The sequence below is a fragment of the Helianthus annuus genome, chromosome 6 (assembly GCF_002127325.2).
Source record: "Helianthus annuus cultivar XRQ/B chromosome 6, HanXRQr2.0-SUNRISE, whole genome shotgun sequence".
Classification (NCBI taxonomy): Eukaryota; Viridiplantae; Streptophyta; class Magnoliopsida; order Asterales; family Asteraceae; genus Helianthus; species Helianthus annuus.
In genome coordinates this window covers 112,382,418-112,454,506 of record NC_035438.2, presented here as the reverse complement: position 1 = coordinate 112,454,506, position 72,089 = coordinate 112,382,418, and the positions used below count along the sequence as shown (strand labels likewise).

The window sequence follows — 72,089 nt, the reverse complement described above, 5'->3', positions numbered from 1 at the left end:
CCACTTACGCTTATTATCACCAGAAGCTCCATCAATAGCACCAATCCTTTTGGGTAACTTGCCCTGCTCCACAGCCTGATCAGTGAGTTTGTGAGCAAGAGGGACGACTGGCTGGATGGTGTTAAGGTTTGCTGAGGTCACATGGCTTCGAATTTCTAGGGCCAAACCCTTGATTTACAATTCGATCCTTCGGTACATAGGTCGAGACATGTTTGGGCAAAGAGCAGCATAGCCGTTGGACAGTTTGGTATAGGTCTCAATCTCTGACCCAACCATCTTAAGCTCAAAGTACTCATTCTCGAGTTTGTGGATGTCGTCCCTGTGACAGTACTCTTCTTTGATCATATCCTTGAAATCCTCCCATGTAGTAGCATTAGCAGTTTCCAAACCAAGCATCTGAATTTACGCCTTCCACCAGGAAAGCGCGTTTCCCTCAAGTGTACCAGTAGCAAACTTCACCCAATTAGCAGGGGGACACTCGCAGACAGCAAAGACAGCTTCGACCTTCTCGATCCAGTGCAGAAGATCTATGGCACCCTCAGTGCCATTGAAAGGGAGGGGCTTGCAATCCATGAAGGTCTTCAAAGTACAAACACGTGGTTGCACAGGCGCATGCTGACCTGTTGTGAGATGTGAAGCGAAATAGGTTTAGGGTGAAAAGACGATGCGGGGGTAGGATCTAAACATCCTAGAATAACGAGTTTACCTCCAGGGTGAGCTGCGAAAGCTGCAGCCACCGTGTTGATCAGGTTAGTGAACTGAGCCTGACTCATGTTAACGTTTCCTCTTCCGCGTCCACTCATTGTCTTCATAACCAGAAAACATAGTATGAGTGTGATGTCGTAATACAGCAAGAATGCGGTAGATGAGGGAGGTGTATCTATCTAACTAGGCACACTAGTACGTATAGCAGAACAGAAAGCATAAAGCAAGTAAGCAATTAAACACTAGTCCGAGCTATGAGGTCTAATGGGTTGAGTCTTGCACTTGGAGTGTAGTGTCGTCACGAGTCACGGGTTATAGTTTAGTTTTTCTCAAAAAGATTTCCCTTTTTAAAACCATGTTCACTATAACCAATGGCTCTGATACCAATCTGTCACACCCCCAAAACCCACATGCGGAGTATCATCCGCTTGAGGGCGTGACTGACCAGGATCCAGCCACCAATTATACTGAGCAATTTAATTAATAGCAAAAGTAGTATTCACCAACCACAGGGTTAGCAACTATCATAATCAAGTTCAAAAGTTTTAAGTTCAAATAGTAACATAAGTAGCGGAAGCATAGACAAAACAATTTAAAACAAAGTTCATGGTTCAAGTTATTTAGAACCCAACACATGGGTTAGACGACCACTACACATCCCCAAGTAGCAAGCTCCTGAGTCACTGGGTACCTGCAAAGCATGCAGTAGGGTATCAACAAAAATGTTGGCGAGTTCACGAGTTGTCCAGTTTTTAATTACCAAAAACTTGTTTCACTAGTTAAATTACCCGTTTATATATGCCATGGGGAGCTACCCCATAAGTAAGCGACTAAACTGTTTTTCCAATACCGAATACTTCATGTGACTGTACGTTTCTGTAAAGTGCCCCGTTTGTCAATGTTCTATCATCACTGAGGGATTTGCCAGAGTCTATTAGTTCACTCCCGATCCCATACACGGGCACGGTGTGAGGCGCGTGACACTCTAGGTTTTCCCGAGCAACTATCTTGTATCGACATTATGTGTATATTTTATTATATGAAAGTTTGTGATTTATCTTGATGTGCCATAATGTGTACGTATAATGTATATATATATATATATATATATATATATATATATATATATATATATATATATATATATATATATATATATATATATATATATATATATATATATATATATATATATATATATATAAACATATGTATGAAGTGAGCCGAGACCGCGAACCCGACTCGAGACCACCCGGTCTCGAGTGAACAGTGAACAGTTGGGCCGTTTGGGCCGCACATCTGTGACAACTCGAAATTTAGAACCTTTCTTGTGCCTCGATGTAACATGCTTGTACGTTATGTAATTAGTCGACTGATTAAACTTAATGATAAACGTGAACCTTTTATGTGATATGTGCTTTGTTATGTGTGCATTGTATGTATATATGTACGTGTTATATGTGAGCCGAGAACCCGACCGAGAACAAGGAACCCGACTCGAGACCATGAGGTCTCGAGTGTATAGTGACCGATTTGGGCCTTTGGGCCGTGACCCCCCTTTAACCGGTTTTGTAAGCCCTTTAGGGTGAATCATGTGGAACTAGTATAAATACTAGACTCATGACCACACTCACCATTTCCTTGGACTACACACACTCACACTCTCATACTTTCCCTCTCACTAAAACCCTAAGAGCACAAACACACATCAATTTCGGACCCAATCGGTTAGCACTAGGATATCGGTTCAAGCTTGGAAATCAACATTTGGAGTTCACCATTCATACCTCTTAACCGGTTAGTGACTTACATTGTATTTCGGTTTGTTGTTGATGTGTAATGAGGTTGAATGACAATGTGTGTTAGCTTGATGATTGTTTATCTATGATAAAGAATGTTTGCTAGATAGAAAATAGTTGTTTGTTGTCAAATGATGATATTATGAGATGATGAAATGTTATAATCGGCTTTGTATGGGTTTAAATCCGAATGACTTGATTATGTTAGAAGGTTGTGTTCATGATAGTGTTGAATAAGGAACTTGCTGAAATCGGTTTGCATGTGTGAGGATTGAAACCACTAAATGAATATGTTTGTCATAATAGGATGCACATTAGTGAGTTATAGTTCATAATTTTTGCTTGAACAAAGGTTGAATATGTTATGAATATGCTTGAATGTTTGAAGAACATGAAGAACTTGTTAAATATGCTTTGAATGTGAGTTGAATATTTGAAATCTGCATTGTTTGATCCATTTTGAGTAAATTTTAGACAACAAAACATGTTTAGTGGCTGGTACATATTTCTGCATGAATTCTATTGGATAGTACGACCTGCGCAGAATCAGCAACTGTTGGGGAGTCGGAACCCCTGGTTGCGACTCGAAATCTCCAGGTTACGACATCGGTTGCGAGTCAAGAACGCCTGATTGCGACTCGCAACCACAGCATGATGAACCGAGACCACAGGTTGCGACACAGGTTACGAGTCCCGTTGCGACTCGAGACCAAAACATGACAAGCCGAGACCACAGGTTGCGACACAGGTTACGAGTCCCGTTGCGACTCGAGACCAAAACATGACAAGCCGAGACCACAGTTGCGACATAGGTTGCGACTCGCAACCACCCATGACCAACATAACAGCACAACTCGAAACCACGTTTGCGAGTCCGGTTGCGACTCGAGACCCCTTAGTGGGCTTGCTTAGTTATGGGCCTAGGTTAGTGGGCCGGACTTATGGACTTCTGTGCTACTGTTGACGTATTGTTTGGGCCTGTTATCACGAGCCCAACTGTTAGGGCCTCACTCTTGGACTTGGGATTGTGTTTGACTGTTAACTGTGAACTGTTAATGATTTGCCTGTGTACAATACGTGTTGAACATACGTGCACTGCTTGGCTTGAATCTGATACGAATAATATCTGTGATAGGACCTAATTGATTACCTGCAATTTGATTGTCTTTCTGTGTTACTACCGAGCAAACCAAGGTGAGTTCACACCCTCTACAAAGCATGGGATTCCCTGGGTTGGGAATGGGGTTAAGGAACGTGGATTCCTCGTCCTCCTTGGGTAGGACGTCAGTGGTTCAGGAATGTGATTCCTCGTCCGGATGGACGGATAACTCGTACTAGACTAAAACTCTATCACGAAGTCCCTCCTTTTTGTATCGACTAATCGCCGGGCCAATGGCGAGCGGGTCATTAGTTAGATAGCGCTATTTAGGTCTGACAAACCTCACACCGTGCCGCAGAGGACGGGCGTGAACTAATGGATCTGGGGCACGTCAATGATGATAGACATTGATGTTTTTCAGGGCACATAAACATGACTACAGTCAGCAGTCGATATGGTAACGAGTCTAGTGTACGCATGGGGTAGCCCCCACGGCCGAAATGCCTGATAACTAACATGGGGTAGCCCCCACGGCTGGAATGCCGGAGTAACTGGGAACGAACAAGTCACGTTTTTTTAAACTATGGGGTAACCCCCACGGCAGGATGCCAGTTAAAGGAAACTGTTTTTCGAAATAACTAAAACGAACACCCAACTGTGAACTCACTCAACTAGTTGTTGACTCGTTACTACATGCTTTGCAGGACCATAGGTACTCAGCTGGAGCTTGCATGGAGGAGGGTCGTTGTGGGGCACGGATTGCTGCGTGTCATATTTTATTTGAAAACATTTGAACTTATGTTATAACTTTAAACTTATGCTTCCGCTTACAACTTAAACTTGGGTTTTGTTGGAACACCAATCGTATTGGTTAAACTTTTATGATTATTATATGCTTGTTCAGTATGATTGGTGGCTGGATCCTGGTCAGTCACGCCTCCAAGCGGTAGTACTCCGCAGGTGGGATTTTTGGGGGTGTGACAGATTGGTATCAGAGCCATTGGTTATAGTGAACTAGGTTTTAATAAAGGAGAAACGTTTTTGTTAAAACCAGACTATAACCGGTATAGTGCTCGACGGTCCACAACGACACTCCACTCCACATGCAAGGCTCGACATTCTAGGTGATATGATATGTGTATATTGCCTACTTGTTAGTTACATAGTACATTGCCCATGGTATGCTTGATTAGTGTAACTACTGTTGCTTGAACACGTACGTGCTTACTCTATCCTACTATCGTACTTTCGCGAACCTCTCACACTTGTATTACTCTTGTTATGAAGAATCATGTCTGGACGCGTTAACATGACACAAGCCCAGTTGACGGCTTTGATCAACGAGCGAGTTGCCGCAGCACTCGCAGCTGCACACGCAGGAGGTATACCCTGCAGCCCGAACTTATCCTAGGATCTTTAGGATCTTACTCTCGTGAACCAACCTTTGTGTTAAACTCTGTCTTTCTTTCCCCTACCTTAGGTCAATATGCTCAGGCACCGGTGTGCACTTTTAAGACCTTTATGGACTGCCGACCCACTACTTTTAGCGGAACTGAAGGAGCAGTAGGTCTCCTACACTGGTTTGAGAAACTGGAATCTGTGTTCGAAATGTGTGAATGCCCTGAAGCGCGCAGGGTAAAGTATGCTACTGGTACTCTCGAGGGTTTGGCCCTCACGTGGTGGAATGCTCAAGTGCAAATGCTGGGGTTGGTTGCTGCCAACGCCACCCCATGGGAAAACTTCAAGGAAATGATCAGGGAGGAATACTGCAGTCGTGATGACATCCATAAGCTGGAAGATGAGTTCTACAATCTCAAGATGACGGGGTCAGAGATTGAGGCGTATACTAAGAGATCGCATGAGCTAGCCTTGTTGTGTCCTACAATGGTGGACCCTCCGTATAAGCGAATTGAACTTTATCTCAAGGGCCTGGTGCCAGAGATCCAAAGCCATGTGACTTCAGCGAACTTGACTACTATCCAGCAGGTTGTTCAGTTGGCTCACCGTCTCACTGATCAGGCGGTGGAGCAGAACAAGTTACCAAAGCGTATAGGTGCTGCAACTACTTCTGGTACTTCTAGTGGGGACAAACGGAAATGGGATGGAACTTCAAGCAAGGGTTCAACTTCTGTGCAATCTCAGTCTCAGCAGAGAAAGACTGACGACCACAAGAGCCCCAGTCAGCAGTCGTCTGGTGGTCAAAGCCATGGTGGGTACAAAGGGAATCACCCCAAATGCCATCGTTGCAACCTACACCACAGTGGGCCATGCACCAGGGGCAACTGTCATCGGTGCAACAAGCCTGGCCATGTTGCAAAGGATTGCAGGAGCGCATACCCCGCCAATCAGAATCGTCAGCAACCTCAGCAGAACCAGTGACAGCAGCAGGGTAACAACAAAGGGTGCTTTCAGTGTGGAGCTGAAGGCCACTTCAAGAAAGATTGTCCCCAACTGAACCAAAACAACAACAATCAGGGGAATGGTAACAACGGGAACAACAACAATGGTGCCAGGGGACGAGTGTTCGTGATTGGTCAAGGTGAAGCAAGGAATGATCCCAACGTGGTGACGGGTAAGTTCCTTCTCGACGACTTTTATGTTACAGTCTTATTTGATTCGGGTGCCGATACTAGCTATGTGTCACTAGAAGTTAGTCAAATGCTTAAGCGTATTCCAACACCCCTGAACACCAAGCACACCGTAGAACTAGCTAATGGTAAGAGTTTGGAGGCCTCGCACGTAGTCAAGGGTTGCCAACTTATTCTCGCTAACCAGACTTTCTCTATTGACCTTATTCCTATCGTCTTGGGTAGTTTCGACGTTGTCATTGGGATGGATTGGTTATCCCAACACCGAGCAGAGATTCTTTGCAACGAGAAGATCGTTCGTATTCCTGGTTTAAGTAGTGAACCACTCATGATTCGTGGTGACAAGAGAAGCGCTGTTGAGAACATCATCTCTCTTCTTAAGGCCCAGAAATGCTTACGAAAGGGCCACACTGCGATTTTGGCTTTAGTTACTGATACCACAGAGAAGGAGAAGAAGCTAGAAGATTTTCCAGTTGTACGTGACTATCCTGAGGTATTCCCTGAGGAATTACCTGGTCTTCCGCCTCATCGCCAAGTCGAGTTTTAGATTGAACTAGCTCCTGGAGCTGCGCCTGTAGCCCGTGCACCTTATCGATTAGCTCCATCAGAGTTGGAAGAACTCTCTACGCAACTACAAGAACTCTTGGACAAGGGTTTCATTCGTCCTAGCTCATCGCCTTGGGGAGCTCCAGTACTATTTGTGAAGAAGAAGGACGGTACCTTCAGAATGTGTATCGACTATCGTGAACTCAACAAGGTGACTGTGAAGAATCGTTATCCTCTACCGCGCATTGACGACTTGTTCGACCAGTTGCAGGGGTCGAGCTACTATTCAAAGATCGATCTGAGATCGGGATACCACCAGCTGAGAGTTTGAGAAGAGGATGTCTCTAAGACAGCCTTTAGGACTCGATATGGGCACTATGAGTTCTTGGTCATGCCGTTTGGGCTGACAAACGCACCCGCAGTTTTCATGGATTTGATGAATCGAGGGTGCAAGCCTTACCTAGACAAGTTTGTTATAGTCTTCATCGACGACATCCTGATCTATTCTAAGAGTCAGGAGGAGCACGAACAGCATCTACGACTTATTTTGGAACTCCTTCGAACAGAACAGCTTTACGCAAAGTTCTCGAAATGCGACTTCTGGCTTCGTGAAGTCCATTTCCTAGGGCATGTGGTGAACAAGGATGGGATTCACGTTGATCCATCCAAAGTGGACTCTATTAAGAACTGGCCTGCGCCTCGCACACCAAAGGAGATTCGCCAATTCTTGGGATTGGCAGGTTACTACAGGAGATTCATTAAGGATTTTTCTAAGATCGCGCAGCCTCTCACCTCGCTGACGCAGAAAGGCGTCGTTTATCATTGGGGAAACGCACAAGAATTAGCTTTTCAGCACCTAAAGGATAGACTTTGTAGTGCACCTATCCTTTCACTGCCAGAGGGCACAGAAGATTTTGTGGTTTACTGTGATGCATCAATTCAAGGTCTTGGTTGTGTATTGATGCAACGAGATAAAGTCATAGCTTACGCCTCACGACAACTCAAAGTTCACGAGAAGAACTACACGACGCATGATTTGGAGCTGGGAGCTGTTGTTTTCGCACTTAAGTTATGGCGGCATTACCTGTACGGAACCAAGTGCGCCATCTACACCGACCACAGAAGTCTAGAGCACATATTCAAGCAGAAGGAACTGAATATGCGGCAACGACGATGGGTCGAGCTGCTGAACGACTACGAGTGCTCTATCAGGTATCACCCGGGCAAGGCCAACGTAGTGGCTGATGCCCTCAGTCGAAAGGACACTGCGCCTAAGCGCGTAAGAGCTTTACAACTCACGATTCATTCTAGTCTACCTTCGCAAATACGAGCTGCTCAGATAGAAGCACTGAAACCAGAAAACGTTAGAGCCGAAGCCCTACGCGGGTCAAGGCAACGCTTAGAACAGAAGGAAGACGGTGCTTACTACGTAACAGGACGCATTTGGGTCCCACTCTATGGCGACTTACGAGAACTTGTGATGGATGAAGCACACAAATCTCGCTACTCGGTACACCCTGGTTCGGACAAGATGTACCACGACATTAAAACTACGTATTGGTGGCCTAGCATGAAGGCCCACATAGCAGCTTACGTCAGCAAGTGTTTGACTTGTGCGCGAGTCAAGACGGAACATCAGAAACCCTCAGGCCTACTCCAACAACCAGAGATACCACAATGGAAATGGGAGCAAATTTCCATGGATTTCGTTACTGGCCTACCTAGATCCCAGCGCGGAAACGATACTATCTGGGTGATCGTGGATCGACTCACAAAATCCGCACACTTTTTGGCAATTAAGGAGACGGATAAATTCTCCACTTTAGCGGAAATATACCTCAAGGAAGTTGTTTCGAGGCACGGGGTGCCCACCTCTATCATCTCTGATCGAGATGCACGTTTTACTTCGGAACTGTGGCAAGCAATGCACAAGTCTTTTGGCTCACGTCTAGATATGAGCACAGCGTATCACCCGCAGACGGACGGGCAGTCCGAGCGCACTATCCAGACATTAGAGGACATGCTTCGCGCTTGTGTAATCGACTTTGGCAACAGCTGGGAAAGGCATCTGCCACTCGTGGAATTCTCGTATAATAACAGCTACCACACCAGCATTAAAGCTGCTCCGTTTGAGGCATTGTACGGACGTAAATGCCGGTCACCTCTTTGTTGGGCAGAGGTGGGGGATAGTCAGATCACTGGTCCAGAACATGTGGTAGACACTACTGAGCAGATTGCTCAAATACGACAACGCATGGCGGCCGCTCGAGACTGTCAGAAGGCCTACGCCGATAAGGGCAGGAAACCACTTGAGCGCCAGGGTGGGGAGCGGGTATTACTCAAAGTTTCACCCTGGAAGGGTGTGGTTCGTTTTGGTAAACGAGGCAAACTCAACCCACGATACGTTGGACCTTTCGAAATCACTGAGAAAATAGGCAAGGTGGCCTACAGACTGAACTTACCAGCAGAACTCGGTGCAGTTCACAACGTTTTCCATGTGTCGAATCTGAAGAAGTGTCTGTCAGATGAGACGCACGTAGTTCCTCTGAAGGAACTCACGATCGACGAACAGTTGAAATTCGTCGAAGAACCAGTCGAAATCACGGACCGGGATGTTAAGGTCCTCAAGAGCACTAGAATACCTCTCGTTCGAGTTCGTTGGAACTCACGTCGCGGCCCAGAGTTTACCTGGGAGCGCGAAGATCGGATGAAACAAAAGTATCCCCAACTGTTTGAGAACAGTACAACCGCTACTGAGGCTGAAGTTACGGAATTTCGGGACGAAATTCCAGATCAACGGGGGGTGGATGTGACACCCCAGGATAACCGGGAAAACCTTACAACTTGACTAGCTTCCTCAGTGAGTGCCATCAAATTTCGGGACGAAATTTCTTTCAACTTGGGGATGATGTGACAACTCGAAATTTAGAACCTTTCTTGTGCCTCGATGTAACATGCTTGTACGTTATGTAATTAGTCGACTGATTAAACTTAATGATAAACGTGAACCTTTTATGTGATATGTGCTTTGTTATGTGTGCATTGTATGTATATATGTACGTGTTATATGTGAGCCGAGAACCCGACCGAGAACAAGGAACCCGACTCGAGACCATGAGGTCTCGAGTGTATAGTGACCGATTTGGGCCTTTGGGCCGTGACCCCCCTTTAACCGGTTTTGTAAGCCCTTTAGGGTGAATCATGTGGAACTAGTATAAATACTAGACTCATGACCACACTCACCATTTCCTTGGACTACACACACTCACACTCTCATACTTTCCCTCTCACTAAAACCCTAAGAGCACAAACACACATCAATTTCGGACCCAATCGGTTAGCACTAGGATATCGGTTCAAGCTTGGAAATCAACATTTGGAGTTCACCATTCATACCTCTTAACCGGTTAGTGACTTACATTGTATTTCGGTTTGTTGTTGATGTGTAATGAGGTTGAATGACAATGTGTGTTAGCTTGATGATTGTTTATCTATGATAAAGAATGTTTGCTAGATAGAAAATAGTTGTTTGTTGTCAAATGATGATATTATGAGATGATGAAATGTTATAATCGGCTTTGTATGGGTTTAAATCCGAATGACTTGATTATGTTAGAAGGTTGTGTTCATGATAGTGTTGAATAAGGAACTTGCTGAAATCGGTTTGCATGTGTGAGGATTGAAACCACTAAATGAATATGTTTGTCATAATAGGATGCACATTAGTGAGTTATAGTTCATAATTTTTGCTTGAACAAAGGTTGAATATGTTATGAATATGCTTGAATGTTTGAAGAACATGAAGAACTTGTTAAATATGCTTTGAATGTGAGTTGAATATTTGAAATCTGCATTGTTTGATCCATTTTGAGTAAATTTTAGACAACAAAACATGTTTAGTGGCTGGTACATATTTCTGCATGAATTCTATTGGATAGTACGACCTGCGCAGAATCAGCAACTGTTGGGGAGTCGGAACCCCTGGTTGCGACTCGAAATCTCCAGGTTACGACATCGGTTGCGAGTCAAGAACGCCTGATTGCGACTCGCAACCACAGCATGATGAACCGAGACCACAGGTTGCGACACAGGTTACGAGTCCCGTTTCGACTCGAGACCAAAACATGACAAGCCGAGACCACAGGTTGCGACACAGGTTACGAGTCCCGTTGCGACTCGAGACCAAAACATGACAAGCCGAGACCACAGTTGCGACATAGGTTGCGACTCGCAACCACCCATGACCAACATAACAGCACAACTCGAAACCACGTTTGCGAGTCCGGTTGCGACTCGAGACCCCTTAGTGGGCTTGCTTAGTTATGGGCCTAGGTTAGTGGGCCGGACTTATGGACTTCTGTGCTACTGTTGACGTATTGTTTGGGCCTGTTATCACGAGCCCAACTGTTAGGGCCTCACTCTTGGACTTGGGATTGTGTTTGACTGTTAACTGTGAACTGTTAATGATTTGCCTGTGTACAATACGTGTTGAACATACGTGCACTGCTTGGCTTGAATCTGATACGAATAATATCTGTGATAGGACCTAATTGATTACCTGCAATTTGATTGTCTTTCTGTGTTACTACCGAGCAAACCAAGGTGAGTTCACACCCTCTACAAAGCATGGGATTCCCTGGGTTGGGAACGGGGTTAAGGAACGTGGATTCCTCGTCCTCCTTGGGTAGGACGTCAGTGGTTCAGGAATGTGATTCCTCGTCCGGATGGACGGATAACTCGTACTAGACTAAAACTCTATCACGAAGTCCCTCCTTTTTGTATCGACTAATCGCCGGGCCAATGGCGAGCGGGTCATTAGTTAGATAGCGCTATTTAGGTCTGACAAACCTCACACCGTGCCGCAGAGGACGGGCGTGAACTAATGGATCTGGGGCACGTCAATGATGATAGACATTGATGTTTTTCAGGGCACATAAACATGACTACAGTCAGCAGTCGATATGGTAACGAGTCTAGTGTACGCATGGGGTAGCCCCCACGGCCGAAATGCCTGATAACTAACATGGGGTAGCCCCCACGGCTGGAATGCCGGAGTAACTGGGAACGAACAAGTCACGTTTTTTTAAACTATGGGGTAACCCCCACGGCAGGATGCCAGTTAAAGGAAACTGTTTTTCGAAATAACTAAAACGAACACCCAACTGTGAACTCACTCAACTAGTTGTTGACTCGTTACTACATGCTTTGCAGGACCATAGGTACTCAGCTGGAGCTTGCATGGAGGAGGGTCGTTGTGGGGCACGGATTGCTGCGTGTCATATTTTATTTGAAAACATTTGAACTTATGTTATAACTTTAAACTTATGCTTCCGCTTACAACTTAAACTTGGGTTTTGTTGGAACACCAATCGTATTGGTTAAACTTTTATGATTATTATATGCTTGTTCAGTATGATTGGTGGCTGGATCCTGGTCAGTCACGCCTCCAAGCGGTAGTACTCCGCAGGTGGGATTTTTGGGGGTGTGACAACATCCTTGAGCCCGTGAATTGGGTTATAAAACCCTCACATAAGCCACACCTTCCTATCCTCTGGACACTCAAACCCCCAAACATTCCCTCACTCTCACAAACACTCTCCTTCTCCCTCTCCTCTCATCTTTCTCTCACTAAAACCCTAGCAACATCACCCTTCACCTCTTTCTCGGACTCAACCGGTAGCATTGAAGGTCCCGAATTAGTTCACGTCATCTCACTCGAGAACATCCTTTCGACATTCTTATTTACCTTCACACTCTCGGTCCTTAATCGCTTAGTGTCCTTTTGCTTGTAGATGAAAATATTAAATGTGTTTACATGTTGAATGTGTTCATCTTGAATAATTAATGATATGCAAAATGCTCGTATGTTCATTCATGTTCTACATTATTAAGAAATACAAAATGATGGATGTTTTGGAAAATGATAGCTTAACATATTCATAACTAGTTGATTCATGATAAGAAATGTTGTGTTGCAGGATCATGTATTAGGTAATAAAAAGGACTAGTCATGGTTCATAAGTTGTTCACTTAAATGATGTAAAATGAGACGTTTGGTGCTCATTTGTGTAAGAACCTGGAAAACACTAATGATGAACCGTGTGAACATATGATGGATATGTGTTGAATGTGTTTGAATGTTGATATGAACTATTTGAATATGAGATGAATATTTAAAAATGTGATGTTTGATCTGTTTTAATTAGGATTTAGACAAGAAAACATGTTTGTGCATTATGGTTGGATAGTACACAATTTCATGAAACCGAAATTCTACTGGATAGTACAAGTTGGCAGCTTCTAAAAGGAATTCCTGTGCACGCAACCACGATTGCGAGTCGAGACCTTTGGTTACGACTCGAGACCAAAACGTGACAACTCGAGACAGACTTCAAGGACTCGAGACCGGCAAGGTTTCGACTTGAGACTTCATGATCTCGACTCGAGACTGGACTCGAGACCCCTGAGGTTGCGACTCATGCCAGCATCACTCGAGACCGAAACATGATAACTCGAGATCTCCTGGTTGCGACTCGAGACCGCGTGTTCTCGAGTCGAGACCACCTTGTCTCGACTGGGCTGCCTACCTTGGTTATTGGGCCACAATGTGTTATGTTTGGACTATGTGTTTTACTGGCTATGTGTTAACTGTTACTGTTTAACCGTGTAGTTATTAGAGCAGGCCCAATAACTTAAATGATAACTGCATGCATTCTATGTGTTAGATATATGTAGGATATACGTGATTACTTGTACCCCCAAACCTGACCTATACTGGTAACCATGTTAGGACGTGGTGACCAGCAAGCTTGACCAAGTAAGCTAATCTGCCGAGCAACCCAAGGTGAGTTCACAACTATTAAAGCATGCGTTCCCGGTGGATTGGGAAACGGAACTAAAATCAACACTATCCCCTTGTGAGGGATACAAACTTACTTTTCTTCCCTTGTTACTGGGAACTCTTAGTTAATTACTGTTTATACGGAATGCAACGGGCAACACTAAATGAAACTCTATCACTTAAGTCCCTACTACTTAAATACCGATTAGTCGCCGGGGCCAGGCGAACGGGTTATTAGTTGATAGCGCTATTTAGGTCTTACCAGCCTCACACCGTGCCCGTGTATGGGATCGGGAGTGAACTAATAGACTCTGGCAAATCCGTCAGTGATGATAGAACATTGACAAATGGGGCACTTTACGGAAACGTACGGTCACATGAAGTATTCGGTATTGGAAAAACAGTTTAGTCGCTTACTTATAGGGTAGCTCCCAATGGCATGTATAAACGGGTAATTTAACTAGTGAAACAAGTTTTTGGTAATTAAAAACTGGACAACTCGTGAACTCGCCAACATTTTTGTTAATACCCTACTGCATGCTTTGCAGGTACCCAGTGACTCAGGAGCTTGCTACTTGGGGATGTGTAGTGGTCGTCTAACCCATGTGTTGGGTTCTAAATAACTTGAACCATGAACTTTGTTTTAAACTGTTTTGTCTATGCTTCCGCTACTTATGTTACTATTTGAACTTAAAACTTTTGAACTTGATTATGATAGTTGCTAACCCTGTGGTTGGTGAATACTACTTTTGCTATTAATTAAATTGCTCAGTATAATTGGTGGCTGGATCCTGGTCAGTCACGCCCTCAAGCGGATGATACTCCGCATGTGGGTTTTGGGGGTGTGACATTATCCCAGCAACAAGCAGAGATCTTATGCAAGGAGAAGATCGTTCGTATTCCTCGTTCGGGTAAAGAACCTCTCGAGGTTCAAGGCGACAACAGTGGTACCGTGGTTGGCATCATCTCCTTTTTGAAGGCTCAGAAATGTTTACGAAAGGGTCACACTGCCATTTTGGCACTTGTTACAGACGCATCAACGAAGGAGAAAAGATTAGAAGATATTCCAGTAGTACGCGACTTTCCTCAAGTGTTTCCTGAAGATTTACCTGGTCTACCGCCTCATCGCCAGGTCGAATTCCAGATTGAACTAGCTCCAGGAGCAGCACCAATAGCTCGTGCACCATATCGCTTAGCTCCAACTGAACTGGAAGAACTGTCCAAACAACTACAAGAGCTCTTGGATAAGGGCTTTATCCGTCCTAGCTCTTCGCCCTGGGGAGCTCCAGTATTATTTGTGAAAAAGAAAGACGGTACATTCAGGTTGTGCATAGATTATCGTGAACTCAACAAAGTGACAGTGAAGAACCGCTATCCTCTGCCACGTATTGATGACTTATTCGACCAGCTGCAAGGGTCGAGCTACTACTCCAAGATTGACCTGAGGTCAGGTTACCATCAACTGAGAGTCCGGGATGTGGACGTCTCCAAAACAGCATTCAGAACTCGCTATGGCCACTACGAGTTTCTAGTCATGCCATTCGGGCTAACGAACGCGCCTGCAGTTTTCATGGATCTAACGAACAGGGTATGCAAGCCTTACCTGAACAAGTTTGTAATTGTTTTCATCGACGACATCCTGATCTACTCCAAGAGTCAGGAGGAACACGAGCAGCACTTATGGCTTATCTTGGAACTTCTTCGAAAGGAACAATTGTACGCCAAGTTTTCAAAATGCGACTTCTGGCTTCGTGAAGTCCATTTTCTAGGCCATGTGGTAAACAAGGATGGGATTCATGTTGATCCATCCAAGGTAGACTCAATCAGGAACTGGCCTGCACCGCGTACACCAACGGAAATACGCCAATTCTTGGGTTTGGCGGGTTATTACAGACGGTTCATCAAAGACTTCTCAAAGATCGCACAACCGCTTACATTACTGATACAGAAAGGTGTTACCTATCGTTGGGGTAATACACAAGAAACGGCTTTTCAACACCTAAAGGATAGGCTATGCAGCGCACCTATTCTCTCATTGCCAGAGGGCACAAACGATTTTGTGGTCTACTGCGATGCATCGATTCAGGGTCTTGGTTGTGTATTAATGCAACGAGATAAAGTCATTGCTTACGCTTTGCACCAACTTAAGATTCACAAACGGAACTACACTACACACGACTTAGAGCTGGGAGCTGTCGTTTTTGCGCTTAAGATATGGCGACACTACCTGTACGGTACCAAGTGCACTATCTACACCGATCACAAGAGTCTTGAGCATATCTTTAAGCAGAAGGAATTGAACATGCGACAACATCGATGGGTCGAGCTACTTAACGATTACGAATGCGCCATCAAGTACCATCCAGGCAAAGCCAATGTTGTGGCTGACGCCCTCAGTCGGAAAGACACTACGCCTAGACGCGTGCAAGCATTACAACTTACTATTCAGTCTTGTCTTCCTGCACAGATACGAGATGCTCAGGTAGAAGCATTGAAACCAGAAAACGTCAGGGCTGAAGCCCTACACGGCTCAAGGCAACGGTTAGAACAAAGGAAAGACGGTGCCTACTACGTAACAGGACGCATTTGGGTTCCACATTATGGCAACTTACGCGAGCTGGTAATAGATGAAGCTCATAAGTCCCGCTAATCGGTACATCCAGGTTCGGATAAAATGTATCACGATCTCAGAACTACGTACCGGTGGCCTAGCATGAAGGCCCACATAGCAACTTACGTCGGCAAGTGTTTGACCTGTGCGAGGGTCAAGACGGAATATCAGAAACCATCAGGTCTACTTCAGCAACCAAAGATACCACAATGGAAATGGGAGGAAATTTCCATGGATTTTGTTACTGGCCTGCCTAGATCCCAGCGTGGGAACGATACTATTTGGGTGATCGTGGATCGACTCACAAAGTCTGCTCACTTCTTGGCTATCAAGGAAACTGACAAATTCTCTACATTAGCAGACATTTACCTGAAAGAAGTTGTTTCGAGGCACGGAGTGCCAACCTCTATTATCTCAGACAGTGATGCACGATTTACTTCAGAACTATGGCAAGCAATGCACAAATCTTTTGGCTCACGGCTAGACATGAGCATAGCTTACCACCCTCAGACGGATGGGCAGTATGAGCACACTATCCAGACTCTAGAAGACATGCTTCGGGCATGTGTTATCGATTTCGGCAACAGCTGGGAAAAGCATCTCCTGTTAGTGGAGTTCTCGTACAATAACAGTTACCACACCAGCATTCAAGCCGCTCCATTTGAGGCATTGTACGGACGTAAATGCCGATCACCTCTTTGTTGGGCAGAGGTGGGTGATAGTCAGATCACAGGTCCAAAAATGGTAGTTGATGCGACAGAACGGATTGCACAGATACGACAACGCATGGCGGCAGCTCGTGACCGTCAGAAAAGCTACGCTGATAAACGCAGAAAACCGCTCGAGTTCCAAGTTGGGGATCGAGTGCTACTCAAAGTCTCACCCTGGAAGGGTGTGGTTCGTTTTGGTAAACGAGGCAAGCTCAATCTGCGGTATGTTGGACCGTTCGAAATCATTGAAAGAATAGGCAAGGTCAATCTGCGGTATGTTGGACCGTTCGGTGCAGTTCAAAACGTTTTCCACGTGTCGAATCTGAAGAAGTGTCTGTCAGATGAGACCCTCATAGTTCCTTTGAAGGAACTCACTATCGACGAACAGTTGCATTTCTTCGAGGAACCTGTTAAAATCACGGACCGGGGTGTTAAGGTCCTCAAGAACACTAGAATACCTCTTGTTCGGGTTTGTTGGAACTCCCGTCGTGGCCCAAAGTTCACCTAGGAACGCGAAGACCAAATGAAAGAAAAGTATCCACAATTGTTCACCAACAGTACAACCACTACTGAGGCTGAAGCTACCGCGGAATTTCGGGACGAAATTCCAGATCAACGGGGGGTGGATGTGACACCCCAGGAAAACCATGCAACTCAACTAGCTTCCTCAGTAACCGCGTACTAAATTTCGGGACGAAATTTCTTTCAAGTTGGGGATAATGTGACAACTCGAGTTTTCAAGGTCTCTATCCGATTTAACTTCGTATGTACTTGCTAAGTGTGTTTAATAATCATTTGAGATGCAAAATAAGTGTTATTTGTGATATGTGTAATATGTGTGTATATGTTATACATATCTGAATTGTTTAATTATTTCCTATCACCCCTAGCCGAAAACCCACACCTCACGAAAACACTTTATGTGTTTTCGTCCAAATGTGCCCAACGAAAACATGGAATGGGCTTTGGCCCAATAACGTTTGAATATAGGATTTGTTTTAAACCAGTGCATGTAATCGATAACTAGCAAAACCCTAACTACTTCTCTCTCCTCATCCCTATACGACGGCAAGTCTTGGATCTCGAAGCTTTTTACGTATTCGATTGTGCATCTCGTTTGGGTTAGTAATCTGTTAAGAGTTATTTGATTTAATTAATCATGAACTATCTGTTTATTATCATGAATGAACTGTTATGTGACTTGGTTGTGATTTGAATAGATTGAGTATGATAGGTAACCTTAATCTGATGAGCGATTGGTTGTGTCATGCTTATTGTTCAGGTTCGAATTGTTATTGATGATCTGATAGACGATTAACAGATTAGGGTTTTATGCCAAAAGTTTTAATGAAAACTGAATGACCATAACAACTTGGCTGATGATTGATGATTGAATAATGAGTGAACCATTTTAATTGGACCTCACAAACTTTAACACAAACCAACTTGGGCTGCTGTGTATGAATATGATAAATCTTTTGTGATTGGGCTGATGACAAGGGAATAGATCAGGGATTTCACATGTGCCTGACACATATGAATTGTGTAAGTAATATCACGTGACTACTGATTTGCTTTAAATGATTGTGAAATCATATGCCACACTACATGTTTAAATTGATTTTTTAGTTAAAATGTGTAACCACTAGATGATTTAGATTTGCTGATTGGTCGATTGTTTGTCATAGTAGGCGAAACTATTTGAGATAATTAGGGTGCTATTGCATGTAACCGTGTTGTTGATGATGATGGTTGAAGCCGACGAAAACCCCCACCTCACTTGAAATCATCTCGACGAAATCCCAAAGTGATTTCGGCCCAAAGTGTTTTCGGCCCAAGGGATTTCGGTCCAAAGGTGATTTCGTCGAATAAGAGATTTCGCCAATAACTGATTCGTATGTTGTGATTTCGTCTAAGTTTTAATACAGTAACCTTGTTATGTCCAATCTGCTAACCCTGTTAAGTTTATTAACGCTGTTAAGCAGGTTGATTATATTAAGTATATTAACTGGGTTATGTTAACTATGTTAACTCTGTTATGTTAACTATGTTATGTGTGTTAACTGTGATATATTTCTGATAAACTCTGTCATGCATGTGAACTATGCAAAGTGTATTAATCCAGTTAAGTGCGGTAACCTTGTTAAACCCATTAACACCGTTAGATATGTTAGTGGATGATATTGTTAGATTAAACTGGGAAAGCCTTTATGAGAAACATGGATTGTATGAATGTGATTAACTGATGTATGATGCATGATATCAACTGCCAAACATACCATGTGGTATTGATTGCATGTGAAACTTGATAAACATGTACTGATTATGTATACGTGCATAACTATAGGACTTGATTGATTACTTGTGAGCATAGTTTAGCATACCGAGCAAACCAAGGTGAGTTCACACTCTTACTAAGGCATGGGATTCCCGGGGTAGGGAATGGGATTGATTGATTGATTGTACTTACATGGTTATGGGAATTACGTACTACTGACCTCATTTGGGAAAGGTCACTTATAGATACTGCTAGACTAGTGATACATGGGGAAGCCCTCCACTACTCTTCGCACACATGCATGTAATGGCCGCGATACTGATACTGAACTTCGCACACATGCCTGTAATGGCCGCGATACTGATACTGAACTTCGCACACATGCCTGGAATGGCCGCGATACTGATACTAAACTTCGCACACATGCCTGGAGGGCCGCGATACAAATAAAACTAGTCTACAATACATGGGAAACCCCCACTAATCTTCGCAAACATGCCTGGAGGGCCGCAATGTAATTATAAACGATACATGGGTTACTAAACAAACAAACGGTTTACGAAATGAACACTATAACTAAACAACCCACTGTGAACTCGCTCAACTAGTTGTTGACTCTCTGTTACATGCCTTGCAGGTCGTTAGGGACACATGGAGCTTGCACTGGGAGGCGCGGTCGTTGTGGACAAGGATCGTGATTGCTTTGTTAAACATTATGACATTTCATACTTATACTTATGATTGGGTTTACTCTTATGCTTCCGCTAAACGTTGATACTATACTTATGTTTTAAACACCTTTCATATTGGTTTGGTTAATTTACATTTACTTTATATATTGTTCAATATGATTGGTGGCTTGATCCTGGTCATGTCTCGCCTTCAAGCGGTGGTACTCTGCGAGTGGATTTTGGGGGTGTGACAGACACATTGCACGGAACTGTCAGAAAAACAACAAAACAAAACAAGGAGTTTCTCAGAAATTGAAAGAAAAGGTTGTTGATGTTGAACCACCAACCGAGAAACTTAAAGTTTTTAAAAATTCAACATATGAGGTTGGTGAGTGTTCTAAAAAGAATTTTTATAAAAAGAAAGAAAAAGACAACCAAGTGTGGGTTGTTAAACAGGTAGATGCGAAAGTCGGCGATGAATCTGGTTCCACAAAGCCAGAAGAGCCATAGGTTTAAGTGAAAATTTCAGTGAATGATGATGAATTTCCATCACTGAAATTTGAAGAGGTTAAACAGAAGGTTGGTAAGGTTGACATCTCGAATCAATTTTATAACGAGAAAACTAAGTTTGATGTCGAGAAAACATTTAATGGAAGTGTAAAGAAAATTTTGGAAAAATGTTGAATGGGAAAGCTAAGGGGGTTAAAGATTTTTATGCAAGAATTGAAAGCCATCAAGTCTGAGAAGACTTGGATGGAAGTTTGTTTCCCTTAAAGTCTTAGGACTATGCCAGAGATCCCAAGTTTATATCGTGGATTAGGAATCGGCATCCTTCATGTTTTATGAGAATTGAATGAATTTGAGAATGTTTGAATTTTTACAGGTGAAAGGACTACGCCGGAGCTTCCAGGTTGGTAAGTGCGAAGCAGGAATCGGCATCCTTATTCTGAGATACTAGGTCTTTATGCTCAGTGATATCTGGGGTATTATCCCGGGACTTCTGCTGTATGGAAGTACTGACCTAGTCCCCGGATAATACTTTCCGCAAAAGCTTGAAACATAGCTTCGCCCTCAGCAAGCTGATGAAACAATAAAATTGATAGTCGCTGCTGTTGTAAACAAAAGATCCTCTAATGGGGACACACCGAAAAGTCGAAGCCGTCATCTCTTTGCGTATACGGAAGTATCGACCTGAGCTCTCACGGCCCTCGCACATAACCCCTTTACAGATATCATTTGTGGTATACTCACCTGTAAGACTGAATATTGGGATCTGGCTACGGGAGTATATTCAAGTAGTAGGACACACGGATAAGTTCAAGTGCTTAAAACATTAACATCATATCTCGAAACAATTGAAGTTTGTGTGAAAATTTAAGTGGACAAATATACTGACAATCTAGGTGAATTGTTTAGAACTTAGTATGTAATCAGCTTAACGGTGTTAGTGACATGTCTCATAAACTGATATGATCCTCTTACGCGAACTCACAAAAAATATTGTTTGTAAATATTTCAATTCTGCATTTTGTTTGTTTCTACAATTGGTGTCAGTCGTTGTCTTTACAAGTAGTGTCATTTACTTTCTTTCAGAAAATCCAAAAAGACTTTGTGTGTGTTTTAGCATAAATTTTGAAAAAGTCAAAAAGATTTTTCGACAACTGATATTGGAAAGCTGATTTTCAAAATTCCATGTGCTAATCATGATGACATTGTTGTGAGGGGGAGTGAGTCTTAACTGTCAAAATATGTTTCTTAAATCAACAAGTGGTTCATCATGTGTGTGTGATCTGAGGGAGAGTGATTGTTGGTTCATATGTTTATGAGAGGGAGTCATCTGATTATTTCAGAGAGTTGGTGCATTCGTTTATACTTAAATTGTTAAAATCTTACTTCTAGGTTAAGAATATGCAGGATTAGCCAAGTTTCGATTTTGGAAATCGAAGTCTATGTAGGTTGAGCCAGGTTTCGATCTTGGAACATGAAAAGCCAGGCTATGATCCTGAAACAGATGTTGCTGAAGAACAAAGAATTGCCAGCAAATCGAGAGGGGGAGTCTGAAAATATTCACGCAGATATTGTTAAAAGAGGAGTCTGTTGATGAAGATAGAGAGAGAGAAAAGCCCAGAGACTGATCAAGACTGAAGATGTAAAGACACAGCATTGTCGTGACTTGATAGTCGACTCGTCAACATTTGAGGGGGAGTCTGTTGGTGCACTACATCTGCGACTTCGTCTTGTATCGAGTCTTACATTGTATTGTATAGATTAGGGCATGTTTTACGAGAAAATAGGAAATGTATGTGTATAAGAAGCAGGTTTCGCTCATAGGGACATAAGGTAGAGGTTTCACTTATTTGTACCTAGGGTTTCGCTTATGCGTACATGTTAGGGTTTCGCTCATAAGGACATGTACCTTGGAGCGAAACCATCATCACTATATATAGGGGTTCATATGAGCGAAACCATGAGAGATTGCCTTGTATTCCATACCGAAGTGCTGTCGGTGTGAAGATCGAGCTGTAAACGTTGTCAAATTAATACAATCAGCATATTTAGTAAAGAATCAGCTATTTCTAACTCCGTTTCTTGTTATTCCGCACCTGAAACGAAGTTGAACACCTCTGAACGACTCGTTTGGGTCAGATCACGATCCTACAGCACTAGTTTCCATTTCCCCCGATTCCTTTACTTCTCCGATGAAGATGATGGCGGAAGATGACCGACGTGGCTGACGGCTGGCCGTCGGAGCCACGACGGAGACGACAGGCCGACGGCGGTTGTGGTGGTTATTTGTTATCTTTTTCTGTTCAATCTCGAGTTCAACAGGTTCCGGTTTGGCATTGGGTTATGTCGGGTTCAGATTTGAGACATGTTCGGGTAGGCATGTTGCAGTTTTTCAACTCGGGATGCGAGGTTCGGGTCACTCAAGGGGTTTTAGGTCAGACGGTTTGGGTTCTTCTTTTACTTCAGGTGGTTTGGTTCAAATGTTCAGATTTCATGTTCGGGTCAGATTTCAGTTTCGGGTCAAACCCGGTTGACTCGGTCAACACCCGAGTCAACTCGAGTCAACAGCGGGTCAACGATGTCAAAGATGGTCAACCTAGTCAACGCTAGTCAAATATCATTTTGGGTCAGTTTCGTAGCATGCATTTTAGTTTTGATTCGGGTTTCGGTTCACTTCAAATTTCTTTTGGTTCAACAGGTTCGGATTCAAGTCAAAACGGGTCAGAAAGTCAACTCAATGGCGGTCAAATGAGTCGCCACGAGACTCGGTAAAGTTTTTAGCGTAGCAAGTTATCATTATTACGTTAATTTAGATTTTATTTAGTATACGTGAACCGAGCTCGAACCATAGTGCCCTAGTTTACACGTTAGTGAATTGTTACATTTTAAGCGAAATTGACGAAACTTATATATATATATATATAGAGAGAGAAAGTATAATGTACATCAGGGCTTAACCTACATTAACATACATGACAAAAAATATAACGTGCGTTATTATCATAGAACGTGCGTGATTATAGTCCCATGCGTGATTATGTGGTCCCATGCGTGATTATGTGGTCCCATGTGTGATTATGTGGTCCCATGCGTGATTATACCCCTGATCCAACGGTTACCATTGTCTCCTACGTGATGTATGATAAGCCTTTTTGTATGTTAACCTTACTCTATATATATATATATATATATATATATATATATATATATTGCGTGAGTTGATTGAATTGTGAATTTTGACAAAAGAACGACAACTTGAGTTGTCAGGGCATTCTAAAAACAGGGAAAACTCTGCCCAATTTTCATAAAAATCTGAAACACGAAACTTATTTTATTCCAAAAATGACACTTATCAAAAATTCGAGTTTTCTTATAAGATAAAATATAAAGTGTATTACTTATTTTGGCGACGTTTACTAGTTAACGAAAAACCCGATACTTAATTTAAATAAATATAATTCTTTATATTTAATTCAAACGCCCAAAACTCGGAAACTTTTACAACATAACTATAATTAGTTATACTTCATTCAAACGTCGCTAATTCGTGTGCTTTTACAAATAATTATAATGTTTATATTTATTTCAAAAAAAATTGATTCATGTATTTTTATAAAATAAATATAATTAGTTACATTTGTTCCAATCGTCGGAAATTCATATGCTTTTAGAAAATAAACATAATTGTTTATATCTATTCAATCTTCGTAAATTCGAAGAATTCGTGAAAATAAATATAATTATGTATATTTATTTCAAACATCTAACCGAACGCGACACGTACCACACAATTATAACCCCTTACTAACCGAGTTAGTTTGATAACAAGTATATATATTATATATACTTACACCCTACGAAAACTACGACGAGTCGTATTACTATTTCATCTACGCCTTTTATTCGCGAAGACTAGCACGACTTCGTGAGTGTGTGTGTGTGTGTGTGTGTGTATATATATATATCTTAAAACACTCGAAAACTAAGTCGATCTCGATACTTATTTTTTATCCCGATTACAAAATGGATCAAATAACCATGCAATGGTTATTTCACATCAAGATAATAACACTACCTTAGAGTCGTTTAGTTAACGATTCGTAGGGCTCGGACACATAGTTTAGTTACGTCGTTTAACTAGAAACTTATAAGTATTCCTTCGTAGGAATGTCATAGTTGCACGCTAGCTAATCCACGTCCTTGGAACGGCATTACAGTATCACGCTAAGCTAGCTTTGCACATGAATATCAAGGTGGGTTAATAACCCCCACTTTTTCTAGTTTTACATTTTTATAAATGTTTTTGGCGGTGAAAAGACATGGAAGTTTTGCAAAAATCACACAAGGTTTCGATAAATGAATATCACATATTTATAAACCATTTCGCGTCAGGATTTCAACGAACTCAATTGGTTTACGAAAAGATCATGCTAAACATATCGGTTTTACAAAAACATAAGTGTTTTTTGAAACATGCATGAGTTTTAATAACGAATGACATGGGCAAAGGCCTAAGGAAATGGGCAGAGGCCCAAGAACATGGGCTAGGCCCAATAACTCACACATTATACGTTAACTAGGGTATGGTTAATCTAGGGAATGAACTGTAGGATCATGTGAGCGAATAGTATCTCTCTTAAGTGCCATTAATCTTGTATAAGACCGAGGGTCAAGAGTGGTAGATCTATCGGGTGTAGCGAGCCCCACTCTTGGGTTCTTGTGTGGCCCATGTAGTGCTTTTGTTGTTCCAACCGGGTGGACCGGAGGAAATTCGCCAGGGTTGAGTGCTTCCTATGTCGCCACATATATTAATGCCTTAGCTACGCATTAATGATCAGGTTCATAGACGCTTTACATACCAGTTTTTGATACTCGGATTTTTCAAATGTTTTTAAGATTCATTTAATAAAAACTCACAAATACATGGATTTACGAACATTGGTAACGTTTTTCAACTTATGTACAAGTAAGAGGACGTGTGGGTCCTGCTTACAAAGACTCTTTTGGGCTCAGCCCATTCTCTCTCGTGCAATGCACAAAGATTCTCGTGGGCTATACTCACAGTTTTCATATGACATACAGAGAAAAATGATTTTATTATGTTTTCTCAACAACTTTAAGCCGGTTATCAAAAAGATTCTTTTTAAATCTTTTCAAAACAAACTATGAACTCGCTCAACTTTATGTTGACTTTTTCGCATGTTCTTTCTCAGGTTGAATTTTTCAAACTATGGAACGGTTGGAATAGAAGAAACCATGGGAATTCGAGTACTTAGCGGGCGTTCATTTATAGCAGTCTTTGCAAAAATACTTCCGCTGTGCAATGAAGATACCATTCAGATCACACTCGACTCTGATGTAAGCGATTTATCGGGGTGTGACACATTAGCTGTGGCGGCTTCGTCACCCGTTTGGCAAAGCACTGGCCGCGCCTCTTATCCCCGCAGGTGTCTCGGGATATGACTATCACACGTCAGGTTGATCCGGTAGGTAGGGCCACAACAGTCTCGATGGGGATTACTTATGAGGTGCCATCGGACAAGGTCCGGGTGATTTGGTCGCTTGACGGCGGTCGTACAGAGTGGTACCCAGGGCAGCCACTGCAGAGGGAGGCGGGCCAGGGGGCGAGGGAGGTGAGGGAGGTGAGGGGTAATGGTGAGGGTGAGGGTGACGGGGGAGAGGGAGAGGGAGGTGAGGGAGTTGATGCTGCGATCGACAGATCGCAGCATGATATGCAGGATGTACGCGGTGATCGCCCATACGAGTGACGGAGCATGAGACCACATGTGATGCCTCCACAGGGGGTGGAGGAGACACCGGCTCAGGTCGAGTCAGATGTAGCTGTTATACGGGTGGACGTATCCCGTATAGGTGTGGACGTATCGCGTATGCAGAGCGACATACAGTAGATGGCGGAGGCGATTATTGCTATGCATTCTGGCATGCCTTTACCTCCACGAGCTGGCGCTGCACCACCACCACCACCACCATCGATATAGCTGCTTGTTGTATTTTGGTTTTGTTGTTTTACATTTGAAACATTGTAAATATTTATCTTTTGTTGTTTTAGATGTAAAACATTGTAAATATTAATCTTATGTTTACATTTTATCTTGTTTGTTTAATAATTGTTATCGTATTGTTTATTATTTTGTTTGTTTAATAATTGTTATGGTATTGTTTATCATATGCACATGTTTTGCTAATCCGATATATATATATATATATAGGAGAACGATCCGTTAGGAACCACCCTTTATTGTGAGAACCGCGAGAACCAATGTGAACACAACCAAAATACCTAAAAATAGCTAAAAAACACACCCTTTTTGGCTACTAAAAGTAGCGATTTTAACATTTTAGCTTGGGTGGGGAGGGTGTGGGTTAGTTTTTTTTAGCTATTTTTTGTTGTGTTGACATTGGTTCTCGCGGTTCTCGCAATAAAGGTGGTTCTCGCATGAACCTTACCCTATATATATATATGGGGTGGGTTAGGTTTTTTCAGCTATTTTTGGTTGTGTTCACATTGGTTCTCGCGGTTCTCGCAATAAAGGTGGTTCTCGCATGAACCTTACCCGGGTAAGGTTCATGCGAGAACCACCTTTATTGCGAGAACCGCGAGAACCAATGTGAACACAACCAAAAATAGCTGAAAAAACCTAACCCCCACCCCCCGCCCCCACCTGAAAAACCTAAACCCCCCTCCCCCCCCCCCCCCCCCGCCCAAGGCAAATGTTAAAAACTAAACCCTCTCAAAAAACCTAAACCACCTTTATTGCGAGAACCGCGAGAACCAATGTGAACACAACCAAAAATAGCTGAAAAAACCTAACCCCCACCCCCCGCCCCCACCTGAAAAACCTAAACCCCCCTCCCCCCCCCCCCCCCGCCCAAGGCAAATGTTAAAAACTAAACGCTCTCAAAAAACCTAAACCACCCCCCCCCCCACAAAAACCTAAACCCCCCTCCCCCACCCCCTAAAAACCTAAACCCCCCTCCAAGCTAAAATGCTAAAAACTAAACTCCAAAAAAACCTAAAAAAATAAAAAAAATCAAAAAAACAAACAATTTTTTTTTAATATTTTTTACATTAAAATCGCTATAAAAAAAATATTTTGGCTACTAAAAGTAGCGATTTTTTTTTGATAAAAAAAATATTAAAACAATATTTTTGTGTGTTTTTTAGCTATTTTTAGGTATTTTTGGTTGTGTTCACATTAGTTCTCGCGGTTCTCGCAATAAAGGGTAGTTCCTAACGAATCCTTCTCCTATATATATATATAGGGGACCACTAAAATGAAAACCACCTCTAGTTGTAGAACCATGAGAACTACACCGTACGGGGCGAGTTGGACCAATTTTTTTTCATAAACGTAGATGCGTGTATTAAAAACACATTTATAAAAAAAAATTAAAAAAAATGTCGTGTGTGTAGTTTTGAGCACCACAAGTTTGTGTTTACGGGTACCGGATCAAAAAGTTCTCATGGTTCTTACAACTGGATGTGGTTTTCATTTTTGCGGTCCCATATATATATATATACATATATACATATACTAGCCATTTACCCGCGCGATGCGGCGGGAAACATATCACTTAGGCTGGTGAGTTTAGGGCTATGTACGGGGTGGTTCGGTTTTGAGCCATAACCCAAACCAAATTCGCAATGCAACGAAGTGAGCAGTTTAAAACCTTATATGTTATTGCTAATCACACTCGTTAAAAATGGCAACCGGTTATAGAGCGTCAAAGAAGATATTGTTTCGAATGATGATATAATTTATGAAATTACCTTTGGCTTTAGAAAGAACGCAACTTGTTATCTGATGCATCTTTGGAGTTATCACAAATGATTCTCTCAAACTCATAAACATTTCGGTGTTTACGATCCGATTTTGATAGTTTTTAGATTGAATTGTAAGCCAAAGTGGTAGTAATAATGATGTTTGATTATCGAAACTAAAACCGAACCAATTGAAAGATAAAACTGAACTTAGTTTAGGTCTAAAAATAGAATCAAATTAAGTTGTGAGTAAGAGCCGTAAGGATTCTCAAATTTTTGAGAATTAAGAATCTAATGAAAGCCTTTTTCACAACTAAAAGTTATGCTTGGCAATTGAATAAAGAAAGCACACACTTGCTACCTAATCAAAAAGATGTCAAGCTAATTCACTCGTTTGCATTCAAAGCATAAAATTGAGATTTGATAAATTGATACCTTGGCTTTTATAATCCCGAATCTTTAATAAACCCAAATCCTTCATGACTTTTGATACACCAAATTATAAATAAAAAAAACCACAAAAGTACTAAAAAACATACATTTTTACATGTATATGAACACAAGACATAAGTGCGAGGGAGTTGCATTAGGGCCAACTCAAATACATTAGGCGGAGTTTGATTAGTCTAAGATTCTAATGCATTAGAAAATTTTTAAATGTGTTGCCCAACTTCCAAGCTCTAATATAAAATTTCTATAGTGTATTTCTTATTGTTCAGTCCGTTTTTTATCGACCCATTTCAGCTAAAAACTATAAACCAAACCCCTTCTTACAGTTTCAAAACTTTAGAACAATCCATCAAATCTCTTTAAAAACCAACAACGTTATAAAACAATAACCGATTTAAGTGGTTTTTATCGACCCATTTCAGCTAAAAACTATAAACCAAACCCCTTCTTACAGTTTCAAAACTTTAGAACAATCCATCAAATCTCTTTAAAAACCAACAACGTTATAAAACAATAACCGATTTAAGTGGTTTCACAATTTCAAACCAAATCATGAACACCCCTAGTGCTTATACTTAAACCATAAAAGCCACAAAGACTTAGGTGTAGTATACATCCAATTATATAGGATGGCAACTCGGTAGATTCTCTTTCACTATTTCTCAAAGCCCGTCTTCTTTATTTCTAAAAAAACTTAAATTACTTCAAACAATGAAATGAACAACTCAACTTTCTGATTGTATAAAACCATCAAAACTACAAATCCAACTCAACATTCATCTCCATAATACAAAATTTGATGAAAAATACAGATTATAGCTCTTTCTCAAGCTCCAATTACTTCAGTGGCTTCACAAATTGGCTTGTCTGGATGCCGTTCCATTTTAATGCCCACTGGATAATGACCATGCATAATCTGTTACATATTTAAATCAATAGCACCTGTTACACAAATGATGTGATACTTAAGATGACAATATCATTTCTCATGTTTTTACTATGTATTAATTTAAGTTATAATAATGATTTTCATTTATAAAATTCCAACACATAATATTTCATATACTTCAAATATACCGCTACATATTATTTAACTATGTACAATTATATGGGCTAAGTCGGCCACGCTTATCTCTAACGGGTATAAAAACAAAAGGGAACATGTCATATGGGTCAAACGATGCTGAAAGTTGTGCAGAATTGTTGAGTTAAAATAACATCTATAACAATATTTGACACACTAAAATAACTTTATGCAAAAAAGTTACCCATTTTGACCCATTACCCAACCTGCGTGCTTTCCCACTCTACCAACAAGAAAGAAAAAAAGAGTGAAAACACTAAATGTTTTGCAAAAAAAATCTAAAAGTTACCAATTTCGCAAGACAATCCAGATTTAGAAGAATCAAAGTCTGCTGACAAGTGATAGCAAAACAAAATTACCAAAACATTTCAATAAGAAAGAAAAAAAAGTATCACATAAGAACCCTAATAACAGAAAAAAGGAGTAGCAAAAAATGAATAAGAAAATACTCAAAAGCATAACAATATAGTAGCAATACTCCCAATTAGAAAAGAAATACCTGTTTAAGCCAAAAGACAGACATAACCAGCTAGCAGCTATTACATGTGGGTCGTGTTAGCATTTCTTGCAAGTGTCAGAGCTCTTGGTTTTCCTTTGCAGTCGTCGAGCCATTTCGATTGCAGCAGCCCATAAAATACCACTGTTGGGGCATTCTTGTAACGCCTTCGCCATTAAAATATCAGCTTCTTTTTTAGAACCGTGTCGTGACTCGGCTCTAATCGCAGCCAGCCATAATTCGGGGAAATGCGGGTTCCTTTTTGTAGCCACAGTGAGCACAGCCCGAACTTTACTCAGACCGCTCATTCTCTCCTCAACATTAGCAAGTGAGAGCCATAAAGGAGTTGAATTTGGGCACTGCTTTAAGAGTTTTGGCACTCCCCACCAGCATCCTCTATAATATGCATTCAAACGTAGCAAAGACATTTGACCAGCTTTTGAAACTGTTGTTTTAATAAACTTTTGGGATATTTCCAATCCATAACTCTTTTAACTATATTTTTATTTGACCGGAGATAAAACACAACCCAAGCAGACCCATCCACCATTGACACCTTTACCAATTATATATATCATGAATTATTAAGAAACACCTCATTTTTAGAAGGATCATTTACCAACAAGTGACGGGCACAAGCTGCGAATATCTGCAATGCAAGAAAACATTTATGAATGAGACATTTTCTCCGGTACTAAGCATACCATCTACGCAAAACAACAAGATATTTAGGCTGCAATCACAATGATTTCCTAAGCGAATTTGCATCATCCCATACATATATATGAATAGCTATTCAATAATAGTGAATACACAAATATATATTTATACCTATTTATTATTTTTTATCACAGATGTGTATTCATATATCGTTCAAGTTTGTTATAGGTTGTCTCATTTGATTTATCAGTCCATTTATACTATATAAATCCAAATTATAAATTTATCACGTTTAATCCAAACGCGTACACGATATAGTTATTCTAAAATACGTATTTTGGTGTACAGGGGATTTGAGCACTGTTAAAAATGAATCTTGAAATCGGGCTCAACTTCTAGTATAAAAACTTATATGCTGAATCTTTTCTAGACATCTAAAAGAAGTTGTAGGTTCCGGTTCTCGAGCAAACATTTTGTTATATGTGTGTCCGTGATCCCCGGGTGTGGTGTACAAGGGATCTGAACACTGTCTTAAAAATGATTTAGCAGAATGAGAAAATGGGTTCTTTTTATCTTTTCTCATTCAAGACAAACAAGAGAATCAGACTGTTTTAAACCCGGGTTGTATGTGAATATTATTTCAGACTTGCTGTTCGTTTTTTGTCCAGATAATTGCATCATTGCTGTGATTCTTTTCTGGTCTAATACGAACAGGGGCATGTTCGTGTTCGTTCATTTAACTTTAACCGGACACGAATTGTAAGGCTGTTCAAAAAGCCCGGTGGCTCGGGGCTCGCTCCAAGTTCGCACGAAAAAAGTTTGAAAAAAAGCTTGGTTCAAAGTCAGCCTGATTTTAAACGAGCTGGCTCGACTCGGTTTGTTAACGAGCCGAGCCTAAGCCAAGGTAGGTTCAATTCGTGGCTTGCTCGATAGTTGGCTCGTATTAGTCAGGTGCTGTGTAGAAAAAAAGCATGAAAGGATCACCTGGTATGCTACAGCAAGTGACCTTAATCCGCAGTCTGCAGATTAATCAATGACGCCTTGAACTGGCGTTCTATGTCTGTTTGTTGTGTGCAAGATTCAAAACGTACACCAATGAAACAAAATAATTGGTTTGATTCTTTTTCATGTTTAGCTTTTGAAAGTGACCAGCTTGATTTGTGCTATCAACAAGATAAGCTACTCTCTAAAGAACATATGAACCCTAGTAGCAATCGCAATCGCCTCGATTTAACCTGTTCGCAATTTTTACATTATGAAGAACAAAGGATAGGATTGGGGCAAGACTGGCCTTGCGAGCTGCTACATTACCAGTGTTCTTTGCTTCAATGAAACTAACTTTGTTATTGATTATGAGCAGAGTGATAATACCCACAAAAGACTGCCAATCAGGCGGCTTTCCCTACAACATTTTGAATTCAATCAAGGTTTTACAGAGGAGAAAATGGTAATTTTAATAAAATCATGTATTAAATTAGGGTTCTTAGTTTTTACTCCTCAATTTGCAATGTCAATCGCCTTAATAGCAGCAGCTTCCATAACCCATGATAATGTGTTCCACATAAATACTAAATACTTCAAGAATTTGCTCTCCTAAACACAGCCACATCATAAGTTCATCAAAATTTAAATACAACCGAGAACAAACATTAACATAATAACAAACTCGCCATGAAAACACAGAAAATGACAAGTTTTTAACAAAATAAAAAATGTTAAAGTGGCCTAAACTCTAGCTTCGTCAGAGAAATGACACAAAGTTAAGGATCAAGACTTAATTGATATTGATTTACTAAGAAATCAAAAATAGGTATAGACTTTTACCTGATTCACCAGACCAGAAAAATGAAAAGTCGGTTTCACAGCCGGAACCTAACAGCTGCCATCACCGTTCTCTCTCTCCTCTTGTAGCTCCTCTTTTCTCTCTCTAACTCCATATCTCTTTCTCTCTCTCTCTCTCTTCTGCGTTCTGGAGAAAGAAATGGGATGATCAATGATAAACCAACTAAAGAGAAATTGAAGCATAGAGAAATTGAAGCATAAGATCACATATAGTTGAAATCACCACCGTCTTCACCAGATGCGACGGCTAGGGATCCATCTTCAACCATCTTAGGGAAGGTGTCCAGATCTTCGGGAACAATAGCTTACGGTGAATAGATCCAGATCCAGATCTAAAATCTTAATCTTTGAGTAAGAGAGAGAGAGAACGAAAAGGAAACGGGCGGTCAGATCCATCTTTGATTTGTGTTTTCTCTCTCCCTTTAATTATCTTTCACAATAGATAAGGTTTTCAAAATGAATGGTCCAGATTATAATCCATGTATAAAAATGAACGGTAGAGATTGTGACCCGTGTGAAGTGTTTTATTGTACTTAAAAGGGTTGAGTGAAGTAAGGGTATAAGTGGAAACTGTTATTTTATGGTGCTTAAAAGACTTGTACATTATGCTTTAGGGGTGTTTTAAGTAAATTTAAATGACCTTAAGAAGTCCTTTGGATATGCTTATTAATATAGTATAGATATACTAATATATATATATATATATATATATATATATATATATATATATATATATACAGGGTCAGGATTTAGAGAAAACAGCGGAAAGTGTGAGAACGGTGAGAACGCCTATGGATCGTCCGATCAAAACAATCTATGGACTAGATTGGCACGGTGGTGTTTTCGTAAATAACATGAATTCTATTAAGTAGACGCGATTCATTAAGGGTAAAAGGGTCTTTACACTTCTATACCAAAACGCCAAACTAATGAATAAAACGCCATTACGGGCCAAAACACATCCCTATATAAGCAAAAACATCCTAGACATAAAAACACACCCCCCCGAACCTGAAACGCCATGTTTTCTACTATATACCATTCATATTACAAACGTCAAAATCCCCAAAACATCAAACACACCTACTCAAAACGCCATATTTTACTATATACCAATCATATTAGAAAACGCCAAAACACTCAAACATCAAGGATTCCAAAAAATCGACGTTTCTTTCAGGTACACTATTTCCTCAGTAAAACGACAAAAATGGCAAATATCATTTCCCGTATATTCAATATTGTTCTACGCGAAGTTTCAGAGAATGCATTCTTCCCTGAGGTGCTGTGACTCAAATAACATTTTGCTGCATGAGATGGAAAAATCATAAAGAAAAAGATGCTTATGTCATTTTTTGTGTTTTGTTATTGTAGGTCCCGGTTTTCACTCCGATTCGATTGCGAAACGACCGTGCGACGTGCGGAATCCGTGCACGAACGAGACTGAAACACAAACCGTACAATTTAACGTGATTCCATTGAAAGATATGAAATTAGTACAAACCTTGAATCACCACTTGGAGCACTTTCTCTCTCTAGTTTCTCTCTCTAACCTCTAAGCTCTCCAAGTTACAAATGGCCAAAAGTCTAAAATGTAAACCCTAAAGATCCTATTTATAGACCAAGGCATATTAAAGATTCCCTTATATTTACAATATTGCCACCTTGCCTTTTCTTACTAAATACAATATAAAGCTTTGTTTTTCTTCAGAATCTGCTACGAACTTGATTGACGAAGGCGATAGACATTCTGCACTAACAGACTCCCCCTTGGATATTGCCGCAGTCAATCTCGTAGTCAAACTCGTAGCAACTTGTCTTTCTCTCTCTCTGAATCTTCTTGAAGGTTTGACGTTATCAGCAACCACATACTCCATCTTTCTCTAACAGAATCCCCATGGATCTGTCTTCGACTTCAGTTGCTCCCCCTCTCGCTTAGACTTTTTTTCTTCAGGCTCCCCCTTTCGTCAAGCTTCTGTGATTTTGGGATCGACACCTGGCTTTCCGAATACAAGCTCCTCCAAGATAGTTATCTGGCTCTTTAAATCTACGCTTCCTCTTGCGTTGAGTTCGTCTTCAGACTCCCCCTTAGACTCAGCTGTCGGGATCGTAGTCTGGCCTTTACAGGTTCACAAGTTCAGGATCAATTCTTGGCTTTGTTCTGCATCTGCTCGGAATTTGAAACCTTGTTAACCTGCAAATCCTCTACCTCAACATAAGTTTCACAAATTTATAACAGTTGGATTTAAGAAACTTACTGGTAGAAATCACTCATTCATCAAACAGACTAGTTACCTCAAGTTCAAGTAAATGACCTTGATTAACTAAAACATACAATCTTTCAAAACATTTGTATATAACATTCAAAGTTTTTCAACAAACTTTCCCAACCCTGTTCATCATGTTTAGCACTCGAATTTTGAAAATCAACTCTTCAATATCAGTTGTCTAAAATCTTTTTGTATTTTCAAAAATTTAAACTAAACACAATCATTTTGGATTTTTGTTTTTATAGAAATGCAGTAAAGAAATATTTACAATCAATATTTTTGTGAGTTTGTGTAAGAGGATCATATCAGTTTATGAGACAAATCACTAGCACCATTAAGCTTTAATCATTTTAAGTTCTAAACGATTCACATAGATTGACGATATAGTTGTCCTCTTAAGCTCAATCTAAAAACTTTCAAAATGCTTACCGATACGTTTAAGGTATATTAATTTTGCACTAAGTTCTTATGGACCCCACGATCTTAGCATATCCCCTCATCATGCAATACACTAACTCAAGTAATGCCTTTAAACTTTCATCAACTGTGATATGTGCGAAAATAAAGCAGAATGTTTAAACATTAACAATCAGGTCGATACTTCCGTATAAGCAGAGAAAGTCCAATGTTTAAACAAAATAAGAAAATAAAAACAAGTTGAAATTGTTTAGGCATTAATCACCAGGTCGATACTTCCGTATACGCAGAGGTGATCCAAAGCTTAAACGAAACACCAAAGAAAATAAAGCAGAACCTTTAGGCAATAACATCCAGGTCGATACTCACGTATACGCAGAGGATGTCCAATGCTTAAACAAAATAAAGAAATAAAACAAGTTTAAATCTTTGCAAAATAAAATGCACAATCACAGTGATTTTTCAGCAAGTTGTGAAAGTTCACAAACTGACCGGTTTTATGCTCTTTTAGCATTCAGTGATTACTGAGTAGGTACACAATCACGAAGGACAAAACTAAGTACTATGCTTTCAACCATGTTTCCCACTAGAACTAGGCTTTTTCATTTATGTTTGTATCGTTATCGCAAATCTACTAGTCTAGCTGAGCCTATCGTCATATCCTTAGTGAGATTGTTTATCACATTTGACATTTCATATCTTTAGCATGTTGTGATAGTCCACTGATGTACTATCATTTCCTCTTTTCTCAACATAACTCATTTTGAATTTTTTCAATGTTTTTGGCTTTTTCTGGTTTTATCATGTTTTTGTATTTTCAAATTTTCAAAATTTCTAAAATTTTCTTACTCCCCCTAAAATCAAAATATGTTCAATTTGATTTTCCGGGAAAATTTGAAAACAATAGACTGTACAAATAACATGACAAACTGATGAGAATTGCCTCAATTCGCCATCCATTTGGCATAAACAATCAGAACTCCCCCTGACAACAAACTATTTTCCCATTATGATTTCAAAACACTTAAGTTTATTTTAATCAAATGGTTTTTCCGTAAAATTAGTTTTGTTTGTCTTTTCACAAACTTGGGGTTGTTTCATCGCATTGTTTTCCTTTAATCACTTGTCGGAAAGATAAATCAAGTACAACTTAACGTCCCTGATTAGTCTTTTGAACTTCGAAATGTCACAGTTACCAACCTGTGAATTTCTCAAGAAAGATGCCGATACCTGTTCCACACTTACCAACCTGGGAACTCTGGCAAGTCAGGATTTTACTTGAACAGATTCACCCAAGCCTGACCAGCCTTGGGTTTGACAGTTTTTACCTCAACAAATGGCTCTTCTGGTTTTGACGAACCAGAATCATTGCCTGAATGTGGCTTGTCTGACTTTGATGAGTCAGATTCATCGCCAACACGTGGCTCCTTTGCTTCTGAAGAAACAAATTCATCGCCAAGAATTTTTCCTTTCTTTTTTAACCTGTTTGTCCTCAGATTTGTATCTGATGAACTCAGTTTGCTTGATTTGTCAGTCTTTGATGTGCAAACTGGATTATCAGAACTCTTTTTTGATTTTCTTGTTGTATCTGAGGACAAAATCCTTTCGAGATATTCTCTCGCCTTCTTTCTTTTTATCCTCAGTTTGTCTTTCTGCCCTTGTGAAAGCTTCACTTTATGTTCTTTAGGTTCTTGAATTTTCTGTGCTTTGGGCTTGACATTGGCTGGTTTCTTTTCCATTTTCTGAGATTTAGCCCTCGATCTTCCCTTTGATCTCATTGGGCAATCTCTCGCAATATGACCTTTGATTTGGCATTCAAAGCATCTTCTCGTCTCAAACCACTGACTTTGGCAATTAACAGCAATGTGTCCTCGAACACCACAAGTGTAGCACACCATGTTATCGTACCATTCACCATCTTCATATCATATCGTACACCATTTTCATACCACACACTTAGATCGAAGCATTGATTTGACTTGTGGTAATCATGACTTCTACTTTTTCTATTCTCATAATGATTTGGCTTTGAAGAATCTTCATCCCATCTTCTCCGATAAGTTGAGTTTGGCTTTTGAGCACTGTGGTCAAACCTGCACCACTGGTTACCAACTATTTTTTAGTTTTGTTTTTTAAATTTTTGTGAATTTTTATTGTGATTGGATGATTGATCTGATGAGCTTTTATTTTCTTTTTGAAAATTTTTTGATTTTTTATCTTTTTGTTTCTGTTCCACATTCTTCTTTACAGGTGTTTGCATTGAGAATTCTCCTTTCTCAGTAGAATGTAAAACAGTATTTTTAAACATTTCATTTAATTTCAAAAATGTTTTTCGTTTTTCTTCTTTTTCTTTTTCATCATCAGATTTGTCATCACAATCTTCAATTTTGACTTTGTCAAAATTTGTGACATTGTCACTTATTGGAACTGAATTGATCGGTTTTGGACAAGGATAATTCAGTAATTCTGAAGAAATCACAAAACCTTTCAATTTCTTTTCAAGCTCGTCAACTTTATTTTGAGCACATTCAGCTTCCTTTTCATGTCGAATAATCGTCTGACGATGGGAATTTATTACTTGTTGCTTTTCAATATTGTTCTTGCTATAAACAGATCTCCCATCTTCAAGAATCTTTATTTGACTTTGAAATTCTTTTTCAATTTTTAATTTTTCATTATCAAAACTTTCAATTTTTTCTTTCAAAATTTTGTTTTCTGATGTCAAACTGTTCACACCACTCAACAGTTTGACATTTTCGGACTTCAATTTCTCACAAATTTCTCGCATTTCAAGAATCTGTTTCTTATCAGATTCTTTCCCATCCTTCAAGCTTTTCATTTCCAATGTTAAACTCTCCACATTCTTCAAGAATTTAACATTCTCTGCTGCAGATTTTTCGCATTTTGAGCATTTTCCATTCATCTCTCCATCAACAGCTTCTTTCTTTGTTTCCATCTTGTATGTTCCTGCACAGAAAATTTTAACAAAATTAAGAGGGTTTGCCTTTTCATCTATATAGCAACCTCTCTTAATATCATATTTCATGACATTTTTTGCAGTAAGACACACAGAGATTCTTTTCCTCATTTCAATAATCACATCCAAATTGATTTTTTCTAAATCCTCTTTTATTTCATTCATCAACTTCTCTTTTCTTTTGTCTTTATCAAGCTTGTCTAGTTTAAGCTTATTGATGAAATCTCTTAAACCATAGTATGAGAAACTAGAATCCCTTTTCAGTTCACTCAAGAATTCATTCCATTCCAAAGGTAATGCATCTGCAAATTTTGAAATTTTTTCATCATTTGAAAACCTTATCTCACATCTATCCAACTTGTTAATTAACTCATCAAACCGTTTATCCCGCTTCTCCAATGATTCATTCTTCATACACAAGAAATTTTCGAATCTTTTAACATAAACATTCTTATCATTTCTCCTTTCATACCAAGATTCACTAGGCCAATTATTTAAATTTTCAAGATTCTTGTTTTCCTGTTCATCAAACATTTTTATCCCAATTTCTTTGTTAAGTGACTTGATTAAAATTTCTATTTAAGTTCAAAGTCCACAAAATTTCAATGTCTTGATATTTGCACTGGTATTTGCACCTTCTAAATTGCCTCGAGTCGGTTGATCGATCGGGCAGTATCGATCGGACAGAAACGCTGTTCGATCGGTCAGGGATGCTGTTCGATCGAGTGAGTCAACAAAAAGTAAACTTGTTGTTCGATCAGTTGCCGTTTTGACTGGAAAACTAGTCGATCGGTTGAACTAACCGATTGAAAATGCTTCAACACAAAGATGTTACCCGATCGGTTAAGCTAACCGTATGAAAATTACACTACACAACAAACTTGAATCGGTTGGCACAAAAAGACAAATCTTAACCGATTGACTGGCACATTGATGCTGACAATTATCAAGTGATCATGCAAGCAATGTTATACATCATTGACTTTCAAGTTTATTATATTTCACAAATTCTGATTGAACCAAATAAACCACTAGCCGCCCATCTCATATGCAGACTTTAACTACATGAACAATTCGATGCACTCTGACAAATAGCACATGCAACTTGAATACTATTGCATCTCACTTTGCAAATGGCTGACAAGACTTGAATACAAAATAATGATTGGACCGAACTAAAAGTGAATGGGAATTCTCATGCAAACAAATAATGGTCGGCAATCATCATGTTCATTCATTTATCATTGGGCCTTCAACTCTCAATCATCATCTTATTAACAGTGGCCGACAAACACTCTAAAAATTTGAATTTAATTTGGCCGTTCAATGTAAGTTTTAAGTGAATCACGTGACTTTGTTGATTATAGTCATCAATTTCATTTAATATTTCACACGAGTCAAAAATCTTTAATCACACATTGATTGGATGCATATGACGGTGAGTGCTAGCCGATCGAGTTTGCTACTCAATTGAAAAACTCAATGCTAGCCGTTCGAGTGAGCTACTCTATCGAACAAGGCTATTGCTAGCCGATCGAGTGAGCTACTCGATTGAACAACACTTTGCTAGCCGTTCGATGATGCTATTCGATTGGAACACTTCCTAGCCGATCGAGTGAGCTACTCGACTGAAACACTTCCTAGCCGATCGAGTGAGCTACTCGATTGAAACACTTTCTAGCCGATCGAGTGAGCTACTCGATTGAAACACTTCCTAGCCGATCGAGTGAGTTACTCGATTGAAGAAACTTGCTAGCCGATCGAGTGAGCTACTCGATTGAAGAAACTTGCTAGCCGATCGAGTATGCTACTCGATCAAAATCACTACATGACAAATGTTACTCGATCGATGCACACTTTACGACAAAACACTTTTGATTTTAGTTAGCACATGAAATGATGAGTAAATTCAAATCTTATTCGGCCACACTTTGTTGACTGTCAAAAACAATTAATGACTTTGACCAACTTCACGTGACATTCTCATGCAATTTATAAATGACACCAAGACTAGTTGACTGACAATTATATTCAATGTAATCACATGCAGTATGAAGTGGCCGACAAAGAACTTGAATTAAAAAACAATGATTGGACCGTCCAATCCTTTTAAAATTCACGTGAATTGATTCTAATAATCTTGGGCAGAGAACTATGTCAGATATGCATGTTAGAGATGGCCGACAATTACAGTTGAATATTGAAAGCTTATTGAACCGATTAACCTTTAATCAATTCTTGGGCCCATAGACTGTTAACTGTTTATTAAACTCACAATGTTACTTGACCTCACACAATACAATCACATGCTTACTGTCTTCATTAAATGATCTTGACTGTCAATGCATAATGACGTTTGACTTAAATGATGTGTTTGTTAACCGATTGGTTGAATAAGGCGTTGGATCGAATAGGAGTTGCTGGCCGTTCGGTGATACTGTTCGATCGGCCAGAGTCAACAAAGTCAAAGTTTTAATGAATGGCAGTGACAGTGATGCTGCTGTTCGATTGGATGCCATGACGGAGGATCGAACAGAGTTAACAAAGTCAAAGTCTTTTAAATGCTATTAACAATGTTGCCTTGAAACGGTTAGAGATGCCGGCCGATCGGTTGAGCTAGCCGATCGGTTAGGCTAGCCGATCAGTTGGCATCCATCTTCAACATCAACAGTGAACATGTTGAACAACTTTTTCGAACACAAAATTTCAGATTTCTCTCAAACGGCTTGGAATTTAGATCTGAAAATTTGTAGGCTTGTAGATCTGATAGTTTCGCACAACATATCCGAAAATCAGCAATTTTCAACCGTAGAAACCTGTTCAATTTGTCAAAATTCAGTTAAAAACGTGAAGAACAAGAAAAATAAGAAGAATTTGACAAATCTGAATGATTTTGGCTCTGAATCTGATCAAAACTTGTACGAATCGGTGCGTTTGATCTTCGTAACCGAGCACCTGCTCTGATACCACTTGTAGGTCCCGGTTTTCACTCAGATTCGATTGCGAAACGACCGTGCGACGTGCGGAATCCGTGCACGAACGAGACTGAAACACAAACCGTACAATTTAAGGTGATTCCATTGAAAGATATGAAAGTAGTACAAACCTTGAATCACCACTTGGAGCACTTTCTCTCTCTAGTTTCTCTCTCTAACCTCTAAGCTCTCCAAGTTACAAATGGCCAAAAGTCTAAAATGTAAACCCTAAAGCTCCTATTTATAGGCCAAGGCATATGAAAGATTCCATCATATTTACAATATTGCCACCTTGCATTTTCTTACTAAATACAATATAAAGCTTTGTTTTTCTTCAGAATCTGCTACGAACTTGATTGACGAAGGCGATAGACATTCTACACTAACAGTTATTGATGAATATTATAATGGCATGAAGAGATGAATGACACTGATGAGTGGTTTGAAGATACATATTCAAACAAAAAACTCATGTCATTTTGTCTTTTCCAAACGGCCACAAAAACTCAAGCTTGACAAAGCCAAACCGCCAGTGAACATGTTTCAAAGAAGAAAGAGACTGATGACAGTGAAGATTTGGAAGATGAATTGTTTCTATTTTTATTTTTTTAATTTTCTTTTTCTGATGTTTGTTATGTATTTTTCAACTTAGAATAAAAAAATACATTATATTAATAAAACGCCAAACAGTCATAATGCTTGTTAAACGCCATAATGCAGTAAAATGCCAAAAACTCCCAAACTATAATAAAAGTAACTTGGAGAAGATTTATTAAAAGCTAAAAATGGAAAAAAAAAGCCAAAAACTACTTAAAGCCATTAAAAAACGCCAAACTTGGAAGGTGGAACGTCTATGACCCTAAAAACTCATAAAAAGCTTAACAAAAACAGTAAAAATACACAAAGTAACTAAAAAGACGGCTACTTTATTAATATCATTTATTATAAATAAAATCCCGCCTAAACTACGCGCCAAAAATATCCTATAAGAGAGACGTCTCTGCACAATCAACTGATCACAAGCCAAAAACAACGCCATGTTTCCTAGAAACCATTCACTTTAAAACGCCAAAAAATAGTTAACAAAGCCACAGATGCAGAACCTCGTTTCTTCTATATTGAGTATTATTCTGAATGAAGTTTCACTGAATGGATTCTTCTCTGAGGTGGGTATCTCTATAAGCTTTTGCTGAATGAGATGGACAAATATTCACGAAAAGAGACTGATGACACTGATATGTCATCATGTCACTTTGTTCTTGATGGATATACTGATGGCATGAAGGGATCAATACATTTGAGCAGGCGTTGATCTTCAACATGTCACCAAACAAGTATATATCAAACCAGAATAAAGGATGCCACAAAAGATAAGCATCTTTTAAAGACGGGCGTTATGTAGGAAAATAAGGATCTACATAAGGTATTAAAAACAGGTTCAAAACGCCAAAAAGGTTGATGAAACAGTGGTTAACCAAGAGAGGTTAATTCACTGGTCTCGTCAAGTAGGGTTAATCCCTTCTTTCCGAGGATCGGTGGCTGGATCGTTCGCTGATCTGTCTCCTGCACAAGGGAAACATACCGTGACTCGTAACAAGGAGGAAGGGGTGGGGGGTGCTCCTTGTTACCACTCTCCGGCGTGAGAATCAGTAATTTGCTTGGGAAGCAAAGTGTGTGATAGTAGTAGTAGTGAGGGAGTTGATAAGCGATACCTCAAACCTGGTCCGGGATGGATATTTATAGCAGAGGAGTGAAGGAGGGTAATTGATTGGCTAGACTGACAACACGCCGCCCTTATGCAGGTGTGTCAGGCTTGTCTGTTGGGGAGATAAAGCCACGTCCTACTGCGGTGTTACTGTTGCTCACGTATGGGCTGACAGGTGACTGGCATTGGTGCCACTTGCTCTGTGGTGTCAGTCCCACTTGCCTCATGGGCAGGATGCGGTGCTGCGCCGCATCGCTGGTCGCGGTAACTGCTGTTGTTTCCGCTTTCTTGCTCTGGCCAAGACATGTGCGGGATGCGATGCTAGGCCGCATCGCCACTTGTGGTGACCGTTGCTATTGTCCAGATTTATGGCTTGGTAAATTTCCAAAGCTTAACGTGTTTAATTTTACCGATTTGTGTGAAATTGAGTTTTAGAATACACTACATTGAGATGGTTTGTATTTTGCAGGCCTTGACATGTTTAAGGTGTATTTTGGAAGCTTAATGGAGCTTGGGAATGAAGTTAGGAAGAACGAGAGCGAAAAATGGAGTTAAACGGCGAAAACCAGACAAAGACTTCAGAGACCGGTGTCCCAAACGCCCAGACTAGCGTCCCAGACGCTGGTCCCCAGTGTGAATTTGGGGAAAACTTTAGTTAAAACCCAATTTCGAATACCTAGCAAGATAGACTCCATTCTGGACTTCCATAGGCAATTTAGAGATATTTTTGAAGGTTCCATTTGATCCATTATCATATTCCATCAAGTTTTGAAGATTAATCATCAACCATGAGTGGCTAATTTCTTCAAGATCATCCCCGGGTGAAAGGTTGTGAGTTTCTAGGGTTTGTTTTTTATGTTTTGTTTTGATACAAACATTTGTTAATCTTTGATTGAAATTGTGTGAATCATTTGTTGGCATTGCTTTGAACTCGAAATTGCTAAGTTTTCTTGCAACATTGACGTTGAGAGATGATTGCTACCATTAAGTTGTGATTTATGCTAGGGTTTGGTTTTTGTTCTTGATTAATAAAGCATACTATTGTCTCATATTGTGATGGATATCTTGCACCGGTTGCATATGATAGACGATTGTTGATGTCTAAGATTAGGATTTCAAATTAACAAACACAAGAAATCATTGGTGTTCATAAAATAATCAAACCATTCATGTTAAATAACTCTAGATACTTATTAATCTGAAACCCAGGCGTGATTCGTTTTCTCATATAGTATTTTTAACTAATCAATCAAGTTTTCCAATTTTAGTTAATAAACCATTGTTTTAGTTAATAGAAATTTTTCGGTTCACCCCGAATCTTTTTAAATCAAACAAACAAAGAAAATTAGCAAGCTTTATAATTACTTGTTCGATTTTAGTTTAGTTTTTTTTCTTTTTTCTTGTATATTCGTGATTTTACTTTGGGTGGTCGAGCTTGTGTGTGCAGGTACATGTTTTTCAGGAATTACTTTTCAATATGAATTGGGTGGATGATGATCCCTGTGAGTGTTGCGGAAGCGTAGAGCATTATTTAGAGGATTGCTCTGTTTCCACGAAAAAGTTCAAGCTTACAAGGATCGGGAAGACTACCTCAGTGAATTATACAGATATGGGAGGACAGATTATGAAGATTTCAATGGTCCATCCTCATATTATCCATTCGATAATCCACCACCACCACCTTATCAAGAATACTACTATGAACCCAAATTGCCACATTTCTCAAGTTACCGGGAGGAGTATGATGATTATTATAATGAATACCCTCAACCTGCATACGAGGAACCTCAAGACTCAATAAGTTCCAAGCTCGATGCCATCATGAATGCCATCACCACTTCAAGTCAAGAGATTAAGATGGAACTGAAGAAGGAACTTGAGGTGAGAGATAAAGCTCATGAAGCCTTGGCAAACAAAGTGGGTCAACTCGCCGAAGAATTGGCTCAACTTAGACAAGACCAAGAGGTGTTGGGTAGTGGTACCATGTTTGATGGTGATGTGGTGGAAGAGGTTATGGAACTTCCAGAGCAAGTAATTGAATGTTTGAATCGAGCGGAAGACGTAACACCGCAAGACGAATCAGAGCCAAAAGAAGCTCAAAGTCATATCTCTCCTTATCCCATACTTATCACCCCAACCAACAAAGTTGGGGATGCGGGTTCGGGTATAAGGATTCGAAGGGTAGCCTTGCAAGACATTGGAAAATTCGTCAAGAAACGACCCCAAAGTAGCTTACTACACATGCCGCGTAAAATAAAAAGAGAATGGATCCGGCATGCCAACTACAGAGCGTATGTTGGAAACTCAGTAGGCAAATGTGCACTTTGACCACCATGAGAGGCAAATCAGGTATAATTGTTGTAGAGTTTGTATTACTATTTGTTTTATTTTATTTTAGTAGCTAAATGAACGTTGTGGGTGTGTTCCCTATATTGTCACACCCCCAAAATCCACACGCGGAGTATCACCGCTTGGGAGCATGACTGACCAGGATCAAGCCACCAATCATATTGAACATAGTACATAATAATCGAAGTAGTTTGTAAAAACCCAATTCAATACAATTGATGTTCAAACCAAACATAGTTTAAGTAGCGGAAGCATAATATGAAAACCCAATGTATGTAATAAGTTCAAGTGTTATAAAGTTTAACATAAACATCCATGATCCATGCTCCACAACGACCTGCTCCTCCCTGTGCAAGCTCCATATGTACCTAAGGTCCTGCAAGGCATGCAGCAGACAGTCAACAATTAGTTGAGCGAGTTCACAGAAAGTAAGTTCGGAATAGGAAAATCGTATGTTCATTTAGTGGGGGCTTCCCATGTATGTATGCACTAATAGTGGGGGTTTCCCATGATTATATTTATTACTAATGGGGGCTTCCCATGTTTATCCTTACTAGACTATTGTAACCATGCCTGTTCTTCTTAATCCGAGAACAGGAATACGTACAAGGTCACGTAGGTTTTACGTGAGTGCCCTCCCCCGAGGACAGTGGTACGCGCAGGGTTTACGTAGGTTTTACGTAAGTGTCCTTCCGACCCGGAAGACAGTAGTAGGTATGAGTTTACGTAGGTTTTACGTAAGTGTCCTCCCGACCCGGGAGACAGTGGTAGATACTAGTTTACATAGGTTTTACGTAAGTGTCCTGACTAACCTGAGGACGATGGTATATAGTTTAGCAATAGCGTAAATACGAGTAATTATCCAATTCAATCTTCCAACCCAATTCCCGACCCGGGAATCCCATGCCTTGGCTGTGTGAACTCACCTTGGTTTGCTCGGTATGTTATTGCTTCTAGTGTTAATAATGATTAGGTCCGTTACTCACGACCTAAGTTACATTGCACATGATTCGATGTAAGTGATTGCAAACAATTAGGGTTTACAAGTCATTGATGTCCAAACAACTGTGGTTTGTGTGATAGTTGTGTACAGAATAACATCACATAGATTGTTCATGCATGCAGTATCATCCAGTTACATACAGCAGCGTACAGTTATATACAGTAATATACAGTGGCATAAACAGTAACATGCAATGTGTTCATCATTCAGGGTTTTGAACTCAGCATTATACGTAAACTCAGATCCCTATATCACATACAACCTCGGACCTTACATATTAACCAAAGACCTGGATCATGCATATCAACAAAGAACTCGGACCATGTGTGTATGCATTACAAAATTCGGACAATCAAGCATTCTTATAAAAGTTCGGACTACATGCCTTAATATCACAAAAGTCGGACATGGTGCACATATGCTAAAAGGTCGGACCAAGGCTTTGTGTTTGTAGCCTAAAACTCGGACAAGGGGTTATTCCCCTCTCAAAAGTCGGATAAGGGGGCTTGTCCCTTTTAAAACTCGGAACCCCCCCCCCCTTTGTGCCCTCAAAAGATCGGACAGGGCTCCAAGCCCAAAACTCGGACACCCCAATATATATATATATATATATATATATATAAAAATATTCGGACATCCCTTAATAATCAAAAAGGTCGGACCCCCTTGTATTTGAACAAAAGTCGGACTCCACATCAACATAACAAAAGTCGGACAAGCTTCACCCTTTACAAAGTCGGACTCTTACAATATACATATAATTTGGACCCTTTTAAATCATATACAAGAGTTTGGACTATACACAATCCAAAAGGTCGGACCCTTATATTCTTTGTAAAAGTCGGACAACATCACAATTGAAAATTCGGACTATTATAATTTAATTTCATTCACAAAACTCAGATCAACAATCAGTCATACGAATATTCAAGTTCATTGGAACAATTACGTTCTTACGATCAAGAAAACCCTAATTTTATACTTCTGTATTGCGCAGTAACCATCATCAATCAAACATTCTATCATATCATGAATCATAACATTCAACAAGTGATTACACAACTGATTATAACCTATTTCACAACAATCAGAATCAATCAAACACAGAACTAGCATGTGAAGAACTAGGGTTTACATGAATCACATAATCAAGAATGGATAACAACAAACAATCATTAAACAATTACCTTAGATTGATTCTAGATAAAGTGTGGAATCAAGAGTGATGAAGAGCTTGTGCCAATGTTGAAGATGATGATTGCCAGAGAGGATTAGAGAATGTGAGAGTATGTGTTTTGATTTTGTATGATGATTAGTGAAAGGGATTAGGGTTAAGAATGATTAGAATTTCACTAATTACACTACTCATCCCTAAATATCATCTCTTACACAAAACACCCATCACAATATAATTTTACAGTTTCACCACCAAGTTCATGCATTTGTCAAATCTTTCATAAGTAAAACATAACCATGCTCAAATACAATATACTTTATTGAATCAAAACGTTACAGTTTCACAGCAAACTAATTGTGCAAGTGAACAATTAAACAAACAGTGAACGTGCAATAAATGCGAAAATGGAATCTTGGAAACTCGAGTTGTCACATTATCCCCAACTTGAAAGAAATTTCGTCCCGAAATTTAGCATGCGGTTACTGAGGAAGCTAGGTAAGTTGTATCGTTTACTGGTTTTCCTGGGGTGTCACATCATCCCCCCGTTGATTTGGAATTTCGTCCCGTAATTCTGCAGTAGTAGCTTCAGCCCCAGTAGTGGTTGCACGGTTTTCGAATAACTGGGGATACTTGAGTTTCATTTGATCTTCACGCTCCCAGGTGAACTCTGGGCCGCGACGGGAATTCCAACGAACTCGAACAAGAGGGATTCTCGTGTTCTTGAGGACCTTAACATCCTGGTCCGTGATTTCAACAGGTTCCTCGACGAACTGCAACCGCTCGTCGATAGTGAGCTCCTTCAAGGGAAATATGAGGGTCTCATCTGACAGGCACTTCTTCAGATTCGACACGTGAAAAACATTTTGAACTGCACCGAGTTCAGCTGGTAAGTTTAGTCTGTAGGCTACTTTGCCTATTCTTTCTGCAATTTCGAACGGTCCGACATACCGCGGATTGAGTTTACCTCGCTTGCCAAAGTGAACCACACCCTTCCAGGGTGAGACTTTGAGTAAAACCCGGTCCCCGACCTGAAATTCCAATGGCTTCCTACGCTTATCCGCGTAGCTTTTCTGACGGTCGCGAGCTGCCGCCATGCGTTGTCGTATTTGTGCAATCTTTTCCGTGGTGTCCACTATAAGTTCTGGACCCATGATTTGACTATCCCCCACCTCTGCCCAACAGAGAGGTGACCGGCATTTACGCCCGTACAATGCCTCGAATGGAGCGGCTTGTATGCTGGTGTGATAACTGTTATTGTATGAGAACTCCACCAAAGGGAGATGCTTTTCCCAGCTGTTGCCGAAATCGATGACACATGCCCGAAGCATGTCTTCTAGAGTTTGAATCGTGCGCTCAGACTGCCCATTCGTCTGAGGGTGATATGCCGTGCTCATGTCTAATCGAGAGCCAAAAGCCTTGTGCATTGCTTGCCATAGTTCTGATGTGAATCGTGCATCGCGATCCGAAATGATAGAGGTGGGCACCCCGTGCCTTGAGACTACTTCTTTCAAGTATATGTCTGCTAGTGTGGAAAACTTGTCTGTTTCTTTGATTTCCAGGAAATGAGCAGACTTGGTGAGTCGATCCACGATCACCCAAATAGTATCGTTCCCACGCTGAGATCTAGGTAGGCTTGTAACAAAATCCATGGAAATTTCCTCCCATTTCCACTGTGGTATCTTTGGTTGCTGAAGTAAGCCTGCTGGTTTCTGATACTCTGCCTTGACTCTAGCACAGGTCAAGCACTTGCTGACATAGGTAGCGATGTGGGCCTTCATGCTAGGCCACCAATAAGTAGTTCTGATGTCGTGGTACATTTTATCCGACCCTGGATGTACCGAGTAGCGAGACTTGTGAGCTTCATCCATTACCAGCTCGCGTAAGCTTCCATAAAGTGGGACCCAAATACGCCCCGTCACATAGTAAGCGCCGTCTTTCCTTTGTTCTAATCGTTGCCTTGAGCCGCGTAAGGCTTCAGCCCTGACGTTTTCGGGTTTTAATGCTTCTACCTGAGCATCTCGTATCTGTGCAGGAAGACTAGATTGGATAGTGAGCTGCAATGCCCGTACGCGCTTAGGTGTAGTGTCTTTCCAACTGAGGGCGTCAGCCACAACATTGGCTTTGCCTGGATGGTACTTGATGGCGCATTCATAATCATTCAAAAGTTCGACCCATCTTCGTTGACACATGTTCAAATCCTTTTGCTTAAGGATATGCTCGAGACTCCTGTGATCGGTGTAAATAGTGCACTTGGTACCGTACAGGTAGTGTCGCCATATCTTAAGCGCGAAAACAACAGCTCCCAGCTCTAAATCGTGCGTCATGTAGTTCCGTTCATGAACCTTGAGTTGACGAGAAGCGTAGGCAATAACTTTATCCCGTTGCATCAATACACACCCAAGACCCTGTATCGACGCGTCACAATAAACGACAAAGTCGTCCGTGCTCTCTGGCAATGAGAGAATAGGTGCGCTGCAAAGCCTATCCTTTAGGTACTTGAAAGCGGTTTCCTGGGGATCCTCCCAACGGTAGGTGACACCCTTCTGTGTCAGTAGTGTAAGCGGCTGTGCGATCTTTGAGAAGTCATTGATAAAGCGTCTATAGTAACCCGCCAAGCCCAAGAATTGGCGTATTTCCGTTGGTGTACGCGGTGCAGGCCAGTTCCTGATCGAATCTATCTTGGATGGATCGACATGAATCCCATCCTTGTTCACCACTGTTAGTACATAAACGTCTGTAGCTTCCGTCAGCTTAAAGTCTTTATTTTGTTAAAGTTGTATAGTTTAATGTATAAGGCGTCAGAATACAGGGTTTGTTTTGTAAAAGTGCTGCTTTGTAAGCCGATCGGCTGGCCTAGCCGATCGAACAGCCTAACCGATCGAACAGCTGTTCGATCGGGTGGCCCAACCGATCGGTTAGCCTAACCGATCGGACAGCACTTAGCTTATTCTGACCTGCCTATAAATAGAAGTTCTGTCAGCTCATTTAGGACTTTTGAATCTGTCTGTAACCTAGAGAGCTGAAGTCTGTGATCAACTGGAACTTGTATCTTGTCATATATTTCAATTGAATTGCAGACTGTTGAACATGGAAATCATATGTCTTTCTGTATCTGTATATGATTTGCTGGATTCCGCACAGCGATCATAGTGTGACATTCATTAACAGGAAGATCCCGATCAACCAGGGACCAACAAGTGGTATCAGAGCTATGGATGTTGATTGAAGATACCAGAAGACATAGTTCATCGATTTCAGTCAAATTCTTATAGATTTGAAGAGAGATTCAACTGAATTCAAGCGAAGATTGCATTGTGAAGAACAAATTTCATCGGAAATTTGTTTCTGATATAGTTTTCACCGGAAAACTTGCAGATCTACTCTATCTTTCTCATATTTCTCTCCGTTCTTCATCTTTTTCATCATAAAACTTGAAAAACTCAAAATTAAAACAGATTCAATGGATAAAACTTGATAAAATTACTATCAATCGGTTCGGAATCTTAAATTTTACAATCCTACTAAGTTTCATAATCAGATTCAAACAAATTCGTGTTAAAATTGAACAATTTCAATGAAAAACTGCATGAACTTGCTGATGTCAGCTGGTCGAATCGATTAGCATATTCATTCGTTTGCTGATGTCATCGATTTGAAAGAGATAACCGTTCAAAGATATTTTGGAAGTTATTGCTGACATCATCTTGGTAATCTGATCGAACAGCTGATCGATCGGACTGCATTGTTGTTAAAAGGAAGCTTGAAGTTTACTAGATTCCTATTCGATCGAACAGCTGATCGATCGAACAGCATTTGTCTAACCGATCGGCTAGGCTACTCGATCGAACACACTACTCGATCGAATACCCTGTTCGATCCAAGTGTTAGTGTTAAGTGTTTTTAAGAAGTCAAAATTTTTCTAAGTGTTTGTCTAATTTTACAGGAACATTCAAAATGGATGACATATTCACAAACCCTTTTAGTGATATGTATGGTTTCACTGTAAGCTCAGGAGGATCAGGAAATCCAGAAAATGATGATTCTACATCAAACAATACCAACACAAATCAAATCAAAGAGAAAAGGAAGGAAGCATGGGAATCAGAAAGCGCGTTTGGAACTTTGAATCGTCCTCCAAAGTTAATGGCTATTGAAGATTATACAAGATGGGCAATAAAATTTGAAGAATGGCTGATGGCGTTTGCTTTCCCCAGCTGGAAAAGCATGAAAAATGGGTATGCTGCGGGTAAAAACAATGGTGAAGTATTGAGAAGTAATGAAGAGATTGATCTATTCGTTGCTGAACAGAAATGTGTAGCACTACTATTTCAATCTGTCAGGGAAGATATTATTTCACTAATCAGCTACACCAACGCCAAAGATTTGTGGGATAAACTGGGAAAGAAATGTCTGGGAAGTAAAGAAATCTTAAAGAACAAAACTAAACTACTAAAAAAGGAGTTTGATATGTTCAGTTGTTTCAAAAATGAGTCAGTCTGCAAAATGATCGAACGTTTTGGTCATCTTAAATTGGAACTTGCACGTCATGATATCAAATATCCTGATGAGGAGATAGTTGATAAACTGTTCGATTCTTTACCAGATGAAATGGACTGGAGGTACTATGCTTTGATGTTGAAAAACACCATTCCGCCAGAAGAACTAAAACCAGATGTAGTGATTGAACGACTGGAAAGCCATGAGCTAGAATTGAAGAAAACGTACAAAGTCAATCATTCATATCAACAAAATCCAGAACTATACTATCCCAAAAGTTTGATGCCCAAAGCCTCATCACCGAAAACTGCATTTTCTGCCGAAAACATATCTCCAGCTCCTAAAGAAAATCAAAGCAACTCAAACAAAGAAAGTCACAGTGGATATCATAGTGGGTCTACTTCTATTTCTACTGCCTCGACAAATCGTTCTGATTCAAAGTTCTCATGTAATATTGCTGTTGATCTGAAGAATGCACAAAACTTTGATGAAGAATCTGTGAAGCAACAGATGGTGTTTCTAGCATCTGTGCTAGAATCATATGAGGGGCTGATTGCTGGAAAGATTGGGAATACTAATCTGACAAAAGAAGACTATGATCAGATAGATCCCGAAGAGATGGAGTTAATTGATATCCAATGGGCAATGGCGAGTGCAGTGCGACGTGCACAACGTTTTATGGAGATAACGGGAAGAAAAACAATCGGTGGTCCTTCAACAAAGCTGGGATTTGATAAATCAAAGGTGAAGTGTTTCAAGTGCAAACAGAAAGGCCACTTCAAACGAGAATGCCGAAATGCATATGTTGAAGAATCTGAGAATCCATTCAAGGATGACTACTACAAGAAAGCTATCTATCATCAGAATAAGTCCGAACCGCCAAGAATAAAGCAATCTGAAGACAACAAAGGAAAATCTAGAGCCTTGGCAGTGATTTACGATGATGAAGGATATGATTGGAGTAAGGAAGTGTTACCTGAAGATGATGCTATTGGTTATGCTTTTATGGCGAGTCATAATGAACCAATTCAATGGAAGGATAATCGTACAGAACAACAAAAGTACGAATATCGAAAAATGGTTGCTGAAGCAAAGATCATCCGACTCTCAGGTGTTTATGAGGAAGCAAAACGTGCAAACCGATGGGATCCAGATAGAGAGTGTTATTTGGATGAATATGGTAACATTGCTGTCGACTACAAGAAGATAGACATTGAAGCCATTATCCAAGAATACAAAGAAGAGGATGAGTACTGGCAACACAAATGGTGGGGTACACCAACATCGAAAATGATCGAGAAAGAAAGAGAGAAAGAAAGAAGAGAAAAGGAGAAGATAGAAGAACCTGTGAAAATTGACACCGGGATGATCAACACTGCAAAGGAGATGACAGCTGAAAACTTGAGAGAAATGGCTGATAAAGTGCTTGCTGTCAAAGCACTTGAGGTAGATTCTACTCCTAATTCTGAGTCAAAGAAACAGGTCAGTCAAACTAAGTCATCAACTGTGTCAGGTAACAAAAACAATTGCAATGCTGATTGCAAAAGTTGTAATAAACAATGCAACTTTTGTACAACAGTCACATATCTCAATGGGGAGAAAATCAAGAATCTGACAAATAATGTTAGAAAACTTGAAAATCAAATTCTTGATTGTGACAAAGAGTCAAAAGAATCAGCTGAACAAATAAAAGAATTAAAAACTGAAAACCAGAAAATTAAAGCTGATCATGACAAAATTCTTCTTGAAAGCAGAAATGTTGTTGAAAAATTTGAAAAATTGAAAAATGTCGTTAAAGAGAGTGATGATAGAAATGGAAAAACAACTAAGGAAAACGAGCATTTAAGAGCTGTTTTGATAATAAAAGAGGAAACAATCAACAAACAACTGGATGAGATAGCAAAATTAAAACTGAAGGTTCAAGAAAGTGAAATTGAAAATGAAAGAATCCAGTTAAAATTAAACAGCTATAGCTCAGCTAGCTTTGTTTTGCAGCACATAGTTCCTAAACCCATAGGGAAAAACAAAGCTGGTGAGGATGTGTTTTCGGATGGAAAAGGTGTAGGGTTTCACAGAGTTCCACCGCCAATCTTAGACAACTACACGAAAAAGCAGTCTAGTTTGGTGGAAATTGAAGAAGAAAATGATGTTACATTCCCTGAGAGTATTGATGTCACGTTCACGTCTTCCAATGACGAGGGTGTCCAAAATGATGTGGTGAAAAGTGTGGTGGATAATGTGCTTAAACCAGATTGTGACACTTCTGAGGAGGATGGTTGTTTTCTAGACAAATACATTCCGAAACAGAAATCCAAAAGCAACTTACATGATGAATCTAATCTTGTCATGTACAAGATGTCAGGATCGGATAAGTTGTTTTCGGATTCCGAGTTTCCATTAGAGAATGTGAATCTGAACAAATTGGCCAAAGTTTTTAAATTGATTGAAGTCGAGTTGTCAACAGTAAACACTCAAAAGGTCGAAAAGGTTCATAACAGGAAAACTGCCTATCCATCACGTGGTTATAATAATAACAACAGAAATTGGTCAGGTGGTTATCAGGGGGGTAAATCATATCAGAAAAGATTTGATCAAAATAAAAGATATGTCAAAAAGAAAACATTTGTGAACAGCTCAAGTTCACTTGCTGAGGAAGAACAGAAAATTTTTTCAAAATCTAACAAAGAATTTTTTGAGAAGAAAGCTTCACAAATTCAGTCTGAAGGTACAAGTCAAGTAGTTGATACTCGTACTTGCTTCAAATGTAATCAAATGGGTCATATTGCACGAAAGTGTACTGTTGTAAAACCTAAGACTGAAATTGTGAAGGTTCAACAAAGAAAAGATGACAAAAAGGGAAAAGCACCGATGTATGTTGAGAAGAAAGTTGTTCAAACTAACATTTTGAAAGAAAATTCTAAACACGTGAAGAAGTTGGTACCTAAACAAGATAAATTTTATAAGCGGGGTGCTGAAATTCAACAAGTGTGGAAACCAAAGGTTGTAACAAAAATTGAAAAGAAGGTCTCAATTCCTGAGGTGAAAAATGCTGAAGAATCAATGAAAATTGATTATGATGCAAATTTTCCACCTCTTAATTCAAAGAATTTCAAAATTCAAGTTGCAAAAGTCACGGTTGTCCCTAAGGCTGATAAGGCCTGGGTGGACTCCATGTTTGACTAAACAATTTGAATTGCCGGAGCTTCCTGGATTGCGAAGCATGAATCAGCATCTTTCTTGAAAGTTGTTTAAATGATGATTTGTTATGTGCAGGATCTTCCAAAACTTGTATCCAGGTGGATAATGGATAGTGGAGCTTCAAGGCATATGACAGGGAAGACCGCATTGCTGTATGATGTGAATGACATTAATGGTGGCTATGTGGGTTTTGCGGGTAATCAAGGAGGCAGGATCATAGGTGAAGGAACATTATCAAATGGTATTATCACGTTTGAGAGAGTTAACTACATCGCTGAGCTGGAGAACAACCTGCTGAGTATCTCCCAGATCTGTGACAGAATGTATACTACTTATTTCACCGACAAAGAATGTTTAATCTTGAAACCGGGATTTGTGATACCTGAAGAGTGGATCATCATGAGGGCACCAAGAGTCAACGATCTGTACGTGTTGGACATGAGCGTTGCTACTACAACCACGGGTCAGGCTCATTGTTTTGTGTCCAGAGCAACGGAAAAGGAGTCAAGGTTATGGCACAGAAAGATGGGGCATATTCACCTAAGGAAAATGAATCACTTAGTGCATAACGACTTGGTCACCGGAGTAAATATTAAAGGTTTTCATCTGGAAGGGGAGTGCATAAGCTGTGTCAGAGGTAAACAGAAGAAAAAGTCACACCCTACAAAACAAGTCAATTCAGTTTCGAGACCTTTGGAAAGACTTCACATGGATTTGTTCGGTCCAGTGAATGTTAAAAGTATGACAGGAGATTCTTACTGTTTGGTCGTGACTGATGACTACTCCAGATTTTCGTGGGTCATGTTCTTGAAAACGAAAGACGAAACCTTTGATAGTTTGGTGGTTTTGTTTAAGAAAATTGAGAATCTGTACCAGAGACCAATTTGTAGAATTCGAAGTGACAATGGTACTGAGTTCAAAAACAGTAAGATGGAGGAATACTGTGATGAAAGAGGTATACTGCATGAGTTTAGTGCTCCGTATACTCCTCAGCAAAATGGAGTTGCAGAACGCAAGAACCGGACGCTAATCGAGACAGCCAGAACAATGCTTGCAGATTCCAAGTTACCAATCAATTTCTGGGCTGAAGCTGTTTCTGCTGCATGCTATACTCTCAACAGAGTTCTTACTGTGAAAAAGTTTAACAAGACGTGTTTTGAGCTGATTAATAAACGCAAACCAAATCTGAAGTATCTAGAGCCGTTTGGGTCACCATGCACGGTTATAGAGCCTAATGGGAAGTTTGGTACAAAGAGCTTTGAAGGAATCTTTGTTGGTTACTCAGGTCCTACACGGCGTGTCTTTGTTCCAAGTGAAAAGCGTATTATTGAAGCAGCAAATGTTGAATGTCAGGGTTATACTATGCCACCTCAAAATCCTGGTGATTCATGGCGTTATAACTATGATAGACTTTGGGGATCGTTTGACATGAGAAAAGAATCTGAAGAGGAAGAAGATTTCTTTGATGAGCTGGATGTTTTTCGAGAATATGAATCATCGCTCAGATTTCCAGCAGAATATACGAGAAGATCTAGTGAAACATCAAATGACAATGAAGCAGGTCCTAGCAATACTGGTGATCATGAGGATGAAGTTGCTCCTGGTAATCAGTCAGTGGTAAATGATAATCAAGAAGCTGAAAATATGCCAATGTTTGATGATAGTGATTCAGACCTTGAGGGGGAGCAAATCCAGGTTTTAAGTCAAACAAACCAAGTTAGTGAGCAGGATGCTGAACAGAATGTTACAAATCTAGAAGGAAATGTGGATGTTCCAGACGAAGTGATGCCTCGAACTCTTTCGTATCATCCAGAGGAACAGATTATAGGAGATTTGCAATCAGGAGTTCGCACCAGACGTCAACTTGATCAGGGCTTTTCAAGTTTTTATTCTTCAGTAAAGTCTTTACAAGATGAATTCTCACTGTGTTGTTTTATTTCGCAGATAGAACCTCGCACATACAAAGAGGCACTTACTGAGGATTCCTGGGTCAACGCGATGCAGGAAGAATTGAATCAATTTGAAAAGTTAAAAGTTTGGAAGCTGGTGGATCTACCTGAAGGTCATCGGAAAATAAATACCAAATGGGTGTTTAAGTGTAAGAGGGACGACAGAGGAGTAGTAGTCAGAAACAAAGCTCGGCTCGTCGTTCAAGGTTTCAGTCAACAGGAGGGAATTGATTTTACAGAAGTATACGCTCCTGTAGCAAGACTTGAAGCTATCAGGATCTTTCTAGCATTTGCATCATGGAAGAATTTCAAAGTTTATCAGCTTGATGTAAAGTCGGCCTTTCTATATGGCAAAGTGAAAGAGGAAGTATATGTGGGACAGCCGCCGGGGTTTGTCGATCCACATCACTCAAACAAAGTGTATCTTTTGGATAAAGCTTTATATGGCTTGCACCAGGCCCCGAGAGCCTGGTATGAGACTTTGTCTCAGCACTTGCTAGCCAATAACTTCATCCGGGGAACAATTGATGCTACTCTTTTCACAAAGATTGTTGATGGTCACTTGCTGATAGTTCAGATTTATGTGGATGACATAATTTTCGGGTCAACCAACGAAAACTTGTGCAAAGATTTTGAGCAAGTGATGAAGCAGAAATTCGAAATGTCGTCAATGGGGGAAATGAAATTCTTTTTAGGATTACAAGTTGATCAGCTTCCTGAAGGAATTTTCATACACCAGACGAAGTACGTCCATGATATTCTAGAGAAATTCGGAATGTCAGACTCTTCATCTGCTGCAACCCCACTAGCAACAAATCATGGGATTCACCCAGATCTCACCGGAGACAGGGCAGACGAACGACTATATCGATCCATGATTGGTTCTTTGATGTATCTAACTGCTTCTCGGCCCGACATTATGTACCCAACATGCCTCGCAGCAAGATTTCAATCTAACCCTAGAGCATCGCACTTAATCATTGTGAAAAGGATACTACGCTACCTGAAAGGAACTCCATCATTGGGGTTATGGTATCCTAGAAAAGGCGATTTCACACTCGAGGGGTATTCCGACTCGGATTTCGGATGCTGCAAACAAAATGCGAAATCAACAACTGCAGGATGCCAGTTCTTTGGACCTCGCTTGGTCACCTGGCAGTGCAAGAAACAAACATCTGTTGCGCTATCCACATGTGAAGCAGAATACGTATCTGCAAGCAGCTGCTGTTCTCAAATCCTGTGGATACAGCAACAAATGCGCGATTACGGTTTGCAGTTTCTTAACACTCCTATTTTTGTTGATAACGAGGCTGCAATTAACATAACTAAAAATCCGGTACATCACGCTAAAACAAAACATATAGAAATTCGTCATCACTTTATTCGCGACTGCTTCGAGAAAAAGTTGATACGAATTGAGAAAATCCACACTGATGAGCAAAAAGCTGATCTGCATACCAAAGCTTTTGACAGAAATCGTTTTAAATATCTTTTAAAACTAAATGGTATGATGCTCTTTTCAGTGGTTGATGGAATTGTTAGCGTTGATGCAGAAACCACTGTGGATGATGATGATAAACAATCTGCAATGGTTTGTCGTCTTTTTACATGTTTTGGTCTTTAGGGGGAGATAGAAATATTTGTAAATATTGTAAATATATCTTTTTAGAAAAGACAAAAACAGTAAAAATTCAAAAAGCCAAAAACATGATAAAATTTTCAAAATACCAAAAACATTGAAAAAATAAAAATGAGTTTTGTTGATAAAAGAGGAAATGATAGTACATCAGTGGACTATCACAGCATGCTAAAGAAATGTAATGTCAAATGTGATAAACGGTCTCACTAATGATGTGACGATAGGTTTTCGTACACTTAGTAGATTTATTCGGGATATAAACATAAAATTTCAAACTTGCGAAATTTGTGGGGAACACTACTTGGATATATAGGTAACCCCTGAAATCTCGTTTGAAAGGTCTCGTATTCTGATATACTAGGTGTTAATACTCTATGATGTCTGGGGTATTATTCCGGGACTTCTGCTGAACGGTAGTTCTGACCTAGTCCCTGGATAATGCTTTGCAGTAAATGCTTGAAACATAGCATTCTAGCCCTCAGTGATTAGACAATAAAATTGATAATCATCTGTTGTAGCTAAAAAGATCCTCTAAAGGGGACACACTGCTAAGTCGAAGCTGATATCTCTCTGCTGAACGGAAGTTCTGACCTGAGATCCCTCAGTTCTCGCATTTAACCCCTAAATTATGTACAGACATCATTGTAGTATTCTTGCCTGTAAGACTGAATATTGAGATTCTGGATACGGGAGTATATTCAAGAGGTGGGACACATGAATTGAGCTAAGTTCCTAAAACATCTAAATCGTATCCTGAATAGATTGAAAATTGTGTGAAAATTTAAGAGGACAACTATATCGGCAATCGAGGTGAATCGTTTAGAACTTAAAACGATTAAAAGCTTAACGGTGCTAGTGATTTGTCTCATGAACTGATATGATCCTCTTACACAAACTCACAAAGAGGTATGTAAATAAGATTTACTTTCATTCTTGTTATTGTTTCAGTCTTCTTTTGATCTACTTCATGCATTGAAAATACAAAAATATATTTTACATTTCTACTTTATTTTTGACAAACCAAGGTAGAAAGCGTATCATCAGATTCACAGTCTGATGCAAATGCAGAAAGTTGATCCTGTACTGAAAAGGCGAGTTGGGAGCTAATCAAACAGAGAGTTTTGAAATATCAAAATACAAGTTCATTAATTTGTAACTTGTAAATTTTCAAGAAAAATCTTTGAAAAACAATCAGTGTGTTTTGCTTCAGGTCAACCAAGGTCATTAAGTTGAACTTGGTAGACGAATTAAGTTTCTAGGGTCATTAACTTGGACCTAGATGCTTAAATGGATTTCTCATTCACTGATAAAATATGAAAAGGTTCAAAATCAGAAAAAAGGGTCAAAAGTTATTCGAGTAAAGAGGTCATGATTTTTGGTTCGAACAGCTAGCCGATCGGCTAGGCTAGCCGATCGGTTAGACCAATCGATCAGGTCATACCTATAAATAGGCAGTCAAGGCTTCTAGAAAACCTTTTTCATTTCCGATCGAACAGACTGCTACTCGATTCATTGTTCTTGAAGATTCTTGATTTTTTTTTCTTTCAAATTTGTGTTGTTGGCTCACTCATCATCACAAATGGTAAAGGTATGTCATTCAAACTTTGAATCAGTGATTTCATTCATGTTCTTAACTGTTTGATGTTCTTCATTGAGTCGATTAGAAAAATCAAGATTAGGAAAGATTAAGATAGAATTAGATGATTCTGAGAATAGGGTTTTGATCGAAATTGCATGATCTACAAGATTACCGGTTTATTTTTTGCAAAATCTTAATTAATCTTGATAGATCTAAGATTGAAAGTGACGTCAGTCGGAACTTTAGATGAAGATTTGAACAGGTTTTAGGTTGTTTTTAGAGAAAATGAAAACAGGGTTTTGATGACGACTTCATGAAGAATAATAATCTGTGTTCAATTTTGAGATATCTGTTAGGTTGTTCTTCATGATTATTTGAATGTTCTTCATGATGAAGATGTTGCTAGCCGATCGGCTAGACCAGCCGAACGAACAGCATCATGTTTTCATTTATGAATAATGTTTAAATCTTTTGTTTTTCTGCTTTGAAATGTGTGCCATGATATATTTTGTCATTGTTTAAAGTGTTAGAGTGAATCTGATGTATGTTGTTTTTGTTTAGTCATTTGCTAGCCGATCGGTTAGTCTAGCCGATCGAACAGCAAATGCTAGCCGATCGAACAGCATTCTGCTAGTCGATCGAACAGCATTACATCATCTCATATATGCATGACTATCTTGGTTAATCTTTCGAGTAGTAAAATGCTAGTCGTTCGAACAGCATTCTGCTAGCCGATCGAACAGTATTTTGCTAGCCGATCGGTTAGTCTAGCCGATCGAACAGCAAATGCTAGCCGATCGAACAGCTTTATGCTAGTCGATCGAACAGCATTTTGCTAACCGTTTGCATATCCCATTGCTAACCGATCGAACAGAGATTTGTTAGTCGATCGAATAGCAACTTGCTAACCAATCGAATAGCATTGTTCTAGCCGTTCAAGTAGCATTGTTTGATGACCATAGATATCTTGCATAGTCTTTTGCTAATCGATCGAACAGTATTTTGCTAGCCGATCGAGTAGACCACTCGATCGATCAGACCAGCCGATCGAACAGCAAAGGTTCTTTCAACACATCTTTCCTATTCGATCGAACAGCAAATACTATTCGATCGAACAAGCCATTCGATTCACTGTTCTATCACTCTAAATGTTTCAAGTGTTTCAAGTCTCTATATCTAATGTTTAAATTTTTCACAGGGACGAGGAAGAGACACTAACAAAGGACACAATGTTCCATCTGCAATTGATGAGGTCTCTACAAAAGGAACAGAAGCAGAAAAAATGGCTGAGTGCTTAAGAAAAAGCAGAATTGCTAAGGCATTGTCTGATACAACAATAGTTTATGAATCTCATGTTAGAAGATTCTGGGACACTGCAAGGTTTGAAGAAAAGGATAATAAAATTCATGCAGTAGTCAAGAAGAAAGATGAAAACAACAAGGATATTGATGTTGAAGTAGTGTTTGGAGTAGAGGACATAAGAAGGGTTCTTGATTTACAAGATTCTGACAATGATCCAACGATCATGTAAGAACGTCTTGCTAAAGGGCTATGGTGTAGATTGGGATTTTCTTCACACATCAATGGAAAAATGTTCAAAAGGAGTTTCTCGAGACAATACAGATACTTAATGCATTGCTTAGTGCATTCTCTATCTCACAGAAAGGGAGCCTATGATGAGGTGTCTGACTACATAATGAACATTGTTGTAAGTATTGTGCTGAACAGGAAATACAATATTTCACAAGTGATTTTTGAATTTTTAAAGGAAAATTGCTTAGCCGGGAAAGACAAATACATTATGTACCCAAGATTCATTATGATGATCTTGGATGACAAAGTTAAGGATTTGCCAAAGAATAATGATGATATTATGAAAATGGCTGAAGTGAATAAGACTGCTATTCTGAGAATCACAAAGGAGAAGGATGATAAAACAAAAGAGTTGATCTGTGCATTAAAGGATGAAGCATACGTAGCTCCTGAAAATGATAGATGGAGACATGACAATAGTGATTCAGACAATGAAGACAATAAGATGAGTGAAATGATTGAAAAGAAAACCAGATGGTGGTGTATCAAAGATGGAAAGAGAAAGAGAACACCAAAGTCGACCCCTGTGGTTGTAATTAAAGAAACAGCAAAGGGTACAGTGATAGGGGGAGCTATATGATTCTTAGAGTATGTTATGAAAATTGTTACTAATTTTGCTTTAAATAATTGTTTTTGCAGGGTCTTCTGAAGAACCTCAAAGAAAGCTAATTGATGAACCTGTCATAGAACCGAGGGAGGTGGTTGATAAAGGTGTTGGTTTAAAAGAGACTTTGGAAAGCTATTTTAAAAAGCATGAAGAGGCTGAACAAGCACAAGCTCAAAAGAAAGTGGGTCAAGAAGAGGAAGCTCAAAAGAACTCCAGTAATGAAGATTCAGAAGAAACTTTATCTGAATCTGAACTGGTCAAAGAGACAGTGGGAAAAGGAAAGGTACAATTGAAGAAAAGACCTTTAAAGAAAAGAAAGAATTCTGAAGATGAAGATTCACCGTACAATCCTGAGGATTCCCAGAAAAACAGAAAGAAAAGAAAAGCTACTCGCACCGGTGATATTCCAAGAGTGGTTAGAGCAAAGAAACAGAATGCTAAATCACAAAAAGAGAAGGAAGGAAAGAAGAAACAGGACACTGCTGAAACTAGTCCTGTAGTTGAGATACCAAAAGAAGTTCCTTTAACAGAAATTCCAATAGAAACACAAACTTCTTATGATGATTATGTGGAGATCACCGGAGTCAAATCTGCCAAACAAACATCTGATCGTCATGATATTCCAGAATCATCACAACGAAAGACAGATTATTTCAACTTAGATTTTGATAGCCTTGGTGGTGCTACTGGGGATTTCTTTAAAGATATGCCAGAGAGTGAAGGAGACCTATTTCATGATAAAAAGATGAAAGAATTGGAAGAAAAAGTTAAAGCCTTGGAAAAGGAAAAGGAAGAAAACGAAGCTGTACAAATAAAGTTGAAGGAAATGATTGATGAGTTGGAGAAACGGCACGAAGACGTAATGGATGCAGTGTTTACAAAAGATGAGAAATTGAATGAAATGAAGGAAGATATAAAAGATAATGCAGAAGTTATTAGCGCACTTACTGATGAAATTGCTGCATTAAACGCCAAAGTCAAAGACTTGCAGAATATCAATCAGACTTTGAATCAACTCTTAAATGAGATGAATGAAGCTTCGACAAATGAAATGAAGGCAATGAAGCTAGAGATGGAAGCTATGAGAGCAGATAAGGTGATGAAAGATAAGCAACTGGAAATGCTTACGGCTGTGATTGAAGCACATCTGAAGGTGAACATCCACGAGGCTTTTGATCAAGTTGATATTATCAAGGCAAATGAAAGAAGGAAAGAAAGAGAAAGACAGCTTGCTGAAGAAGCTAACCTGAAAAATAAAGGCATAGGAGAAGAAGTTGAAGTTGTTGGATATTCACAAAATCAACTTGAGGTAGGTGGATCATCTTCTCAACCAGAAATTGAAATGGTGGATGCTCAAGATGTTAAAGCAAATGATGAAGAAATGGTGGAAGCAGAAAATGAAGCAGTTCATGAACCAGAGTTTATTATGGTTGGTGAATCTGTAGAGCCTATTATTCCGGAGAATGTTTTGAGAAACGTTCAAATCATACAAAGAAAGAAAAAGGCTAAAGAAGTATTACTACTGGAGTACTCTACCGACAAGTTTGTATTAGTTGGAAAAGCCTATAGAGTGCCCTATAGTGAAGAAGAATCTGCCAAGCTGTTAAGATTTTTTGAATTAAAGGAACAAGGGAAGATAGCTAGAGGAGAAGTGGAAGAAGAATCTGATAGTGATTTTTGGGAGGAAGAAGATGAAGATGAGGATAAAGATGATAAAGCAGACGATAAATCCGATGATGATGATAAGCCTGATGATGATGATGATGATCAAGGCACATCGGGTTTGCTAATCAATGATCCATCTGTTCAAGATAAAGTAAATGAACTCATGAATGATGAAGTGAATGAACAGAATGATGATGCAGAGTGTGAAGGGTCATCTTCTGGAAACCAATCCGGTGATCAGGTACATCAACTCACATCTACTTTTATTTCTCTTTCTGAACATCATCAAGGAGAAGTAGATATTATCAGAACAAGAGCTGAAATGCTTGAGGAGTTGGGGTTAGAAGATGGGAAGTTTAAATTTGATATCGAAGATGAAATCCCAGAGTCTCCGATTAAAAACTTTGAACCACAATTTCCACTTGAAGCAGAATTTTATGATAATGTGACCATAGAGACTGATTCAGATTCGGAAGAAGAAAGAATAGATTTTCACTATGAAGGTGAAGACATGGCATTTCCTACATTCACAGAGTTATTTGAAGACATGAATGCAGAATTATTGAAAAGAAAAATTGAAGAAAGAGTTGCATCTGCTGATATGCCTGAACCAGTTCCAAGAGAAATTTCTGCTGAAGAGAGAAAGAAATGGTTCAGATCAATGCCAAAGGAAAGAAAGCCTCTTAGAGCCCTACAGTATTTTACTCATGATAAAAACTTATCTTGGGGTGATATTCTTTCTTGGGGGTATCTGGAAGACTTGAATGTTTATGCAATTCGAAGAGAGCAAGGTGTTCAATACTTCAGGTGCATTTCTGATCTTGCTACCTTACCTTGGTGGGACGTAGATGAATTGGTGGTTACAAAGAATATTAAACAATTCTACTACGGTCCTGAAGTAAAACAGAGAGACCAGAAGCTGTGGAATTACATCAAGTATCAAGCAACGATCAATTATCCAGATTGGAAACCACAGTTTCCTAAAAGAATTGTGAAGTATACAGCTAAAGGTGAGAAGGACGTTACTCTTGATGTCAAACCGCCAAAATGTTTGAAGAGCATGCCTTTAAGGGCTATTGAGCAGGATTTTTATGATTTATTTCAAGCATGGCTCTATAATCCTTCTACTGCTGAAGCTGTGATCTCGTTGTACGATAAAGACACTGGTGAAGCTAGGAAAATTTGTATTCTAGACCCGATGTGGCTGGTAAATTGCTCAAAGAAAGACATAGATTGCTTGTTTGTCAACAAGATAATCTATGACAAGAAAGACAAAGCCATTGCTCAGCAGTACCAGAGTGTAGTTGATGTCTGTTTTGCTAAAGAAATCAACTCTGGTAAGAACTGGAAAACTTCATGGAGAGAACTAGAGGTTGATGAGTTTCTAAAGGTGTACAAGAGAAGTTTAAGATCCAAGGAAATTCAGAGAAAAGCTGTTGAAAGAGGAAGACGAAATCTTGGATTTGTACCTCCTACTGATCAGACACCCATAGAATCTGAAGAGAACAAGATCCCTAAGTGGGACAGAAAAAGAGATGGAGACCCAGTGTACAGAAATTGGTGGATAACAGAGGGAAGACATAAGAGAAGACAAATGTTAGCTGAACGAGAAGAGAAGAGAAAACAAAAGGCACGAGATAGAAAACGCAACAAGAAGTAATCAAGACTTTGCTGGAAGGGACTACAGCTTCATCCGAGGGGGAGTCTGTTAGTACATAAACGTCTGTAGCTTCCGTCAGCTTAAAGTCTTTATTTTGTTAAAGTTGTATAGTTTAATGTATAAGGCGTCAGAATACAGGGTTTGTTTTGTAAAAGTGCTGCTTTGTAAGCCGATCGGCTGGCCTAGCCGATCGAACAGCCTAACCGATCGAACAGCTGTTCGATCGGGTGGCCCAACCGATCGGTTAGCCTAACCGATCGGACAGCACTTAGCTTATTCTGACCTGCCTATAAATAGAAGTTCTGTCAGCTCATTTAGGACTTTTGAATCTGTCTGTAACCTAGAGAGCTGAAGTCTGTGATCAACTGGAACTTGTATCTTGTCATATATTTCAATTGAATTGCAGACTGTTGAACATGGAAATCATATGTCTTTCTGTATCTGTATATGATTTGCTGGATTCCGCACAGCGATCATAGTGTGACATTCATTAACAGGAAGATCCCGATCAACCAGGGACCAACAACCACATGGCCTAGGAAGTGGACTTCACGAAGCCAGAAGTCGCATTTTGAAAACTTGGCGTACAGTTGTTCCTTTCGAAGAAGTTCCAAGATAAGACGCAGATGCTGCTCATGTTCCTCCTGACTCTTGGAGCAGATCAGAATGTCGTCGATAAAAACTATCACAAATTAAAGTAGGGCTTGCATACCCTGTTCATAAGATCCATGAAAACTGAGCGTTCGTTAGCCCGAATGGCATGACTAGAAACTCGTAGTGGCCGTAGCGAGTTCTGAATGCTGTCTTGGAGACGTCCTCATCCCGGACTCTCAGCTGATGATAACCTGACCTCAGATCAATCTTGGAGTAGTAGCTCGACCCTTGCAACTGGTCGAATAAGTCGTCAATACGTGGAAGAGGATAGCGATTCTTCACTGTCACTTTGTTCAGTTCGCGGTAATCAATGCACATCCTGAAGGTACTGTCCTTCTTTTTCACAAATAACACTGGAGTTCCCCAAGGCGAAGAGCTTGGACGAATAAAGCCCTTTTCCAAGAGCTCTTGTAGCTGCTTTGACAGTTCTTCCAGTTCAGTTGGAGCTAAACGATACGGTGCACGAGCTATAGGTGCTGCTCCTTGAGCTAGCTCGATTTGAAACTCGACCTGGTGATGAGGCGGTAGACCAGGTAAATCTTCAGGAAACACTTGAGGAAAATCGCTTACAACTGGGATATCCTCTACTCTTTTCTCTTTCGTTGATGCATCAGTAACAAGTGCCAAAACGGCAGTGTGACCCTTTCGCAAACACTTTTGGGCCTTCAGGAAGGAGATGATGCCAACAACGGCACCACTCTTGTCGCCATGAATTTCGAGAGGTTCGTTGCCAAAACGAGGAATGCGAACTATCTTCTCCTTGCATAAGATTTCTGCCTGGTGTTGGGATAACCAATCCATCCCAATAACGATATCGAAACTACCCAAAACTATGGGAATGAGATCAATCAAGAAGGTCTGACCAGCTAAGACAATGTTACAACCCTTGACTACATGTGCGGCTTCTACACTTTTACCATTTGCTAACTCTACGACATGTTTGGTGTTTAGGGGTGTGGGTGCACGTTTTAACATTTGACTAACTTTTAAAGACACATAACTGGTATTCGCACCCGAATCAAACAAAACAGTAACATAAAAGTCGTCAAGAAGAAACTTACCCATGACCACGTTAGGATCGTTCCTTGCGTCACCTCGACCCAGCACAAAAGCACGACCCCTAGCTTCATTGCCGTTATTGTTCCCACCGTTGTTGATACCATTGCCTTGATTGTTGTTGTTGTTGCGATTCTGGTTCTGGTTTAACTGGGGGAAATCACGTTTGAAATGACCTTCGGCCCCACACTGGAAGCATCCCCTGTTGCCCCGTTGTTGCTGCTGCTGCGGGTTTTGTGGAGCTGGTAATTGCAGTTGCTGGTTCTGATTCGCAGGCCGTGGACTCCTACAGTCTTTGGCCTCGTGACCCATCTTGAGGCACCTCTGACGACGACCCTTGTTGCACTGGCCGCTGTGATGCCTGTTACAGTTGTGACACTTGGGGTGAAATCCTTGATACCTTTTCTGCCTATGACCACCAGAAGATTGCTGACTAGGACTTTGGTAGTGGTCAGTCTTCTGCTGCTGAGCCTGAGACTGAACAGTTGCTGAACCCGAATCCCCCTCCCACTTTCTTTTGTTGTCACTGGGGGTAGTAGGAGTAGCGGCTGATGTGGTAGCAGTAGTAGCGCTGATACGTTTGGGCAGCTTGTTCTGTTCCACCGCCTGATCTGTGAGGCGATGAGCAAGACGCTGAATGTCTTGGATATTGTCGAGATTAGCCGATGTCACATGGCTCTGAATTTCTGATGCTAGACCCTTGAGGTATAACTCAATGCGCTTGATCGGAGGGTCCACCATGGTTGGACACAAGATGGCCAGTTCGTTCGACCGTTTCGTGTAAGCTTCGATTTCCGACCCCGTCATTTTCAAATGATAAAGCTCCACTTCCAACTTGTGGATGTCATCACGTGTGCAGTATTCCCTTTTTATCAATTCCTTGAAATCGTTCCAAGGGGTGGCGTTAGCACCTGCCAGCCCTAGAATCTGAACTTGCGCGTTCCACCAGGTTAGCGCAATCCCTTCCAACGTGCCAGTGGCGTACTTTACCCTGCGAGCCTCAGGGCATTCACACATCTCGAATACCGACTCGAGCTTTTCGAACCAATGGAGGAGTCCCACTGCTCCTTCTGTGCCACTAAATGTGCTTGGAAGACAGTCCATGAAGTTCTTGAATGTGCAGACAGGTTGTAGGGCGTGTTGACCTGCTTGTGCAGCTGCAAGTGCCGCAGCTACTTGTTCATTGATAAGAGCCGTCAACTGGGCTTGAGTCATGTTCACACGTCCAGACATGATCTTCATAGTAAAAGTAGAATAAGTGAGAATGGTTCGCGAGTAGTGCGATGACAGAAGAGTGTAAGCATATAGGTGTTCTCATGTAATGACGCATAGTAAGCAATGTAATCTAAGCATACTGCGAGCAAAGTTCTATGTAATTCTAGCATGTAGGCAATAAACATAAACCTTATTACCTAGGATGTTGAGTCTTGCACGTGGAGTGAAGCGTCGTTGTGGACCGTTAAGAGCACTGTTCTGGTTATAGTCTGGTTTTAATAAAAACGTTTTCCCCATATTAAAACCAAGTTCTCTATAACCAATGGCTCTGATACCAATCTGTCACACCCCCAAAATCCACACGCGGAGTATCACCGCTTGGGAGCATGACTGACCAGGATCAAGCCACCAATCATATTGAACATAGTACATAATAATCGAAGTAGTTTGTAAAAACCCAATTCAATACAATTAATGTTCAAACCAAACATAGTTTAAGTAGCGGAAGCATAATATGAAAACCCAATGTATGTAATAAGTTCAAGTGTTATAAAGTTTAACATAAACATCCATGATCCATGCTCCACAACGACCTGCTCCTCCCTGTGCAAGCTCCATATGTACCTAAGGTCCTGCAAGGCATGCAGCAGAGAGTCAAAACCTAGTTGAGCGAGTTCAAAGAAAGTAAGTTCGGAATAGCAAAATCGTATGTTCATTTAGTGGGGGCTTCCCATGTATGTATGCACTAATAGTGGGGGTTTCCCATGATTATATTTATTACTAATGGGGGCTTCCCATGTTTATCCTTACTAGACTATTGTAACCATGCGTGTTCTTCTTAATCCGAGAACAGGAATACGTACAAGGTCACGTAGGTTTTACGTGAGTGCCCTTCCCCGAGGACAGTGGTACGCGTAGGGTTTACGTAGGTTTTACGTAAGTGTCCTTCCGACCCGGAAGACAGTAGTAGGTATGAGTTTACGTAGGTTTTACGTAAGTGTCCTCCTGACCCGGGAGACAGTGGTAGATACTAGTTTACGTAGGTTTTACGTAAGTGTCCTGACTAACCTGAGGATGATGGTATATAGTCTAGCAATAGCGTAAATACGAGTAATTATCCAATTCAATCTTCCAACCCAATTCCCGACCCGGGAATCCCATGCCTTGGCTGTGTGAACTCACCTTGGTTTGCTCGGTATGTTATTGCTTCTAGTGTTAATAATGATTAGGTCCGTTACTCACGACCTAAGTTACATTTGTCACACCCCCAAATTACCACCTAGGGCGTGTCCCTGATGGAGGTGTAACGATTTAACAAAGAGCCACCAATCATATCAAACACAAGTCATAATGTATTGAAATACCCAATTGGAATAAATATAACGTTTGAAAAGTTTAACCAAAACCAAAGTATTGAGCGGAAGCATAAAAGTATAAATGTATAAATGTGTCGAAACCCAATCAATATAAATGTTTATCATGACCATAACCACTCCAGCAGCATCAGACAGCAAGTTCCCAAGTTCCTTCAGTAATTACCTACAAGCATGCAACAAGTGTGTCAGACTACGCTGGTGAGTTCAAGGTTTTGTTAACAAGTTATGTTACCATATGTATGTTAATACGATTTAATGTTGCGTTACGATGTTGCTCATGTTAGATACCCTAGGGAGTGTGCCCATAAGTATCCGGGGAGTGGGTACCCCTTAACGATCGTTTGCTATGTTGCCATCGTTAGATACCCTAGGGAGTGTGCCCATATGTATCCGAGGAGTGTGCCTCTAACAACCATAGCCATACCCAGATAATTAGTTCACGCCCGTCCTTACGGCCCGGTGTGAGGTTTCCCACCTAATAGCGCTATCAACTAATTACCCCCATTGCCCTCCAGGCAATACCAAAACCGATTAAGTTGTTTACCCAAGGTTTCCCTTCCAATTGTTTACCCGTTGTCCCAAACCACCGGGACACATGCTTGAGAAAAGTGCAGTGAACTCACCTTAGGTTTGCTCGGTTAGATAACTTTCTTGTTTATCAAAAATGATCAATCAAGTCCTATGATAATTGCACATATCAGTCAGTATGCATACAAGCTCAGCACTTACCATTCCACATCTATTCATCAAATAGTGCACATGACATACAAGTAGTGACATTCATCTCTTCGTACACGAGTTTATTCAGTTAAGCATGATGTATAAAAATTCATTAACCAAGTTCGGCTCAATAAACATATAGTCTAAACAACTACCGGCCCAAAGGAAACAAGTCTCATCCCATTTAACCGGGCCCATTAAACAGTGTCAGCACTTGGGCTGCTCGATCCGAGTCCAGCCCAAAACACTCATGCTGCTGTCCAATACTCACATACTCTTTTATTTGCACCGGTTCCATCCCAATGAAACCCATCCGAGTGGGCTTAAGTACCTGCGGCCCAACTAGACTACTCAGCCCATCAACTACCCCTTAATCAATTTATTTATTTATTTTATTTTTGGCGACTACTGATCCGCAGCCCAAAGATAGTGTTGTTACCCAAACCTCTCGGTTCATTAGTTTTCATAATTCAAAACTCACACATATGGGTATATATATCATCTAATATCATCAGGCCCACAACTAGTCACACAACACAATTACTACCCAACCATATTACCCGGTCCAGCCCACATGTATTTCACACAGCCCAACCGTCAAGACCCAGCACCACCCACAAGTGGGCTGTGACCCGTGCGCCCCATACAAGCCCAACCCAAATTCGGTGTTATCTTACCCATTAATGCAGCCCAATAGAATATACAGCCCAATTCATCTTTGTGTGCTACGTAATTCAATTAATTGGTCCCCTCAAATCACTTATCAGCAACTTCACAATAATATACGAAAAAACTCATCAGCTCTTGTAAATCATTCACATGCTTTTAAAGGTTGGAAACTTATTTAAAGTCAGCAGCTCTCTTTATTCAATTTAATAGATATCATGCTTTACACAATTCGTTTACTAGCATTCAATACCCTAAATCCATTCATCTTATTAATTCTGCATGTTAGTCGATGATTACAACCATCTATTCAAACATTCATACATCTACACATTGGCTAATCATATATCAGATTGTCATATAATTCACTGCTATCACAAGTATTATCACCCTTAACAAGATATGCAAACCATCAATACGCACATAAGAAAACGAGATGTCATTATAACTCACCAGGCTACGCAAGACTCCA

At 40.1% G+C, this 72,089-nt stretch overlaps 1 protein-coding gene and 1 long non-coding RNA gene across 6 annotated transcripts; one reads left to right on the top strand and one right to left on the bottom strand.

The window, feature by feature from the left end:
- Positions 1–29,300: 29,300 nt before the first annotated feature.
- On the bottom strand, positions 29,301–33,078 carry LOC110895912. 5 transcript variants are annotated; one of them, XR_002567440.1, is made up of 6 exons: positions 32,878–33,078; positions 32,653–32,797; positions 32,323–32,421; positions 31,813–32,230; positions 30,172–30,817; positions 29,301–29,504 (listed from the first exon to the last, which is right to left on the bottom strand). It is a non-coding gene; the product is annotated as an uncharacterized LOC110895912 (long non-coding RNA). The 5 variants fall into 5 exon arrangements; XR_002567442.1 differs by having other exon boundaries at positions 32,894–33,078; XR_002567443.1 differs by having other exon boundaries at positions 32,897–33,078.
- A 10,161-nt stretch (positions 33,079–43,239) lies between these two features.
- LOC118479617 (titin homolog) lies at positions 43,240–65,930 on the top strand. The gene is made up of 10 exons (XM_035974234.1): positions 43,240–43,390; positions 43,484–43,536; positions 44,462–44,516; positions 44,636–45,178; positions 51,487–52,697; positions 52,809–53,553; positions 58,711–58,778; positions 61,604–61,932; positions 62,068–62,552; positions 62,638–65,930. The coding sequence occupies exons 1-10, from the start codon at positions 43,240–43,242 to the stop codon at positions 65,928–65,930; spliced, it is 6,933 nt and encodes a 2,310-aa protein (XP_035830127.1).
- Positions 65,931–72,089: the final 6,159 nt, after the last annotated feature.

Coding starts and splice junctions, on each gene's coding strand:
- LOC118479617 (XM_035974234.1), top strand. CDS start 43,240: ATGGGCAGGATGCGGTGCTGCGCCGCATCGCTGGTCGCGGTAACTGCT. Junction 53,554..58,710: donor TAAGTCATCAACTGTGTCAG/GTAACAAAAACA, acceptor TGCTCTTTTCAG/TGGTTGATGGAATTGTTAGC. Junction 58,779..61,603: donor ATGATAAACAATCTGCAATG/GTTTGTCGTCTT, acceptor AATTTTTCACAG/GGACGAGGAAGAGACACTAA.